At 38.3% G+C, this 72,089-nt stretch overlaps 2 protein-coding genes across 4 annotated transcripts; one reads left to right on the forward strand and one right to left on the reverse strand.

The window, feature by feature from the left end:
• Positions 1 to 20,122: 20,122 nt before the first annotated feature.
• Positions 20,123 to 39,092, reverse strand: RPAP3 (RNA polymerase II associated protein 3). Of its 2 annotated transcripts, none has more exons than XM_041465560.1 (17): positions 38,975 to 39,092; positions 36,969 to 37,127; positions 36,239 to 36,379; positions 35,699 to 35,821; positions 34,384 to 34,511; positions 33,709 to 33,830; positions 33,307 to 33,377; positions 32,209 to 32,340; positions 30,702 to 30,829; positions 28,955 to 29,076; positions 27,454 to 27,524; positions 27,175 to 27,291; positions 25,241 to 25,449; positions 23,911 to 24,106; positions 23,194 to 23,291; positions 21,699 to 21,799; positions 20,123 to 20,609 (listed from the first exon to the last, which is right to left on the reverse strand). In XM_041465560.1, the coding sequence occupies exons 2-17, from the start codon at positions 37,119 to 37,121 to the stop codon at positions 20,518 to 20,520; spliced, it is 2,004 nt and encodes a 667-aa protein (XP_041321494.1). In that variant the 5' UTR covers positions 37,122 to 37,127; positions 38,975 to 39,092; the 3' UTR covers positions 20,123 to 20,517. The 2 variants fall into 2 exon arrangements, with proteins under 2 accessions (XP_041321494.1, XP_041321495.1); XM_041465561.1 differs by lacking the exon at positions 38,975 to 39,092 and adding an exon at positions 38,244 to 38,349.
• Positions 39,093 to 39,135: 43 nt separating this feature from the next.
• ATP23 (ATP23 metallopeptidase and ATP synthase assembly factor homolog) lies at positions 39,136 to 45,210 on the forward strand. 2 transcript variants are annotated; one of them, XM_041465562.1, is made up of 6 exons: positions 39,136 to 39,363; positions 40,646 to 40,691; positions 40,799 to 40,880; positions 41,161 to 41,298; positions 43,651 to 43,734; positions 44,663 to 45,210. In XM_041465562.1, exons 1-6 carry the CDS (start codon positions 39,177 to 39,179, stop codon positions 44,864 to 44,866), a joined length of 741 nt encoding a protein of 246 aa, XP_041321496.1. In that variant the 5' UTR covers positions 39,136 to 39,176; the 3' UTR covers positions 44,867 to 45,210. The 2 variants fall into 2 exon arrangements, with proteins under 2 accessions (XP_041321496.1, XP_041321497.1); XM_041465563.1 differs by having other exon boundaries at positions 39,231 to 39,363; positions 40,593 to 40,691.
• The last annotated feature ends 26,879 nt before the right edge of the window (positions 45,211 to 72,089 follow it).

The following is a 72,089-nucleotide window of genomic DNA, read 5'->3' on the forward strand; positions in this document are numbered from 1 at the left end:
CACTTGAACCCAGCAAAGTGAATCTTGTTTTATTTTCACCTGAAGAGGTATACAGTTCCCAAAGGACAGAACAAAACCCATAAAAGGCAAAAACAAACAAACAAACAACAACTGCAACAACAACAAAAATATGACCACCACCACAAAAAAAAAAAAAAAAAAACAAACCACAACCCCCCCCAAAAAAAACCCCTCAAACCCCAAAACAAAAAAAACAAAAAACCAACCCACTTTAGAAATGGTGCACTTGATTACACTCCCCAGCCATGAAGAAAAGCAGATGGAAAATATGTTTCTTTCCCTTTCAGTGCTAGAAGTGCCAGCTCATATAACAACTGCTATTTTTAAGGGTCCAGAAGATAGAGCCCTGTCTCTTTCCTTAGAAAGATAAAAAGAAGGGAAAATATTGGTTTTGTACTGACTAGCAGCTGTCAGCTCAAGGGCAACTTCTCATTACTAGCTAATGTAATTTACTCTTTCAAAACAATAGTGTAGCCATCTAACTTTTGGGTCTGTGAAGTTTGCATTTGGTATTTCATGGCATTCATTTCTCAGGCATGCTTTTTTATGGCAAAGAGGAAATACCTTATGTATCTTGTGGCTATGGAAATGTGTGCTACTTCTTAGTCATGTTTAGACTAGACACATATCCCACATTAAAAATTTGATTCTGACAACATTGGCATAAACAAATGTGAGAAATGTATTCTGGGTGATTTAAGGAGATATTTTCAGGATTATTCCCTTAAGAAGCTAATATATGTTACATGAGACAGAAGAGGGTGTATGAAATGACTCATTTTCAGTGTTTGAAGGTTTAAAAATAAAATTACCTAGGTATCCGCAGGCTTCACGAATAAAGACAAATACTTGTAAAGTAGGAAAGTTTCAGAAGGGTGACTCCATTACTTTAAAGAGTTCAGTGAAGTGCAATGAACAGACTTGACAATAAATAGAGTTTGTAAATTGCAACCTGACAAATGCATTTATAGAAGGTAGAGAAAGATTTAAATACCATCTAATGAAATAATGTCTATGTTATAGTATCTCATATTGTATGAAAACAATAGCCCAACATTTATAATTTTTAGGTAATGACAGCTGATTAGGGGAAAAACTGGCATTCTCTTTATCTTCACTTGCTCCAACAGTTTTAAACAAGAAGCTTGTTTAATACTGAGACAAAGCAGCTAAAATAAATCACAGGAGATGAACATATCTTCAGCTGCATAGGACTGGAATTTTGAATGAGCCTACCTTGCGTATCTGATACACATCGTGGGAGTACAAGAATTAATAACCACAATTTTAGACAAAGAATCTTCCATTAGATCAATCCCTCTATTATGTAATAGCTCTCGACTGCTTTTTTCAGTGGTTTATGTCATGATATACCAGAATAAATTCAGTCCAACCTGCACGCTGATTTAACTCACTGTAAGAGCTACCAGCAAGTTGCACTGGAGTGTGGTGGAGGGTTTCCTCCTCCTCTGCTGCCACCAGGTCTACCATGATGCCAGGCATTTCCTACCAGATGGGAAATAACTAGGGATCTCACTGCCATTTTTCTTCTTTTTCCCTTGCCTCCGTGAGTGTGGGTGGTGATTTGCACGTCCCCAGGCAGGTTGAAATGATGCGGCTGTGTACTGCCGTACTGTGTACTGCGCCTATTTCCTCACCAGCCCCTCTCGTGGCCACGCCACCTCTATGGCAACAAGTGAACCGTGTGTGTGCCCCCGGCTGTCAGCCCACACAGCCAAAGCAAAGCTTCTCATGGGCTCTGTGAACATGCCATTCCATAGGCTGAAGAGCTTCAGTACCTGCTCTGCATATGATGAGATGCCTCTGCTGAAAGATAACTTGGTCTAATAGCTCGTGGACAGCTTGAAGTCTCCCAGCATTATCTGAAGTCCTTTAGAAATAAGCTCTCCATCCTATTGATACTCACAGCGGTATCAGAAATGTTGGTGACATTTATTTAACAGTTTGTCAGGTCTGGTGACCTGACTGGAAGAAGTTTGGTAGCACATATAAGTTTTCTGGCTTCATTTCTCACATTTTATAAGACTGACATCCAAATATATTTTGTGTTGGCACAGCAATACATTACTTGAGAGTAAACCTGCTTCCACTGAGACCATTAAAAATTCTGAGTTGTGGGGAATAACTCAGGAATGACATTTACTCTTTCACCATTATGCTAAAAAAGTTGCAATATGAGGACTGAAAATAAATTTCAAAAAGTCAAAGAAATGGCTATGGAGTTGCTTAGGGTTTTTTGGTCAATGTTGCAGGTTCTCCATCTAGAAAAAATACTAATCTTGTATTAGTAGATAGTTTAAGGAAATAAGATTTCAGTTTTAACAGCAAAATATTTCAGAATAATTTCTGTAAGGCTCCCTTCACGATTTATTTTTTCAAGAATTTTTACATGAAAATAATATACAGAGAACGTGTCCCTCATGTGTTTTGGGAGCTGTTTATTTTACTCTGTTATCTGAAAATTGCTCATGAATTCATCTGAGAGCATCACATATAACAGAAATGCAAAACCACTTCAAATGGGTAAACTATATGTTGGTGAAGGGTTAGAGGTGAAAATCAGATCTGGTGACAAATACAAACTTATTCTCTTGTTTTGTGGTCTGGTTTATTTTTATATCATTTTATCTGTGTCTGTGCTTCCAAATTATGTTACTTTAATTAAGCAGAAATGTTCTGTCAGAAAGCAGAGGGTTCTTAGCCTGTTTCAAAGTCCTCAGACCCAAAATAAATGAAGATACCATAAGGACAGCAGGATGTTCTTCTAAAAATACTCTCATGAATGACTTTTCTTTAGTGAGATTTTTCAATAATTACTATATTACAGCACTAAGCATATGGAGATGTCTTAGTGAAAAATTTGCTCTTGTGAAGAAGACTTGAACAAATATACTCAGTTTCAGGTCTGGTCAGGGGGTAATGAATCATCTGACTGCAGAAAAGCTCCAGCCAGGGTGGGAAGTATGCAAAGATGACCTTATCTTTGGGGTTTTTTTTTTGTTGTTGTTGTTGTTGTTGTTGTTGTTTTTGTTGTTGTTGGTTTTGTTTTTGTTTTCTTTTCTTTTACTTGATTTTTCTGAAGTTAGAGTCCCACATCATAGGAAACCTGTAGACTATTCCCTGTTTCCTCTGAGGAAATTCAGTTTCCATATCTCATCTGGTCACTGAACTATGAACCACCCTGACAAACAGGGCAGAGAAGGAGGCTCCTCATCTCTTCTGTTAACTGCATCTCATTTCAAACAAAGTAATTGAAGCTTTATTAAATGAAAGGAGGAGATAACAGTTAGACAACAGTAGGACATCAACCTGGAAATTATGAGAAATTATTTTCAATCCCTACCTTCCAGGCCAGAGGAAAAATTCTAGCTTCTTCTCTACGCTCTCTCCATAGAAGATTGTGTGCTTGTCTTTGGCATGCCTGTGGGAAAACTGCTGTAGGCGTCCAAGTCTGAATGAGGCTCAGGGTGAGGAAACCAAACCTTCAAATGGGAGGAGAAGGAGTGAGAACAGAAAAGTTTTCTTGGTCTTTTCTGTGGTTCCTGAGGATCCCTACCAACCCTTTGCAAGGCACAGAACAACAAACTCTGACTGGAAAAAACACTAGTTTTTCTGATGCTGGTAGAGAACCCCAGTAAAGTACTGTCTTTTTCTGGGTTGATTCATGGCATGTTGTTTAATTGAAACAAAATGTGTGTGTCTTTCCAGTACTATTTTTCAAAAAGAGAGACTGAAAACAAAACTTTTTTGTTATACTGCTTTTTTTTATGGATAGGCAGAGTTGCTAGACCTGTGCCTGCAGAGTGTCTTTTTTGTGCCACACTTGTTTCCAAAAGATTAAGGAGATTGCCAAGGAGGAACACAGCTATGTAAACACACCTTCAGCTTTTGCAGTGCCCCCAAGAAAGATACAGAAAGGAGCCGAACAAGTCAAGAGTTATAATGGATTGCTTGTAACAACTTGTGCTTGCCAAGAGCACTCCAAACTGAGCTTTTGCCTGAGCATAGCTGCTCTATGAACTGTCTCCTGAATCCAGGAGCAGCTATTCAGAAAGACCCCAGCCAGCCCCAGCCCAGCTCAACACAAACACATCCACATCCACATCCACATCCACACCCACACCCACACCAGTGTGACACTGTGCAGTCAGATAGATTTGAGTCAGAAGACTGTGCCCATGCCAGCTAGCTGTTCTTGCCAGTGAAGATGATGGTCTGGGATGCAGAGCCAGTGCTACATATTTTTGGTGTTTGCCTGGTCTCTGCTGTCCTGCCCTGAAGCTTGGTGTGGGCAAGGACACCAAGAGGTGGTGTTGGGAGTTAACCCCACCTGAAGACACACAGTGATGCCTCTTAGTGTGGAGACAAGCTTAACACAATTTAGATTAAAGGCATAATGTCCCGTGATATATGTCAGCTGTGCATGTTGTGAACTAAGAGAGGTGTTTAAAACATAGGCCCCACACTAGTCCTGAGGCTTTTAAGATTGAATGCAATCAAATATGCTTTAAACTTTATACCTTACTTAATTTCTCATCTTATACTCTTATACAATAAACTCAATATTCTCAATGGCCTTTTTCAACTGAAGTGATTCTATGCTCCCTGACAAGTAAATCTATATGTTAAATATCAAAATGTTGTGGTGAAAAAAGCGTTGTATGGAAACAATGTAGAGTGCTGTGAAGCCTTCAAAACTTGCCGAGACAGTTAAAAAATCACCAATAAACACTTTGGGGAGATGAAAATAACAGGCACTTAAGAGTTCATGAACCTACCCTAATAAAAACTAATATCTGGAAGTTAAGCTGTACTCCAGCTACAGGTTAAGTACTGCTGGAATTTAGGAAGTCATTTTAGTAATGAACTGGAATTTAGAAACCACTACCAAAGAGCAAGCAGTTCTCCCTCTCCTGCCATCTCCAGATCACATCCAGATGCTGTCATCTGCTCTGTCTGAATGTAATTATTGGTCTTGATACAGAGACAGGGAAGATAAATCAAGTTTCCTGTAAATGGGATGTCTCACGGGGTGACAGGAAAAACAAGAGCAGTTCTGAGGCACACAGCTGCAGCCTCAGTGGCTGAGATTTACTGGAATGAGGTGCAACCGTGGGAGGAAACTGAGAAGCAACTCCAGCCAGGTGTGGTGATGGGCATGGTTATGATATGGTGCACAACACAGAGACAGACATTCAAGCCTACAGTCAGACTTGCTGAGAGAAATTTGGCAGCTGCCTCCAACTTTCTGGGTCAGAATGCTGTACTTACACAGCTTCAGGAGTCAAGGTAGCACTTTGGAAAGTATTCGTGCCTGGTGACTGGCTTCTTTCAAAAGCTCTTAAAATTCCCCTTATAGCACAAGAAAAAATAGGCAGAACTAATCTTGAATTTATATTGTTTATCACATGTAAATGGAGATTACAAAACCAATTTATGTAGCAGTAAGTGAAAGTCCTCTGCTTCTTTTTCATACTCAGTTGAAGACTAAATTTCACCCACAATCCCATATGCATTTGTATTGACATTGTAATTGACATTTTTAGAGGTGTGACAAGTAATGGTGGGCAAGGGGAGAAAGAGGCTGGGTGTTTTTGCTACCACTGCTGTTTAGAACCATTCTCCTCTGTTCACAATGGGTTACAACCAATGGATGCCCACGGAGCAGAGCATGCATTTTAACTAGGAGGGATATATTCTTGCCTTAATACATTTATGTGTGATTTTTTTTTCAATGCAAACTGCAGTGTATACCTAAGAGATTAATAAAAAAGATGAAGAAATTTTAGCATCCATTCAGGAAATGCTACGTTAATCACATATTTTTATTTACATTACAAAAAAATTTGTCTAAGACCTGACTTCAGGCAGTCAGAATTTCATATATTTGTTGCCAACAGTCTAATAAAAAGATCAAAATTGTTTCTTTTTTTGCTGTTGTTCCACACTGGTTTATTTCTTCAAGGCAGTACCTGGTTCATATACTTAATACTTTGTATTTAAATCAATATTTTTTGTTCAACTTACATTTGAAATCAAATATTTGAAGACTTGACCTATTCTTCTGCAAAAATGACTGTTTCAGATGTCTCTATTAAAATATTAATGAAAATATAACATTTTCTTATAACTATGACTTTTGTCTGCACTTTTGATTCTAATTAAAAACAGTAAATCTGCCAGAAAAATCTTATTGTATAACTTTAGAATTGTCATAAATGGGACAATTTCATACCTCAGTATTGTTTTCCAGAAACTCAGCTTTAAAATAGGAAATAAAATAGTTTTAAAAGACATCATCATAAAGAATTCATGTTAGTCCTCTTCTTAAGAGTTCATTAATAGTAGTTTTGTATACTAAATCACCCATGGTTTTTATCTGAAACTTTTTCCATTAAGTTTGTCTATCCAAGAGTCCAGTGAATTGAGGCAAAATGAAAAAGCCTAATGTGTCCACAGTAGCCATACTCAGTGGGGTTTTAGGTAATATTTTCAACAAAACTTGAAGCAAACCATTCATTGTAAACAACTTCTATGATGTTTGAGTGAAGGTGCTAGGGAGGATAGTTGCTTCTCCTGCTGCCTTGTTTTGTTGCTGCTATGTATTTATTATCTCTGTCTTCGGAGTGTTTTTCAAAGCCAGAGGGGTAAATGTGGAGCAATACTTTCCAGAAACTTGACATAGAATCATACAATCATAGAATTATTACAGTTGGAAAAGAACTCCAAGATGATCGACTCTAACCTTTTGACAGAACACCACCATGTAAACTAAACCATAGCACTAAGTGCCACATCCAGTCACTTCTTGAATACCTCCAGGATGGACACTTCACCACTTCCTTGGGCAGCCTTTTCCAATGCTTAATCACCCTTTCAGTGAAAAAAATTCTTCCTGATGAGTTCAAGTGAGTTATATCTACTTTTAAGGCACATCCACTTATTGAGGCCTTACCATTCATGAGTTTGGCTACAAGGAATTTTGCATTCTCTGCATAAGGAAGACTGGCTTCAAGAGGAGAAACTGAAATTTCATCTTCCCTCCATTAATTTCTCCTGTTTCTTTTTGTCTTCAGTGCAGATCTCTTACTGTAGGTGCATGTTGTAGCCTCGTAGCCTGATATAAAAGGTGACTGGCAACACAGATCACAGATTTTTGCTAGAATTTTTGAATGAAAGAGACTGTGATTCTCTGCTGTTGCTGTAAATCCAGGGAGGTCTAAGTAGACTTATGGTAGTAAAGACATCTGCTCACTGTGCTATATTTGAGCTATATTGAGGCTCTCCCACACACTGAACACGGCTTTGATGCTGAGGTATTTTCTCTCTCTGATAGTTTATGTCTATGCATGGATTCCTACTGTGCCTACAAACACATTGGAAGACCCATACTCTTTCTCTCCAGCATCTTTCAGTTTTTCATCAATCCTCTTCCTTCACTGTTTTCAGAGATAGATGGGGGAATCTACCCTGGGAATGTGGACTTTGTGCTACAATACAAATGGAGACCTCAGTGATTTCTGTAAGAAAATTATTTAACAGGTTTTCCAGCAGGACCACCACACCTAGTAATTTCAGATTTGACCATCCAGATTTGAGGTCTGTCTGGAACCTATTGTGTGTTCCTTTTCCCCTGAACCTGGGTTTTATTTTCACAGTAGGAAGGAGTGAGATGAGAGGGAAAGATTGTGATACACACAAGTCAAAAGGCCAATATGCACACCAAGACTGACTACTACAAGTACAACTAATATTAAGGCAAGAGAATGTTCTGCAAATAACATCACATTTTGTTCCTCAGTTTTAGCATGGGACTTGACACAAGATATGTGGCCCACCTGCTGGATATTGCTCCTCTAGCAATCAATCCAGTATTTATGCAGTTATAAACTGGTTATAAAACTTCTTCCCAGTAGCTGAAGAGAGATCAAGTTTTGTATGTTTGTATTCTACCATATTCTTCCATATTTTTTTCATAGCAGACATTTATCCAGTGATCTAATCAGGTCATTCAAAGCTGAATTTTCAGAATATCCTACCCAGGATATTCTAGGGCACTGGCTTGTGCTGTAAGGATGAGAAAGGTATTTGAACCAGGATTTTTCCCTCTGATGCTCATCCACTGTGATCTTAGGGAGTGTGTAGGGGCGCCAAATTTTCTCTTGAGGTATTGTTAAACTAAAGGATTAAGCCCTGTTGGTAGGGAAGATGTACCCCAAACTGGTTTCACTGTATGTTAGGGGCTGTGCAGCTCTATCCTCTCTGGGTTTTGGTGGTCAGCATGTACCCACTGCGAGGAGCTTCAGCTGACTGTGAAAATTCAGCAGTGAAATTGATGTGCGGAAACATTTTACCTGATAGGTTAGAAGATCTGCTACAGTAATTTGGGGCCCAAATCCTCTTTGTGTTGTTGAACCTCCAAAAAGCCTCTCTTCCCATCATTAATTTATGTGGAAAACCCAACAAGACTGAAAACTGTTTATATTTCTTCTACTGCTGAGAATATGCATATATCTTACCCTTCAAATCTCCAACATGCTGCCGGAATTGCAGGATGTAAATTGCAATCATTTCAATAATTAAACCACAGAATTATTAAACAATCTGAGAGACTCCAGCAGGAATTTTAATGCCTCAGGATAAAAAGCCCTCTTAAATAAGAATGTGAAATCGCAAGAGTTGTACTCATGAATGCAAGTTGTACAAGTCAAGAGTGTAGAACAGTTTGAAAAGGAAAATGCCAGACTTTATTTTTACCTTAATTTGCATTCAAAGTGTGGGTTTTGGGGCATACTGTACTGTGCTCAGCCTGTTTTATTCGTTTTATTGCTGTTTTCATTATGCCAGCTTTTCTGCTGGTGCTTTTTTCTTTTTTATTTTCCTTTTTCTTTTTTTTCAGGATCAGTTTTTATTTGAAATGTTTATTTATTCTATTTATATTTTTTATGTATTTCTTGAAGAAGATTTAGAAAAAAGTTACAGGCTATGAATGCAATTATAAGGCTGGCAGTCAGGTTGTTCTGACTGGACATTCCTCTCTGAGTGTCTATTTTCTACACCAGGTTTAATGTTGGCTTTTCCAGCACAGCCTAAAAACCAAATAGAAAGTCACAGTGCACTTGGTGTGATTACACACACTTAATCTCATCTTCCTCTTTTAATTTCCTTTTGATGGAAGCTTTTCTATAAAGCTATTCGTTGCTTTGCTTTTCTTCCATTAATGTTCACACATAAAAGAGCATTATGAGAAAAAATCAGTGTTGCTCTAAGCTTGTTTTTCTTTGTGTCATGAATAAGACTGTAGTGTGAAGTCCAAAGAAGCACCAAAGAATTATGAAATATTCATATTTGTCATGTTTTCACATGGTGTCTTTAACTGAGGAAAAGTGATGTTAAAGCCAGAAGGAAAATATGTGTTTTGCATATGCTATTGGAAACTCTCAGCTGGTGAGGGGAAGGGTGACACAGCTCTCTGCCTGAAAGCAGGGTTTTCATTCAGTGTTTCACAAACTCACCTTTGCAAAGGAAGAATTGCTATGATTTTAACAAGTTGTGTGGTGTAGAAAAGGTTGGACACTGGTCTGACTGCCAAAGAGAGGGTCCTGATCTTTTTTTATACCCCACCATCCCTTGCCTTCTGCTCTCGCTGCTGCATGAGACATTCTCCATACAGAAGAGCAAGCACAGCCTGAGAAATGCTGTTTATGGCTTCCTTCCAGGCTCTGTTCCATGGACAATGTGCAAGAAGTGCAGAAATTTAGGAAAGGCATTTTTCAGCCCCATGCAGCTTCACTCTTGCAGCTTTCCATCAGCCTTTGCCTATTTTACATAACATTCATTCTTGTGGCATGTCTGGTCTAAATGAAGTGCATAATAGCTGAAGCCAGTTCAAGAAAATTCCTTCGTGCAATAGGCCTGCATTTGCTTCATTTGCCTTGAATGAAAAGCAGGGATTTCTGCAAATCAAACACCCATTTTTTTTGTCTCTGCTACACAATGACTCACAACAACAATTTAATTTGGTATTATATTCAAAGATTTTAATTTCTCCAAATGGAGGTCCATTTCTATTCTTTCTTTCCCATTCCTTTTATGTTAGCACTGTAAAGAGTTCAACATGGGATCTCTCACTGAGAAAATGCATAAAAATATGGAAATAGTGTGAATTAGATTATTTTTTCACTCTCTTTTGCTCATTACGTTGCAGAACATAAAAGCACCGAAGAGCTATTTTGTTTTTGTATCTACCTGAAAAAGAAGGGATAGAGATACAGATGCATCTCATTTTCTGTTATTGTAGAGGCATCAAATCAACCCATTTCTCCAATTTTGCCTTTTTCCAGAAAGGACTGTTCCTTCTCCATTTACAGTGCCTTTCCTGTGAAGCTGCATGAGCCTCCCATGCACTTCAATTACACTAGCTCCACATCTTCCTGCTGAGCTGGCTCTTGCCTGAAACATTTCCCCTTTACTCTGTTCTCAGACATTTTTCTTTTTTCTTCAATGTGGTGAATTTTTAGGGAAGCTTGGAGGGCCATGTCAGAAGTCAGAGTAGGCACAGCCCCCAGGAAGCCCCTCTCCTCCTGGCACAGCATTTCTCCTAGCAGGTACTCACCCGTGGCTGCTGTGTCTGAGCACCACTGCTCTGGCTGCTTCCAGGCTTGATTTTAATTGCACAGCTCCAGCAACTCTCCAAAGGGCTACTCAGTGGAGATGCTCTCAACCTGACACAAGGAGATGTGCTGCATTTGGCTCAGCTGGAAGTGGTTTTTTTCCATGTGTTTTAAGGTACTTTCACAAAGCTCATGGCTTGTTCATTAGAAAAGCGTTATGGCTCATAGGCACAGTTAATTAGTGCTTATGAATAAAAGAAAAGTGGGAAGGAAAATTAGACTAGTAAGAACAACACAAAAATTAAATTAAAAAAAACCCAAAAAACAATGAAGGTCTATTGGAGCAAGGCACTCAAAAATTCATAAAAAAATATATTGATGTTGTAGATTTTACAGTGATTTTTCATTTCCAGTCTAACATAAAGCAAATACACACTGGCATGTGGTTGAGCTGAACTGGCACACACACATAACTGTGTGCATGTCTGTCTGTCAGACAGATGATTCTCTGGTGCCAAACAGCCAGGAAACAGAGGAGTACTTAAACAGGGAGAACAGGACAATTGTGCACGGCTGTCACCAATGCTATCAAGAAAGGTATAAAACCCCACTGAGGAAGGACCACTAGTTTCATTTTACTTTGTTCCCTGTGGCTGCAACTCAGCTAGATGTTTTTGAACAACTGTATTACGAAAGGCTTAAAAGCATGAACTGTGCTTCAGAGAGGCTGACCTCTTGATGGTTAAATGCAGGCACCAAAAAATCTTCCTGGAAAAAATCTAGTGTTTCAAACAAACCATCCATGTTTGTAAGATAAATACATTCTAAGCGTGGCTGCTAGAAGGTAAGAGATTTGGTGAAGCAAGTAATTAAAGCTTATACCATCATATGAAAAATACACAAATGGACTGTAAAGCTAAGTATCACTTTGGGCATTACTGGCAATTTGAGCCTTTTGAGTGCTTGACTTTGCCATTCTACTTCTATTCCTTTAAGAAGAAGCTTTGTTTCCATGACTGTGTTCAAACATGATCAGTAGGCTCAGTAGAGCCAACACATTCTATTTATCCATAAATCAACACACTTTACATTGAGAGAACGAATCAGTGGCCAGAAGAAATCCACATCAGCTAGTGTGGCATCTTAAGGATTCTGGGATAAATCAGGGCAGAAAGAACAAGGAGCTGTGACAAACTTTGCTCTTTCTGTCAAAGCAGAAAGATGTGTCTCTCTTCTTGCCTTTGAATAGTGCCAGTGAGTCATTTCAGGGAAGAAAGTCTTCCCTTGAGCCAACAGTTGGACACTCCGGTCTCTTTCTATCTGTTTATCCTGGCCTTCACACCCTCCCTACATGCCTAACCCTCTGCTGCTCTTTGATACCAACAGCCATATCCCAAGACATGTTACCCCTGGAAAAACAATTTCCAGTTTGTATCCTGGCTGTCTGGTATCAGTTTCCCTGATACTGGATTTTAGGCAATTCTGTGAAGTTTCAAAATTTACTGTCACAATACGTCTTGCTGGTAGGCTGTTAAGTAAGGAGGGGACTCAAGATTCTCATTTTTAGCATTAGATAGAAGAGGAAAAAGGAACCATGATCCTATATGACAAGTCAGATGATCCAGGACTGGGTGATAGGAAACAAATGCCAGGATGGGACCAAAATAATTGAAGAGCCAAAGGTTTTCTTCACTGCCAGAAATAATTCAGTGAAGATAAAGACCTTGTGCTCTCTTTTCCTCATAGCATTTCCTTTCTCCCAAGCTAGGTCAGATGCAGAGCTTGTCAAATAAACAAAACAAATATAGTTCATAGCTTTCCCTTCACAAATAGTCCACGGATTTTCTTGAATCTTTATGCTAGCTGTATAATTAGGAAGGAAAAAGGGTATTTCATGTAAATTTCATCAAATACAGTCTTCAATGCGTAGCCCTCTTAGCTGTAACACGAGCCCAAAAGTTGCTCTAAGGTTTTTCCTTCTAATTCTCAGAGGCCAGAGCCCTGCCCCACTGAAAAGTTCAGTGTACCTCCCTTTGCCCTGAGCCTCCTGCAGACCCAGAGCTGCCTTCCCCATCAGAAGAAAACATTTTTACCTACTCCTGCCAGTGAGGAGAATTTCGTCTCTACACTTGGGCAACAGTCTCCTAATTGTCTCTGAAAGCCTTAGATGTTCCACCTGAGCTGGTCAGAGCATGATGCTAATAACACCAGGGTCTGGGGCTCAATCCCCATATTTGGCCATTTGCTTAAGAGCTGAGTTTGTGATCCTTCTGGGTCCCTTCCAACTCAGACTGTGATTCTATGATAAATTTCACAGGTTCTGTGAATTTCACTGCTTCTAATGCAGCAGTGATAACACACAAGTACAGCTATGGTGACAAAAAAAATATCCAGGTCTTGAACTTACAGGACAAATGATTAGGGAGGAACTTGCCTGAGACGTGAGACTACGCACAAAAGTGGGACAATTCTCAAAATGAGGCAATTCCCTAAAATCATGAAATATAATGATGGGCAGCTTGGTCTTATCACTCACTTCATTGCTCACTTTCCCTTTTTTTCCCAAGGACTGATTAGTCCAAGTGTGCCTGTGGCCTGTAATAAAACAGTAAAACTGGACACAGCACAGCTCCCATAGGTTCCATAATGCAGCTGTTTTTTCCTGAGTTTTAGAGGCACATGGACATTTAATTGTCACATGTCTTTGACAATGTCCCAACAGGTGCTCATCAGTTTGGAAATATCTATCTTGTTAAGTTTTGAAATTTGTCAGTGTGCATTACTGTTCATGGGGGAATCTTGTACACAAGGATATTAAATACATTGAGATGCCTGAAAATACTCTTTGGTCTATTATTCTGATTTAATTCTGCCCATTCAAAACATCCTCCTTGCTCTGACAAGCACATATTGTCTTCAGTCAGGAACTGGCAGTGACAGAGAGCACAGGCAGGCTGAAGGATGGCAAATTATCAGCACAGGGAATTACCAGGGGAAAGTAATGAAGACCAGAACAAACTGTTTTATGCATTAGGTAAGTGGGAATGATAAACAAACATCCTTTATCAACCTTTTTAAGCTTGAGGTCTGAAGATGAAGAGCCATATATTGTAACCCCAGGTAGCTGAACAGGAACAAACAAACCCCCTCATCAGCCTCTGAGCACAGCAGCTGATCCCCCTGATATTTTGCATTGGCATTGCTGCAGTGGGAGGAAGGAGCCTTACGAAAGGAGCTCTGGCTGTGTGGTACCATGGCTTCCCGTCTCTACCAGCACAAACCAGGTAGGAGTACAGTCAAAGCCTGGCTGTTTTATATGCAGCATGTGGGCATTCCTATTAAGCCAAATTTCTTTGTATCTGAAGCAGCACAGCTGTCCTGATAAAGTCCTGTAATGGGAGCACTGACTGCAGGAATCTGTCCTCAGTACAGCTGGCTTCACATAAACCCAGTATGTGAAAAGAACAAGCACAAAAGGACAAAGACTAGGACAAAATGTAATTCTGAGAGGAAAGCTAGTGGAAATTACTAAAAAAGGGTTAGTGGAGTTTGTTCTCCTGTTCATAGGTTCAGCAAATCCCATGTTAAAAACATTAATCAATTTTTAGATTTTACTGAAGTAGAGAGAAGTATTGAGACTGAAATTCTGAAAGCTTGAAAAAATATGCTGATCTTGAGTCTTGTGAAAGGGAGATTCACTTTTCCTTCAGCTGCCAGTCACTGAGTTCTTGGATTACATGGGGGACTCTGCATCTGCATCCCAGATGATGTGATGTGTCAGATGATGGACCTGTCTCCATGAAAGCTCAGAGAGATGTCCATCATCTTGCCCCTCTCAGCTCAAGGGGTATCCTGTATAATGTTTTTACCCATCTTTTGAAAAAAAAAAACACATACACTTTCACTTAAATACTGCATTTAGTATGATGTAACCTGTAAGAACCTGGCTAATTTTCACAGCCACCAGAATCCAATCACAAAAAGCAAAGAAATCTGAACATTAAGGACAGAATTGGACTCCTCAAGCCTCACATACTTGTGGTGTTACACACAGGCTCTGGTGTACAGCAGTAGCTCATTACTTTTCATTTGAAACATCTGAACTTCAGGCTATTTTAGAAAGAGTTAGCAGCTTTTTCACTTTCCAGCGAAGGCTCTGCAGTACGTTTTTCTCAAGTCAGCAAGGTGTTTACTGATTCTTCCAAAACCTGATTCATTATAAACCACTCTCTGTTTCAACACTGTAGATCATCCTCTGGTAGAAGGCCCCAGAAATGTGTCTGGGGGCACTTCAAGAGTCTTTGATGGTTTTATGACACTTCATAAGACATGACAGCTGCCTCTCATATCACTGTTTCTCATCAGCCTTTTCCCTTATCTGGCTCAAAATCCAGCTTGTTGCTAAACAGAAGCTGGTTTGTCCTGGTCACCATTCTCTAGTGATAGACAGCACCCTCTTGGACGGTTGTACTGAGAATAAGGGGGCAGAAAACAGGAGTTAAATAGTTCATACAGAGCATTAATCTATCTTATCAGGCATCAGGACAAGGAAGACTTTTGTATATTCAGTTGTTGGTTAACACTATCCATGCTTTATGGTACATTTCTTGCTTTTAAAAACAGGTAGACTCACTTGGGACAAGGAGCCAAGTCTATATTTTATGCTGTCTTAGACTTCATTAATGCAACAATTGCTAGAAGAAAGACTGGTATATCTGAAGTTTGAAGAAAGCACTACTTTCTGCTATTATTAAGAAAGCAAGAGACTGAAGTATTCAACCACAACTGAACTCAGCAATCACTTGAATAGAAAGCAAAAAATAATTTGTTTGGGTTTCATGCTGTATTTGCTTCAGTTTATAAAGTCAGACTTTAGAATGGAATATTTCTACAAAATGGAGCCTGAATCACAGAATCACAAGGTTGGAAGAGACCTTCAAGGTCAAGTTGGTCAAACACGACCTACTCCTCCTAAACCCATGCTGGCTGGGTCGGACACCCTGGCCATCCTGTAGGTGCTGCATGATGACAAGCAAGAAGAAGAAGCCTTCAGAAAAAAAGAGATTTGAGTAGAAATATTTAAAAACTAGAAGGGGCCTTCTAATGACACTTTCAGAAGCTGAGCTGCTTGCAACTAATGGCAGGAGAGGTGAGGCAGTGAAGAATACAATGTTTTGAACAGAAAGGGCACAGTGAAAATTAAGACATTCAGAGAGGGAATCAGCACATAGTGACAGATGTAACAAGAAAGATCTCATACAAATGGTTTATGTGAAATGGTACAAAGAAAAAGTGACAAGATGCATGAAACCCACAAAACTTTACTATTTCAATCAGTTTGAACTGCATGCTTAAGAAAAACCACAGCAGTGAAAAATAAATGTCCACCTTTTATCATAAAAGCTGTACCTTCCCTGAGCCTAACCAGCAAAGAAAATAAAGTCAGATCAATCACTAATGCAATTCCAGGTCATTTGACAGACTTGCATGAAGACTAGATTCCAGCTTAGAATGTGTTCCTTAGAGGTCAGGCTAGTTTCCTGCTCTCTCAAGGATAATCAATAAGAAAGGATTTTGTAGGGCAATAGTGTCCTCTGAATAACAAAGCCCTAAGAAATACCCCTTACGGAAGTCTAAAAAGCATCATGCAAAAATAGCAAAGATAGAATGCAATCCAAAGCACTATTTGCTCTCTAAGACATGAGAAGGAGTGGCTTGACAGCTGCTCCAAAAGAAAAGCTACAGGGTGGATCTTACCTGGGGAGAACTAAGAGTCAATAAATGTGCAGCCCTATGCTCTTATTAAGATCCTTTTTGCTATTCCTAGAAAAGCATGGATTTACTGGAAACAAACAAAACCTAGCAGCAGAAGAGACTGGCACAGACTCCTTGCCTCACAGTTGCCCCTACAGGGGACACAGGTGAAGGAGAGAAAAGAGGATGTATATTTAAACTCCATACTCTTGGATTCTAACACTGACAGAGGAGCAATCCCAAGCTGTCTAGACACCACAGCACCTAAACACAACTTAAAAAACATCATTTGCTTCATCTTCTCTCTACTTCCTCTGTTGCAACATCGCTCATTAAGGTTTCATGGGAGGAAAATAGAAGGGCTGAAAAGGGTACACCAGAGCTGGCAGCTACCAAATAATATCAAGATAACAGGCTCAAATTATGGCAATGGAAAGAAAGGATAGCCTATCAAGTGTGAAAAAGGACCAACCTGAACAACAAAGAGCTCTTCAATGATCTCAAAAGAGAAAAGCATATAAGAAATAGAAATGAGGACAGATTGTTTAGTAATTATTAAGTAGCAGTAACAAGAACACATAGAACCACAAGAGGAGAACAAAATAAGCAGTAGTTGACAGGAGTAAGAAGAGACTGCACTGTCAACTGTACCAGCATTAAAACAAAAAACACCCTGAACAATGGAAATGTCATGGAAGATGGAAGAAAACAAGTGACAGCTGATGACACTGGTAATGAGCTGTTCAGTATCTGTTTCCATTTCAGTATTCCCTAGAAATGGCACCTACAAGCAATTGCAGACACATCTCTGACAAAGAAAGATCTCTGCCTAGGAAAGGAGAAGAATGAGCTAGAACCTAAGTTTCCTGAAACATACGTTCACAGCTTCTCTGGACCCCAAAGACTTATACTCTAAATATCAAAAACTGGTATGTTAACCTTATATTAATATGAGAGTTATTAAAATTATACATAAATTTATATAAATAAAATTATTTTAAAAGCAGCTTGAAAAGCAACAGTAGTTGATGTGAGAATTGGCAAGCTGAACTGTCTATTTTTAAATAAAATGAAAAGGAAGAAGAAATGGAGCAAGAACTTCTTGAGCAGTGTCCCAAACATTAATTTTCAATCCTAGAAAAAAATCCTAAAAAATCTTTTGGAACAAGTACTCAAACTATATTCATTTATGCTTTCCACAGTAACTGACACAAGTATTGCCAAGTGCAAGTTATGTTAAAACCTTTTTTCTAACAGCAGCGTAATGAAAAAGCAGTAAATCAAGTGTCTTTATCTTGATGTGTGATTGTCACAGGACATCCTCATAAGCAAGACAAACACAGCTCAGATTAAACAATTACTTTATGAATGCAGAGCTACCCAGAGTTGCTGGAAAGCAAAAAAAAGAAAATAAAGTCACAGTCTACTGTCAAAAGGAAAAGCTCTAAGGATGTTCTACAGAAGTAAGTCTTAGGATAAGTTCCCTCAATATTCTAACAACTTGGTTTATGGAATCAAAAGACAATATGGAGTTTGACTGTCTTGGAGATCTACTGGAGGACAATATTAAAATTTAAAAAATTATCTTGATGAATTAAAAAGTTATCCAGAAAAACAATTGAATACTGGTAAGTAAAAGAATTATTTAAAACTCAAGCCTGAATCCATTACTGCAGCAAACATGATCTCATATTTTTGACACCTTGAATGCTGTAACACAGCAAAGGGCTATGAAGTATTTCACAGTTTAACTGCTTCACACTATTTATGTAACTTTTTTTCTCCAACACAATAGGGTTATAACCACTATAGAATGTGTTGGATTAAAAAAAAGAAAAAATCCACTTCTCTCCCCAAAAAGGATTTTTTACTTGCTTCACATCTGTGAATCCTCCCCATGTTTTATCAAATCCTAGCATTCAGAAACTTGGCAGTCTTCAACAATTTAAAAGGGAAAAACACTGCCATCTCCTGGAGCAGGTGGAGCTGACAGTTCCCTGAATACCTGCATTCTGCTCTCCACCTTGCACTGTTTTCTATGCACTGAAAAGTAACTTCAGGTGCTGCATTTAAAAATGAAAGCAAAAGTCTACAGTAGCACATCATCTGCAAGATTAACCTTGGCGGTCTAAATTCAACAGCAACATAAAATCAGGTCTACTCATCCAACTCACCAAGTTCCACATGATTGGAAAACTTCATCAGCCCTCCTCAACACGCACAAATCCTGAACAGAAATCTGTAAAAGTAGCAGTATGGACAAAACCCAACAATGACAGTTTGTTTTCAATAAGAGCACAGCACAGTGGGGTTATAGGTGACTCTTGGCTTAAAGTTTCAAATCCTTCTGCATTGATCTTGCTTTTACTTTTGAAGGTCCCTATGCCAATCACTTGGTTTCATACAACAGCTATCAAAAATCAGCCTTTGAGAATGTACCAAATGGTTTATTAATATAATGTAGTCAAGTAAACACCTCCGCTCTACACTGAACAACTTGTAACAGTCCATAGGAAGGTACACTCTATCTACAAAATCTGTAAATATAAAATTATCAGGTAACTACTCCACCCCTACCATTTACTAGTTACAGCACTATCCCCAATACCTTATGCAAAGTGCTTTACAATAAGGGGAATAAAAAGCCCATTATTAGTAACTTGGGACACACCCAGCAGTAACAATTCTTACTGTAGCTAGCCCGTAAGCAGTGCTATATAAAGGCTCTTCCATTCCCCCAGTAGCACTGCCTGCTCTGGTGCTCAGGTCCACAGCTAATTTGAATCTACCTTAGGGGTCCAGCACTAACGTCATTCCTGTCAAATGCTACCAGGCTTGAGGATGCAGCTCAGTTTAGTTTTTTTGGATTTTTTTTTTTAACTGGATTATACCTGAACCAGGACATAACATAGCTGCAAATGTTTTAAAATTATTTTTCTAATACTGACTGCATAGAAGACAACATTTACACCTTTTCCTACTAATCCACCTTGGGAATTTGAAGTCTTTTTGAATGCTGTATCTATTTAATTATTTCTCTGAAAACAGGACAACTACCAAACCAAAACTTTCAGAAAAGCATCAGCACTGCACAAGGGCTGAATCAGGATGAAAGCAAACTGGCAGGATATTAGCAGGTGCAGGATGGAAGAGGCAGCAGATAAGCTTACACCACCACTTGGATACTACAGTTAGAGTATACTTGACAAGTGCTGTTATTTCCTCCTGGTCATGTGAGCAGTACAAGTAATTTATCATGCCTCATGCTCAATCTTATCTAAGAATTTCAGTTAATGTCATGCTTTTGCCTTCTTCTACTGTTGAGGTATTTTGCTTAGCCTCCTGAGTCATCTTAAGGGGTTTACCCAGTCAGGAACAACTGACCCACAAGGATTAAGTTTCACCAGATTGTTTTAAAAGTACTCTTGAAAGAAGACAGAAAGTGTTTTTCTTTAAACTTTTTGTTTAATTCTACAGTATTTGTCTTCCTTCTATTCTGCAATTACAGTTGAGGTCCACAGGAATAACTTCACAGATTCTCAGCTACCAATGCTAAAACTTCACCTTTAGATAAACTCAAGTAAAAATTCTGGAATTTTCTTGCCATCATACTTCAGATTCACTTTGCAGAGTAGAAGTTCTGATGTGATGGATCTTTACAGAAGAGTTATTTAGGCATTTTAATAAAAAAAAATTCTTAAAAATATAGTATCTTCAATTCAACGTTCAGTTTATTTTCTAAAATAAAAACCCCATGCATAATTCTAATATACAGCATTTGATAAACAAAGACATGTTTATAAATATTTTTTTCCTTTTAATAAAGATCTCTATCTACAGTCCAGATCCTGAATGCCAATCTGCCCAACTGTTTTTCAGGCAAACAGATTCCACTGAAGAAAATGTAGATCCATATTGTTTCAGGTACCGGAAAACAAGTGTACTTCAGAACTAAATAATGATCTCTTCAGGCACTTGCCATTTGGCTAACCCAAGCTTAAGAGTTTCATTATTTACAAAAAGCAACAAAATTGCAGTCTTTACAGCCTTATTAGCTAATTTCCACATGAAAAAGGTGCAAATCTAGACATTTACATCAGCTATTGTGCTAAGAGAAAATGCCGTATTTCTTCTCCAATTCTTCAACAGAAGCATCTTTTAAACCCATGTGGTTCACATGATTGAATAATACCTGCGTAACTGAAAAAGAAAATCCCAACATGAATTCTTATTTTTGTAATTCACACTCTTAACGTAAATTAGTTAATTCTTTTCTTGGTGAGAGTAAGGGGCATATGGATAATACAGCTGAAATACCCCTACATTTTTGAACTACTGGGAGGATGAACACAAGTAGCAAAGCAAAACTCTCACTTTGTTTCAATGCCCAAGAGCTGCCTAACACCACTTCCTTGAAAAGGTGTAATCCAGCAACAGCTTTTAGTTTCTTTACTAACCTGACACTATGCCACTACATGCAGAAGACAAACGTTAATGCCAATGGCAGATAAAGCTTACATCAGGTAAAGGTGTGAATGCCATTTGTAAGAGGCATTGCACTTCAGTAAGTCAAGTTACTTTATTTTAAGGAGATTCACATTTCAAAATTTTTTAAGTACAATGGTAATTAGTGAAACTCAGCTGTAGATAGTGAATTTACATTTACATGGTTCCAGAGAAATGTTTTTAAGAGTCTCACTACTACACAGTCTGTCTGGTGCACTAAATAAAGTTTGAGACAAAAACCACTTTTATAAACCATGAATTCAAGCCAATGTCAACACAAATTGCAAACTAACATGACTGATGCCTCCAGAAAAGGACAACTTAAAACACTAGGTTGAGCTCTTTAGAGATTCTCTTTTTATTCTTTTGCCAACAGAAAAGTGAGGATTTGTCAAGAAATAGTTGTAAATTGTGGAAACTGTAATAATATGGATACCTTGGATCTCAGATGTAGGATTTCATACCAATTCATAAATTTGTAACATTACCAGCTACAAACTGACAAGCTGGCAAAGCTTATTTTATCAGAATAAAATGCAGTGGTATTACTGATTAAAATAAGAGGCTTTAGCTGCAGTTTTCTAGTCTAAACAATAAATAAGGAGTCAGAGGATTAAGAAAAATTACATGATATTCATATTAACTTCTAAAACAATAAAAAGCTGGACAACTAAAATGATTACTACGTAGCATAAACAAGAATAATGCTAAGTTTTACATTTTTTTTGTCAGATTCTACAGTATCACAAAGTAAACTTACAAGGACACTACCAAATTACTTACTTTTTTTTTCTGAACCTGACATAAACATTACTGCCATATCAAATCTTTTTAATTCAGAGAGCCTCTGGAGGATTTCAAGGATGAGTGATGGCTCCTCTTTCCTGAAGAAGATTATCACAAATACAAAAATAACCACTGTTGATTAGAAATATTTAGTAGCTGCAAGCAATATTGAAGAATTCAGGAACAAGAAATTAAACAACCAATTTTCTATTTCATATTTGCTATCTTTGTCTTTCCATTTGTCCACTCACAGAGCAAAAAGTCAATATCCAGAAACCTTTATGTAGGTATTACTGTTCTACTGAGCAAGAGTAAAGAAATACAAAAACCTAGACTGATGCAAATTGACTGCTGGTCATGTACAGAGTATCTACTACATGATTTAAAGCTTACACCTGGCCATAACATCACTTTTTATATGTATCAGGTAGTGTGAAAGGCAGCATCACCTGTGACCATAGGAAGCTCATTGAAAAGCTGAGCCAATTACAGCTAACTTTCATCCATACAGAAAATTCCTAGATGGTATTCATTTTACGTTTTTCTGGTCAACAGTGAACAGGCACTGCCTTCGTTACAAATACTAACAAATAGTATTTTTCTTTCATAACTTCAACATTTCTTTTGGAGGGAGACAGGACTCTTACCTTACAGCAAACAATTTCTGCTTCCTAGCCTTTTTATGTTGTATCACCAAATTCAGGACTGTACCTCTAAGACAGTATTTTTCACCCATTTGATGGATACTTTACTCTTCAAGGAAACCAAGGGAAAGGCAAGCATTCATTTATGCCTGCTTATCTCCATAAAACAACACCGAAAAACAGTGAGTGTGTGCTTCTCAGACAGTGTAATTCAGAAAAGCAGTGCAGTGCCTCTGACAGACAAAATGAACTTCAGGACTCAAATAGTAGCATGGATAGAAATTTCAAAAATAACTTCTCAGATCCTGTCTTATCAGAACCCCAGTCTCCAATACACATTTGCTACAGACAACTGTAAAATGCTAGCAGATAATTAAGTCTGAATGCATCACAGTAAGCGTGGCATAAAACCGAAACCCTCTGAATTTCTCAGCTTTAGAAAGTTAAAATAGAGGACAATGCACAATTCTATGTGCTCTCAGAATACACACAATAATATGAACAAAAGCTATTTCATACAAATTAATGTGTCTGGTGCTCTTTAGCAAAGCACAATTCAACAACACTCAGTAAAAGTATTTTTTTCACTTCTTTTCTAACTGTTTTTTCATGATGAGTTTCACTTCTTTAGAAGCAACTATTGAGTAATTCCAATGATTTCATTATGCTCATGTAATGCTGTGTGCTGGAAACAATTTTGTAAGCCAGAGGTTGGGACTAGAGAAAACATAAAAATCCCCCTAACACAAAACAACACAAAAAAACCCAACAACCTCCCCCCACCACAAAAGCTTATTGCTTTCAAAACAGCAATAAGCAATGTAAAACAAAGGAGGAGTTAAACTTACTCAATATAGAAGTCATGTAGAATTTTCAGGATCTGGTTAAACAAGTCTGGATCTAAGGACTTCTGAAACAGCTTTGCATAAAGTGATGGCTCTATTTGCTATAGAAAATTTTTTAAAGTTAATTTTAGACAAAAAAAATACAACTGAGTAATGAGAATTACAGGTGCATTTTTAGAAGGTCATGGACAATGCTGAAGTGCATGAAAGCAAAAAACCAAATCACACAATTTAACATCAAACAACTATTTTTGCTTGTTAGCTTGGGTTTTTTTACTAATGGCAATTTCTAACTTCTCTTAAAAAATTTAAGTATTTAAGTGATTTTTTTTCAAAATATATGTGAGTAAAAGTACACATTAAGAAGATTGCTGTGTTTCAAGCATCTGCTCAGTTTAAAAATGTCGCTATGTGTAATTACCCTAGAAGCACTCATTTGAAAAATTATAATTTAATAGAATTACTAATATAAAGTCTTTAAAGAAGGCCTATATTTGAAAAAAAATACAGAGACTGTACTTAAAAAAAAAAGGCACAAAAGAAGAAAAACTCACATGCACATCAGATTACTTATTGCTATGTGAAAACAATTAAGTAAAGGGATTATTGTACACTCAAGACAATCTAAAACATACCTATCCCTTCCACCTAAGGGTACTGTTTCTTCAACTGATGTTGAAGAAAACTGTCCAAACACTGTTGATACTCTATGTTTCATACCTTCAGGTACAAGTACATGTTTTCAGGGCAGTCTTTCAACTTTCTGAAGTCAGATTCAAGCTGGAAAGAATTTGCAGGAATGGGAGGAACTGGAGAAGCAGACATAAATGACCTTCTGATTTCTTTTTCTCTCTGCTTGCTTGCAGGAAAAGATGGATGCAATGTTGATGAAATTCCTTTCACATTTACAGGCAGCCTGCAAAGGTATTTTGAAACACATAATCAAATCAACTTTTAAGGAAATTCTACAGTGAGACCTAACTGGAGAACCCTCTATTCAATAAAAGCTAAAATACCGAAAACTTTTTAGAAAAGAATGTGTTTTAGTTTAAGCAGATATTTTAAAATTCCTTCAAATTATACAAGCTTTTTATTTGATTCACCTTTTCTAAAAAAAAAGACATCTGCAAATACTTCCATTTACTCAGCCTCTCTACTTTGTTTCTGGAAATAACTGCATTTTACAGTAGGTTTCTCCCATATATACCTGCCAAAACCAAAAAAAATCATATTTTCTTCAATTTCATAATGCAAAGCAATAACAATGTCAAATTGATAAACTAGTTCCAACACTGATAGCAGCAAATCTATTTTTTGTCCCATAATGACATTTAGGCCCACCGATTTCTTAGAAATTAAGAAATGGCTAAGAATATACTTTTTTCTTCAACACTTCACGGTAAATCCATCTAACTGAGCTAGAAAAGGTATGTGGGGCCAGTGCTTCTGATAGAAACTCTTTGATAAGGATTCTTTACATCAACAGAATGAGGCAGTGCCGATGCAACTGAAGGACAACGAGTTCCAAGACTGAGCAAGGATAAAGCTTCGGTACTTCAGCAAGACAGACTTCAGTTTGCCTAACAGTGTGACTTATAAACTGAGCACACCCAAAGCTACCACCTGCCTCAGCAGAGGAAAGGGTGGTGACACTCATCTGCTCCTCCTCTCTCACACAACTGGGGCACAAAGAATGCTTGAACTCTGTTCAAAATTTCTAAAAAACAACAAACAAAAGTTGTAAAAACATCTAGGGAAGATGGTGTGCCCAAGCAAGAAAGACTACAGCATGCAGGAAAATATGAATGCCTACATATTTGCAATGTAATTCCGAGTTTTCCACCTGACACTAAACAGACAATATTTGTCTCAACCAATGAGTGGTCAAAAATGCAGATGTGCAAGAACTGCAGTTCTTTCAACATTTCTTTTTCAATTCAGATTCTCCAAAGTATCTTCAATACCTCACCACATGTAGACATCTGAAAATTAAGATTATATTTCAACTACATTTACCTTTTAAAAAGAAGATAAGAATTATTATACTTACTGTAATAGTGATGTATCACAGATTTCTTCTATTTTCAAGTGCTTTGCTTTTGGAATATCAGCTGTAGTCAACAGATCATCCTGATCTAGAGCTTCTGTTGCTTCAACACTCACTGAATTCCTCCAGTTATTGACTAAAGTAGTGGTGGGCAAGTCACCATCTGATGCATCATCATCAACTTCTTCAATATCTATTCTTCGCAATGGCTTCTAAACAGAGCACAGACCTCATGTCACATGTAGACTCAACACAAGTGTTTAAACAGACTCCAGACACAGCTCTGTGTAACTTAAAATAATTGTATGATAACCAGTTACCTCTGCAGTCGTGCACAGAGAAGACACTTTGCATAAAGGTCAATGGCAAAACCAGGAAACCATAAAAATCTGCATGAAGCCTGATATAATTTTATTGCTTTATCCTCTGAAACCAGTATATCCTTACCCCAGAGGATCTCCGTATGCGGTCTGTTTTCTCAGTAATAATTAAAAATGTATACTTTTTCACATTAAGGTTGAATAGGCAAAATCTATCATACACTGTGTCCTATTATGCAGTAAAGCTTTGTAATTTAGCAAAACAAAAAAATATCCAACAGCACAGGCCTTGGCCCACAACTTAAAATTTTGATATAATAAATATCTAACTCAACCCTGCTGACTGACCAAATTACACATCTTCTAAGGTAATTAATTCCACCATATGCTAAAATGCTTCAGCTTATTTAATCTCTGCATGATCCTGATTATTTTTGACCATCACCTAGTACCACCATCACAAGTCTTAGAAAAAAAAGCTCTCATCACTTCTTACTTTTAGAACTTCATTCCTGAACATGAACATAGTATGTACTGCTCTAGAAATTCTTATGCAAATCCACACGCTTAAACACACTCAACAATTTAGACTTCTGGGAAATGGCAGTACTAAAAGCACAGATGTTTCATCTATACTTATTATACCTCAACAAAATAACAAGATGAATACAACCAACCTAGCATCTTCACTGAATTTAGCAGCCAAAGCAAACATTTAATAAATATAACTGTCTACAGTATTCCAGCTACTTCACAAGAAATTCATTTATGCTTAAAGAAATAATGTTTCTAGTTATAGAGAGGACATAATACTCTGCTCTCCCAAAGGATCAAAATAATCACACATTTTCTATTAAAACTGTCCATCTGAATTACATTACTTATGAGGGTAAACAAAGATTTTCAAATAACATGAGTGCATACATGTACAAAGTACTCTTTGTATTTACACAACTCATTGCTGAGTGTATAAAGATTGAATGTATTAAAAGAGGAAGCCTAATACATAAAGAAACCTGGTATTACATTTTTTCATCTATAACTCATTCATCTGACTATAACCACTGGTAATTCATAGTCCAAACACAATGCTTATTGAAAACCAATATCCAGCTGTCCTGCAGTTTACATGGATGAAAATGCATGCTCAAAGCTCTTTGGAAATCAGCCCTATGTGACAGCAGCATATGGCACAAGTAGGCAACTTGTCTTATAACCACTATGGCTGCTGTAGAAACTGTAAACAGTAGAAATGAAGAAAAGTTTACCCAGAGGTTCTCAACTCTCTCTCATTTACTCTCAATTGCAATGTTACCTACGGGCACAAGTCAGGGTTTTTGGGCTGCCTGCCTATTCCACATTATAAATGTATACATACACCATGTTTGCTGAGTGTGGTACTGCAGGCTGAATGCTTACCCCACCACTGCTGTGAATGTCAGCATTTCCATGAGTGTTAACGATCTTGAAAAATATCAAAAAAGTAAATTTATACATTTTTGGATTTCCACATGCAAGGCTATCTATCAAGGGTTAGTCTACAATATAGAAAGCAGATTTTAACTCCAAACTCTACTCTTCCCACCATTATAGAAAGTAATTCATGTAACAACTTACTGTGGATTTAATCTGTAATGGATTATCAATCACTTTCACTATATTTTTGATTTCCGCTTCTTTTATCAATACTGCAGGATATTCTTGGTGAGTCTTCTGCTCTTTCTCAGCTAATTCCTGAAAAAAGTGCCAAGATGTCCAAAAGATCAGGTGTTTAATGAATAAATACAAGGTATGTTAAAAATAATGTAATAAAGAATAAAAACCTTCTAGTACTATTGCCTTATAAAAAACTCCTAAACAAACAAAACCCCACTATACCCAAATAAGCATACATACATTCCTTATTTTTGTGAGTTCGTTTATTGCTTGTTTATTTCCAGGTTCCAGCTTCAAAACAGCTTCAAAATCTGCGTGAAAAACAACACAGAAACTGTAGATATTTCAAATTACAATGTACACATGTTTTAACCTGCTATTTTCCTTTCATAGCTCTAAAAAAATAATTAAAGACAGGTAAGTGACAGAATGGCCGAGGCTGGAAGGGAGCACCCACCAGTGAGTCATATGGTCCAACCTCCCTACTCAAGCAGGGTCATCCTGAAGTGTAACACACAGGACAGCATTCAGACAGTTCTTGAATATCTCCACTAAAGACTCCACAACCTCTCTGGGCAAGCTGTTTCAGTGCTTGATCACCTGCACAGTAAGAAGTTCTTCCTCATATTCAGGTGGAACTCCCTGTGCATCAGTTTCCGCCTGTTGCCTCCTGTCCTATTGCTTGGAACTACCAAGAAGAGCCTAGCTCCATCTTTTTGACACTTTCCCTTCAGATCCTGATAGACATTGGTGAGGTCACTCCTCAGTCATCTCTTCTCAAGACTGAACAGGCACAGCTCCCTCAGCCTTTCCTCATAAGGGAGATGTTCCCTTCCCCTGATCATCTTTGTCACCCTCTGTGGGACCCACTCCAGGAGCTCCACGTCTCTCTTGCACTGAGGAGCCCAGAACTGGGCACAGCACTCCAGATGTGCCTCAGCAGGGCAGAGTGGAAGGGCAGGATGACCTCCCTGGACCTGCTGGCAGTGCTCTTCCTAATGCAGCCCAGGATTCCATTGGCCTTCTGGCCACAAGGGCACTGCTGGCTCATGGACAGCTTGTTGTCCACCAGGTCCTTCTCCCAGCAGGTCAGCCTGAGCCTGTGCTGGTGCAGGGGTTGTTCTTCCCCAGGTGCAGGACCCTACATTTACCTTTTGGATTTCTGAAGGTACCTCTCTGCCCATCTCTCCAATCTGTCAAGGTCCTTCTGGAAGGCTCACAGCACTCTGGGGTATCAGCTGCTCCTCCAAGCTTTGTATCATCACTTAACTTGCTGAGGAGGCATCTGCCCCTTCATCAAGTCACTGATGAAGAAGTTCAACCACAGTGGGCTCAGTATTGAACCTTGAGAGACACCATGAGTGACAGGTCCCCAGCTACACCCTGTGTCACTGATGAAGACCCTGCAGTATCTGTTGTTCAGTCAGTTCTCAACGTATCTCACTGTCCCCTTGTAAGTCATCCGAATGCCTATATAATGACCTACTTTTAAATGAACTTTTCAAACTATTTCTTACCACTTATTATAAACAGCAACAGCTGTGATTTCACACAAAACTGTCTTCCCATTATGTGGGCACCAACACAAGAGTTTTTGCACATATTCAGTGAAATCCAAGAGAAACCACTAAATTCTTAATTTTTGCACTGATAATCTCAGTAAGTCAGAACAAAAAAAAAGATCAGGATGTCCTTATACTGATCTCTCACCTACCACATTTAGGCTAATTCAAAATCATACCTTCAATAGCTTCCTTTAGCTTCCCAAGGGCAACTCTGGCAGCTCCTCTCCTGGCAAAAGCTTTAGAATAGGAAGCATCTAAGAGCAGAGCTTGTGTGCAGTCATCTTCTGCCTCTTTGTACCTCAGCAAAAGCATACCACAAAATTAATAACCAGTTTCAAGAGGCAGTTTCAATTGAAACAACAGAGCTACCCAAACCAATTAATATATAAAGGCAGATCTTCATTACCTACATACATAAACATATCACTGAGCTAAAATGTGAATTAAAAAACTCCCATAGAATATGGTTTCTCAGCCCCTTGAAATTTAAGCTGTATCTTTTGGTATCTTATAACAGAATGTTGACTCTTTTTAGCATTACAAAAATTCACATCCTCTTTAAAGAAAAAAAAACACATTAAAGCTTGTCAGAGCAGAGTCCACTTTAGAAATTCAACAACAGCCTTAAAATCAAAGTTAGTACCATGGCTTTGTACTTCTGAAAACCAGAAATACCATTAGAAAAAAAGAAAACATAGCAGAGAGGAGAAGCAAGTATGCATGAGAACAAATTTCTCTACATTTGGAATTCTGTGACTTGTCCTTAACTATTTCAGAATGAGAACTCAGAATATACTTGCATTAATGTAATTTGCTTCATTTTAAGATTAAATTTCCTCATCCCATTTATACTGTTACATTAGATCACTATTTTACTATGTGCTTAATAAAATATTTTCTTTCATTACTTTCCTCCATGTTCAAACTATCATTAAATTTACGCAAATTAATTTTTATTTGCTGTTCTCATCAGCACTAGCAGTTTGTAAGAATACCAATGGGTTTTTGTTGCATTTTATGTTTGGTCCTCTTTCAAATGTAAAGACCCATGACACAGGATTTATTATGGGGAACCAATTTTCTTGCTTGGTCATTCAATTAAAGTGTTGCTTCCTCTGAATCTCACAGATTATTTGCATTCTGATGTCCTTTAAATTACAAGTGTAGTGTTAGAAATACTATCCATGCAACCCATCTTATCCGAATTTGAGATCAGTCTACTGTCTCTAGAGATACTCGGCCATGCCACATTAAAACAGATGACCAACATAACCCTCTGCTCTTCATGCTACCAGCCTACCGTAAATTACCACACCATCACAGAGTCGAACGAAGTTCACACCTAAAAACTGGCCATATGGAACTTATCTAATTTGCTGTAAAGCATGAATTTCCATACAGTTTCTGGGTCATTTGGATAAAACTTCATTAAAAATAAACAAGCAACACATACATGCCTCTATCAGTGAAGTTAAAAAGCCATTTTAAAACGTAAAAACTTCCAGAAAAAGCTTTTATTCATTCCCTCCAAAGTCAGAAGTTATAATTCATTTCTTTTTACAGAGCAATGTTTAGTAGCAGACTGTGTTTCATAGTCAAAGACAAAGCTTTGGGCAGTTCCTTTCAGAGAGGTCACTATCTGGATTTTGCACACATAAAAGAAAGAAAAGCCAACATCAGAAACCATTATTTCATACTGGTGCTATTTTATTCTCTCAGAACTTGCTCCCTACAAACTGCATTTTGATTTTGAGATCACACATAGAGATTTGTTTCCTCTCCTTTAGTGCTTTCAATGTGATTTATTCTATACTGAATTTTAACAAAAACGAGAAGGAGTGACAATAACTTGAATGAAAATCTGCTGGATCATTATTCCTCCTGATTTACAACAAACAATACAGCATGTGCAATTCCACTTACTTCTCAATTTTTAGGTAGGCCATGGCTCTGTTAGCTGGCAGTAGTGCATTGGTGCCATCTGCTGCGATACCACGGGTGTAACATTCTATTGCAGCCTCATACTTTCCTTCTTTGAAATAACCGTTACCCTGGAATATTTACGTCCGAGGAAAAAAAAACAGCATTGAGAAAATCCAGTGCAATTAACTTTTTCTTACCCGCTTTTGCAGAGAGGATGACAACATTATGAAGATGAATTGTAAAGAACACCCACATCAGGGCAGACAGTTACAGCGTATTTCTTCCTATCTAAGTTTGGAGGCAGAACACCAAAACTATTTTAAATACTTTCTAATACTTCAAGGATAAAAAAAACTTTGCTACATGCATAGTTCAAATGGAGACTTGTAAGTCTGCAACTTATTTAACTTTATGTTTGATGTGCAGGATAACCTACCCTGTACCTCATGAATGTAAATACAAGCTGAACGTTGACAATTCCTCTTTCAAGATGGTTTTCTGCACTTGACAAATTCATCCTGCTCCATAAAACTCATCCTCAAATACTATATGGGTCCAAATGTTGTTGTTTTTTAATTAATGCTCCATACAAAAAAAAATTATATCACTTTTTTGTTTGTTTCTGGGGGACTAAAATTACCTTTTGCTTCTCAATACTCATTTGAAGCTGCACATCTCTGCTACTACTCTACTGACTGGCAAAAAACCAGAAAGTTCAGACTTGACAAGGATCCATGTCACCAAGAACAAGCCTGCAGTGAGTCAGCTCTGCTGCTAATGAACTGTTGCATTAGACTGAAATTTCTCTTCTGAGACCTAGTCAAACTCTTGTTCCTTAACGCATACTTTCATTCTTATCTAATTACTTCTTACAACCAGTATAGCAAGCCTGAATAATGATAACAAGTTATGAGTTACATAGCTAGGTAAGTGAGCAGAAAAATTATGGTTTAGTTGGTAACGCTATTTATTTACTGAAAAAGCTGTGAGACGGAGAAATCAATAAGCCAACTGTGAGTCAAGACTATGCATAAAGAAATACATTTTTATTGTCATTGTTGCCTGTACCCCCAAAGCCCTTTTTATAACTACTATTCATCATGTAATCAGAGGTTTGAAAACAAGAAATAGTCCACAACTCCCTTGGACAAGTAAGAATCAAGATGCTTACAATAATGGAGAAATGGAATCTTTGTAAAGTGGAGTTTAAGTTCTACTTGTCTTACTGCGTATTTGAAATTTTGCATATACAATTTGGGCTGTAAAAGCTACCTTTTAGAATTATTCCTCCAGACAAATCCAAACAGAACTCACTGTCCCACTCACTTTCCTAGAGGCAAAAGGGGAAACACTTAAGGGACACATCAAGGATATTCCATGTATGAAACTCAAGGCGGTATCAGGTTGAATTTATACATCTGCATAACTAAAAGCAGTGTAACTAGCAGCACAACACCACCTTTTTCTTTGCTAGGTTTCTCCTATTCCACCAGAACCTGTGACCTACCAGATCTTTTTCTGCAATTGCCTTCTGCTTAAGCTGCTGCTCTTCAATGCGCTGCTTCTCTTCATCTGTTAATCCTGTTCTGACTGCATCTTCAAACTCTTTCTGTTCTGATTTTTCTTTTAATGACAGAGCCTGTAAAAACATCATTTTTCCCTTCAGTATTTCCCCACTTAAAACATTTTCAGAACATAAATTGCAATAATTTCTAAACCTTTAAGATAAGAAAATCTGCCAAGCTTTTTAACACAAGTGCCTGTGTTGTAAATTAAATACAAATTGAAGAGACAATTTAAAAACAATTTGTTTCTTGAAAATGTATTTCTTTGAGGGACTTCAAGTCAGAATAATGCTTGGCAAACACAAAGTATGTAGCCTCTGAAGCACAGCGTGAAATGACTCATGGAACCTTTCTATACAGTCCAATTCACGTATCTTTTATTTCTTCAATTACTGGAGACTTTGCATCTTCATTCTGAAAATAAACTTTTCATGCACTGTCAAAAACACAGTTGAAGAAATGTAAGTAAATTCATACAGAAATGACAGGGCTGTTTATATTTACAAAGGTCATCATAATTAACATTCTCCCTGTCATGAAAAGGATCTAACTTGCACTACAAGTATTTTGTTCTGTTCTTAGAACAACTTTCTGGTTTGGGTGACCACAGCAATCACTACAAGCAGGCGAGCAATGCAGTTTTATGGCCAAGAGAACACAGAAGTTCCCATGTGTTGTGCTTCCTTATACCAAAACACTAAGCATGACCGAAAAAAGCATTAACATAGGAGGTAGAAAATTGTGGAAAATTAAAAAATAAACCAACCAACCCACCAAAACCCAACCAACACCAAAAAGTCCAAAAGACATCAGATGGTGCACACATGCAGTCTTAGTCTGGGATCCAGTATTACACTGATATTTGCATATGTGTGAGTTTCTCCAAAAGAAACTCCATTAAAGATTTTGACTTTGGTGAACTTCAGATGCCAGAAAAAGCATGTGGGAATTTATTGAATCAGTTCTTGTTATAAAAATTGACATAGATGTAAACTGAACAGGGTGCATTAATTTATGTTAGGGCCTAATATTCTTTTTACCTGATCAATTTTCTTCAGTTCATTTTTTGCTTCGAGATTGTTTGCATCCAGCTCCAAAACTTTTTCATAATCTATCAGAAGACCAGAAAAGTATGTTTCAGGTAGGAAGCACAGACCAGTAAGCAGAGCATTTCTGAGATAAACCTTTTTTATAACTACCCAAGAAGCCCAAGATATTTCAAGGAATACATCATTCTAGAACAGTTAAAGCTGAATTATTCAAGAACTACTAACATCTGCTATAATTTGGACTTGCTACTTGAATTTTACCTTGCCAGAATAAAATGCAACATGGTATTTCATTTCTTTGTTTATAGGAAATGAAAATTAAACTCCTACATCAAAGAGGCAGATCACACAAGTTAGTATGTATTTTAAGAAAAGAATTTTAAGAAGACCCACCTTCTTTAGCTCCTTGAAGATTTTTCAAAGCAAAGCGAGCAGCCCCTCTTCTCGCATAAGCCTTTATGTAATTTTTATCTAAAGCAAGTGCTAAATTGCAGTCAGATTCCGCAACAGAAAACCTACCAAAAAATGAATGGGTAGATTGGACACATCTAGGTTACAAACCTCAAAATTTCAGCAGCTCATCTTACTCTGAGCCTCACCAGGTTCTTGATAACATGGGAATCTTACATGCTTCAGAAGGCGCACAAACCAAGGACTTACACATTTCTTGATTCCAAATACATTAAAACAAGAAAGGAAAACAGCAGTAAAGAATCTCTACTGCCACAGGAAGAATAACCACTCCCCCTTCTTCACCCAAAACAAATCAAAGCCTTAGAAATTGAGCTCACTGAATATGAAAGGCAATTTAACTTTCTCTTCCTCTTTTTTCAAGTCTTACACTACTAACACAGCAGACGGTGAACTGCTAGTGTGCAAGCCAAGGAAAAACTGATGAGGGAGACTACCAGACTGCTTCTCCTGGCGATTCCTATTTTACTTTGAAACTGGAAGGCGGGTTGCAACAACACAGCATGATGTATAAATCAAGAATTAAAACTAGACCAACAATCTGAAGGTAGCATTTCAAATACAAAAATACTACAGATTTAACAATGCAAGTCTTACTTTTTCATTCTATAAAAAGCTGATGCTCTGTTTGTGGGCAATACTGGATTGTACGGATCAGAATGCATTCCTCTAGTATAGCATTTTATAGCTTCATCAAAGTTTCCTTGTTTAAAGTAGTTATTACCCTGCAAATAAAAAAAAGCATTTTCAACAAGTTACTGTACATTGGCAGCTACATTGCTAATTAAAAACTCTAAAAAAATCTAAGTATTCTAGAAATGCTTAACTATTTTTGTTCAACATTTCTCACAAAATACTGCTTTATTATGAAATATGCTAACTATTATATTCTAAGTGCACCATATTAAATAATTTTCATTATATATTCTATAACACAGGTCTGTCAAATATTCATTTTTCAGTATCTCTAGGTCATTTCCAGAAACATGTAAGCATATACATAGCTACTTAAATTACCAAATTCGGTTTTTTTAATTTTTCAGTAACTAGGTTTGGCGTCTTTACTTTCAAAGTCAACATTTTCATTTCTGCCTCCTCTGGGACACAACTTTTACCTCACACACCCTCAACGACCTCACTGCAGCCAAGATAATAATGGCCAAAGATGCCTCATCTTCTTAGTGTAGACTACAGATTACATGTGAAGGAATTCCCGCAGCAGCAGGAATACAACACAAATATCACCCACTTACACAATTTAAAACAAATAAACAAACAACCCATAAAAACCCAAACCCAAGCTAGAACTACTGATGTCAATATTGACTGGCAGATGGGTTAGGTGGTTGCTTACAAACAGAAGTTTATCAAAAACAGAAGCTGTTACACAGCTTAGCCTCTTTCTCATGGCAACGAAGCCTGAGACAGATCTCCTTCTATATCCAACCTTATTAGGTAAAACTGAAGTGGTATAAACTTGACATTATTAAAGCAATGAAGTTCACCCATCGTTCCCAGATGTACTGGCCTCACAAATGGAGTATTTTTAAGTTCTTGAAAATTTAGTTTGGGGCATTCAGATGTTGTGTTCAGGTAAAAAACAGTTTGCTCTATACAGCAATTCTATACAGCCATTCAACTTCTCAAAGCAAAACATCACAAATACATTTGTCATCACAAGCATACATTAATTAGAATTGGCCAAGCTTGCTGCTACTGACAATGAGAAGGAATAGAACTGCAGTGAGTAATTTTCTATTTTGGAATAATGAAACAGACAGGAAGACTTCCAAACAGGCAATTCTTTTACCAGGTGTGTGGTCCCAGTAAATGATCTTTTAAAAGAAAATTGCAAATACTCCTATACTTAATTTTCCTCTTTACCAATAATAAGCATCTATAATTCTATAACCTTTTCCTTCTCTGCAAGAGCCTTTTCAGTATCTACGTGAATTCCATCTTCTTCGGAGTCTGATTCTGGAGATACAGAATCATGAGTACTATCTTCTTTATCAAGTTCTTCAAGTATTTTATCCTGGAATCAGAAAAAAAAATCCAAACTGTTGTCTTCTTTATAATTTAACAGTGCAAAATAATACAAGTAAGATTTTATTAATGTGTCCTCCAACATTGACAGTTGTGCTTAGTCTTATATTCTACTATAATTATGACCTCGTAATAGGCCTAGTGTTAAAACAAGGTTTTTTACCCATTAACCTCAAATTCAATCTGCTGGATGAAAGCACAGTCAATAGAAAACCAAGTATTTATTAATATTCCAAATATTAAACATGTAACCTTATTGGGAGAAAGCTACCCTATGTTCATACAATACCCAGCACAGTAAGATACTGACTAGTGGATTGAATCCTCAGCACTGTAATAAAATTTTATTTAACACAGAATCAGCTGGGGACAAGACTCTGGCAACAAAGCAAATCTTGAGACTCACCACATCAAGTTTTCCCCATGCTTCATAATCGTAAGACTTGATCTTGTTTTTCTTGTTTTCCTCAGAGGTTATCTTTGAAGGGACTTTATTTTTGCTTTTCTTCTTTTTCTTAAAAGCCTTGTTTCGAATTGGTGGCAAATTCTAAACAGAATTAAGTAACATTATAAAACAGATGTGTGAAAATCACTTGCACTGCAGAATCTACAGCACCTGTATCTAGACAGAATATTTATCTAGTGGCTAGTTTTATTTTAGAAATCCATCCAGCAAGCTGTTGTCATGAGCTCTACAAAACCACTAACAACTAGAAGCATAAATCTTTCAACACTTAATAGTACATATTACATGTATGATACAGAACTGAGTTTTAGAAGACAACTCTCCTCAGAGTATCACTTGAAGAATCACTTCAATATACCAAATTTCAGCAGTAAATTACCAATACTGATGCTGCAAACAGAAATATTCTCATAGACCTACCCAGAACCGATAAAAAATTTACTGGCCTCATCACCTTCAGGGGCTACTGGCCCACAGCTCTGTTGGTGGTGCAGTTTACAGAGGAATCTCTCATTTACTTCAGGTGATGAACACATCACAGATTGGTTTATGCCTTCTATTCAGATATTTTAAGTAAAAAAAATGTAATTTTGCTAACGTAAAACATAATTATTATAAACACTATCACAGTATGAATAGCTGAGTTGACACTGGTCTTGTCTTTTCTTACCTCTTCTGGGACCCCACTCTGTTTCCTGAGCTCAGAATCCACTTCTTTAATATCTTTTTCCCAGCTCTCCAATTCTCTCATAAAATCCTGCAGCTCTTCAGCATTTTGCTTCACTTGCAGCTGCAGTTCTATCGCTTTACTTGGTGCACTCATCGTAATCTGCCAAAATTCAAGGAAAAAAGCCTTCTAAAAAGAAGTTGGAAGTATGCAGTGAAGGAAGCTAGCTAATTCAATATTAACAAGTCTGACTTACATGCCAATCAGACTTCCCAACAGCACAGTAGGAACATTAAAGACTAAGAGACTAAGAAACAACACAGTTTTTTTTTCTTTGAAAAAATGAAGGGAAGACATTATTCAGATAAAACAAAGTATATCATAACAAACAGCAATTCACATTTTCCTAACTAAATATAAGGTAAACCACCCAAAAGTCAATGGTAATCCTGAAACTGCAAGCAAGTCCCTAAAACACTGTTTAATAATTAACACTTGATTGTCTTCATAGATTTTGTTGTCTCTATTTTGTTGTCGTAAGTGAAAGAAGTTTTATTATCACAAAAATATCAAGTCACAATTAAAAAGTCACCTTAAAAAAATTTGGTTACCATTCAGAAAAAAAACACCCCACATGTGTACAGTTTGTAGCACAAAAATCCGAAAGGATGAAGCAAACGTTTTGAAAAAAAATCATGATTAAGTAACTCATGGTAAGCTAAATACAAACTTAAGAGTTATGAATGGTTGCTAACTATAACCTCTTGATGGCAAGCTTCAGGATCTGTCACAAGCCTCATGGAAATATAAATAAGCTATTTGTAGAGATACTACACATAAAGCTTTTAAGGAAGAAATAGGTCTAGGCTATTTGACATCCTTTATTTAATGCTATTTTTCACACCCATGCAATAACCTAGTAGCACAACAATATAAAAATTTATAAGCCATACAAAGCAAATGATTTCTGTGGTAAAATGTGCCATCCATAATTACAGACAAGGGTCTCAAAGAGATGAAAAAACACACTGCATGATTACTACTGAACTAATGCTACCAAAGCAGAAATGTTTTTACATGCTCAGGAATAAGCAGCTGAGTAGATGCCCTGCTGCAGCAGTTTATTTCTCCCGCGTTCATGCACAGGTGCTGACATAATTATCCTGAGCAGCCTATTAGGACTATTTGAAACAAAACAGAAATAAACTTTCAGTGAAGCCAAACATACATAGCTTTCATCACGTTTCCAGTTAAGGAGCTTACTATGTTTTTTTGCACCTTCAACTGCTGTCCCCACGCCGAACTACCACTGTAATATGCAGTCTGTTAATTTCGTGCAGCTTGAGCTTTGGACCCATCAAGTATTCCATACAGCCTACCATTTCTAGGTAGGTAGAACAAAATACTTAAAAATACGCAAAAAAAAAAAAATCTTGTAATCTGTTGAACTTTTCTTTTTCCTATACCTGACTAAAACAGTATTCTCACGCAGGCGAATATCTAACATAAAATCTGGCTGTTTCTTCTGTGCCACTCTAGAGCTGAAGTCCTGCTGAAGTGTTTGAAGTCAAATTGCTCCGTTACCCACTAGCCGCACACGACTTAGCAACGCCTTCAACCCACGCACTGACAGCAGCCTCTGCGGCGCAGCCCTTACACCCTTCAGGGCACTTTTATTCCACTCTCAAGGCTGAGCCCTCCCAACACCCGAAGGCTGCTGCTCCCAGGGACTCCCCCGGAGCGGCCGCAGCACGCCGGCGGCCGGCCGGCAGCACAGGCCCGCCCGGGAGCGGCTCCGAGGCCGAGCAGCCCCTCCGAGCCGCAGCACCCGCCTCTGCGCCGCCCGCAAGTTGCAAGCGAGGCCTCGACTCCATCACGGTGTGCTCCCCGCTCGCCTCGCCACCCCGCGCGGCCAAGCCACCCGTGGACCACAGGGCCGGGGATGCGGCTGCGGAACGGCGCCGCAGAGCACCGCACAGCGCGCTGGCCCGGTCCGGCCGCGGCCTCACCTGCGCCGTGCCGCGGCTCCGACCGCGGCTCCTCCCGCGCCGCCGCCCAGCGCGCTCCCAGGCTGCAGCGCGGCCCCGGGCGCCAGGAGGGGACAGCGCCTGCGCGCGCGGCCCCGCTCCCACGTGCCGGGAGCGCGGCCGGCGATTGGCGCGGCCCCGGGCCCCGCGTGGCCCCGGCAGGCGCGGGACGGCACGGCCGGACATGGGGGAAGGGGAGGCGGACTCGCCGCCGGCGGCGGCAGAGAAGAAGGGGGCGGAGGAGGAGGAGGAGGATTTCGGCTACCGGCTCTTCCCGGACCGGAATAAGAAGCCGCAAAGCTTCCTGGTCCGCAGCCTCTTCACCTTCCACAACAAGTGCCAGCTGATGCTGAGGCTGACCCTGGAAACGAGTAAGCGCTCCCCGTCCTCCCGCGGGCCCGGCCGCGGCGCAGAGGTGCCGGGCGGAACCCCGGCCGCCCCCGGCGGTGACCTTGTGCCGCGGGTCCCGGCGAGGGCCGTGCCCTCCTGCCGCAGCACCCCCTCGGCGGCCGGAGTGGGCCCCAGCCGGTAGCGAGGTGGGGCTGCTGATTTAGGAACACGCTGATTTTGGTTAAGAGAAAATACAATTTCGAAAGTGGCTGAGGGAGGCTTTTTTGTTATAAGAAGGGTCTCCTGTACTTCTTTTTTTTTTTTTTTTTTTTTTTTTTTTTTTTTTTTTTTTTTCCCCAGAGGAATTGAGATGATTTGTCAATGTCTGTGCATTCGTGCCGCTTGCACTGTTTGGTGTGGACTATGAGTGTTCACAGCAAACGATGGTCACTATAGGCCACTCTGTTTGTGTTTATTAGTAATAAAATAATGTCAGGAATGACTTGATTGCTGAACAGCTTCTTTTACTCTGTGTCCTGGGCTACATCAAAAAGACCATGGCCGGCAGGTCAGTGGAGGTCATTCTCCCCCTCTATTCTGCTCTCCTGGGACCTCACCTGTAGAACTGCAGCCATGTCTAGTGCCCCCAGCATAAGAAGAAGAAGAACATGAAACTGTTGGAGTGAGTCCAGAGCAGGGCTGTCAAGTTGCTAAAGGGGCTGGAGCAGCTCCCCCTGTAAAGACAGGCTGAGAAAATTGGGGCTGTTCAGCCTGCAGAAGGGAAGACTGCATGGAAACCTCAGAGCAGCCTTCCAGTGTCTGAAGGGGCATACGTGGAAGCCAGACATTCATCATCAGGAATTGCAGTGATAGGACAAGGAATAATGAGTTCAAACTGCAACAGGGCAAATTTAGGCTAGATACACAGAAGAAATTTTTTACTGTGAGGGTGGTGAGGCACTGGGACAGTTGCCCACAGAAGCTGTGGTTGCGCCATGCCTGGGAGTGTTCCAAGGCCCAGTTAGATGGGGCTCTGAGGAACCTGTTTGAGTGGAACGTGTCCTTGCCCATGGCAGGGGGATTGGGACTAGTTTATCTCTAAGGTCCCTTCCAACTCAAACTGTTCTGTGATTCTATATCACATAGTCTGGTTTGTAACAGATGCCAGTTCACTGCAATAGGATTAAGTACTGCAAAGTATAAATTTGTGTGTATAGAGCTTTTCTTATTTGATTTTTTTTCCTTGACTGTCTTTATATTTTGTTTATAGATGGTTTTCAAAACTTTTGTCTAGAGAAATTGATTGCAGCAATGTTTTTCTAGATCCATATGCTCGACTTCTCCTTGAGGCTCTGAAGCAATCTGGTTGGTATGTAAACTAATTTGTCTCATTCTGTGTAGTAATGTCACTGTCATAAGTAGTGACTGAAGTTTTTAAAATTCTTTTCTGTGACTTTGTTTGTTTGGGCCTTTCAGCACTGTCTTCAATGATCGGCACTTTTCTTGTGAAAATTGTGATGGCTGTGTCAGTGGAGGTTTTGATGCTGCCACATCTCAGGTAGGTGCTGGACATAGTACCCTTTGAAAGGACTGCAATTTTTTTAGTGTTTTGTTGTTGGGATTAAATCTACCCATACTGTTACATGAGTTAATAATGAAAACAAGATAAATGAAAGATGTTCCATGGCATTGATACTAGAACACTTGTGTATGATAAGGCTGTTGATGTTGAAGAACACCAATCCAAGGACCCTAAATGCTGTCAGTGGTGTGTCTCTGAGAAGTCAGGGAAGTGTTGAAACTTAATGAAAAGATTCCCTATATCTCTTTTTCTGCAGATTGTTCTGTGTCAGAACAACATTCGCCAACAATCCCATATGAACCGGGTGGTCACACATGAATTGATTCATGCATTTGATCACTGCCGTGCACACGTTGACTGGTTTAAAAATGTCAAACACTTAGCATGTTCTGAGGTAAGTTAAAATGCTTCTAATGTCATTTTATTAATTATTGCTGGTTATTAGGGTTGCTTTGTGTTATATGGTCTGCTACACACAATTAATTTGTTTTAATCCTGTTGATACATTTTGTCCTTTCTGTCAGGTCAACCTAAATGGTTTTGTTCAGAAAACAAATACTTAGTTTTCACAGATATTAGTAAGTCCATGTCATACTAAGTGGAATGTGATCACTGTGAATGTAAGAAGTGGTTATTGACAAACAAGAGAGTTGTTAGAAGTGAAAACACATTCACATGTTAATCAAATGCTTGTAGAATTCTTTTTATCCCAAGCAAGTTAGGTAGTTACCACAGTAACCTTGGTTTTGTTTAGGTGTTTTTGATTAACAACAAACTTGTCTTTTCCTGTAACATTCATTTTTTGAGTAATTGTGGTATTTCTGCTGGTACACTGTAGTTACAAATCCATCACCTTTGGATGAGGTTCTGAGCAACCTGGTCTAGTGGAAGGTGTCCCTGCCCATGGCAGGGAGATAAGAGCTTGATTATCTTTAAGGCCCCTTACAACCCAAACCATTCTGTGGTTTCAGAGGACATTTGAGTATTAAAGGCCTTAACACTTCACACTTTAGGAGGCGAAATTAAATGGAGCACAGGCTGGGAGGTATTCCTCTTGTGTATGTGACACAGGCTGTGTGTATGAGTCTACATGCTTTTATTTGATTTCTGATGTAATCCATATAATTTTGTCACAGAAAAGTTTATCCCAGGCTCAGCTTCACTCTTTAATTTCTGATTCTTCTATATCCTTCCCTGCCAAGTGGCACAGGGAGCCAGGGAATGTGAACTGTGGTCAGTTCATAACACTTTGTTTCTACTGCTCCTTCATCCTTGCACTCTTTCCCTAATCCAGCTTGAGGCCCTTCCCACGAAATGCAGTCCTTCATGAGCTGCTTCAACATGAGTCTTTCCCTTGGGCTGCTGTTCTTCAAGACCTGCTCCAACTTGAGTTCTTTCCACAGCATACAGTCTTTCAAGAATGGACTGCTCCAGCATTGGTCCCCCAAGGCCCACAGTTCGTGACAGAAGATGTACTCCTGCATGGGCTCTCTGTGGGCTGCTGCTTTTTTTCAGGGCATGTTTGTCTCTCGTGTCAGGATGTCTTCCATGGACTGCTGTGTGGCTATCTGCTCTGCTGTGTTCCTTCACAGACTGCAGGGAGGCAACTTCTGTCTCCATGCTCTTCTCTGATGCCTGCAGCACCTCCTCCCCGTCTTTCCTCAGCGTCTGTGGGGCTGTTTCCCTCACATTTTCATCACTCCTCTGTCTCACAGAATAGTAGTTGTAGTTTTTTTTATCCTTTCTTGAATGTGTAATCACAGAGCTAAAACCAACACCACTAATGGTGAGTCTGTTTTAAAACCAGTGAAAACAGTCTCTGTCTGACACAGGCTCAGCCACTTCTCCAGTCTCACAGAAGACACCCTGGAAGCCCCTCACTGCCAACATTTTACCATGTAAACTCAGTACAACTGTTCTTAATTATTAACTGTCATATACTTTATTTTTTTGTCCAAGCATTTCCACAGTGCAGAATAAAGCATGTAAACCTCAAACATAACTTTTATATAAATCAAGGTTGTTCATGTTCTTGCTCTTGTCAGCATTATTTGTTCATTCAGGTCTTTTGATTACTTAATTATATGGTATTTATATTTTTTGTTGCCGGCTTTTTTAATTCTTATTTTTTCATATTTTCCATGCATTTATTTTCACTCTGGTACTTAATTACAGGAAAACAGGATTTATTTACATTTCCTAACAGACTGTGTAGGGTATAGAATATTTAGGAGACAAAAGAAATTCTAGTGTACAGGACAAGACAGTTGAGCTAAAACTATACGTGCTTATTTAAATGTAGCTTTTTGCAAAACAGATGGGTTACTGCTCTTCTGGTATTGCATCTGTAGTCTTTGAAAGGTATCTGCCTTTCTTCCTGACTGCTCTAGCTCTAGCAGCAGATTCTGATATAGACTGGGGAGAATATTACTTTCCATGTTCTTCTAGCAGTTCATCTATGTACATACACACATACATATACTCTCTACTGCTCATTTATTTAAATTTTAGGGATGTGTGAGAGGTAGTTCCTGGAGAAACTTGAAGGTTGTTGTAGCTCACTGAGGTTGAGATGGATGTAAAGGGTATGGTAGTGACAGGTACTTAAGAAGTTAAAGTGGCCTCGGGAATGTCCTCTACCAACAGTCGCCAGAAATATAGTGAAGAAAAGTGTTTGTTACAATTTCTTTGACTTTGTATTTTCATGTGTTTCTCTGATCTTATGATTTTTTATTTTTCTCAATAGATTCGAGCTGCTAATCTCAGTGGAGACTGTACTTTGATGAATGAAATAGCCAGGTTTAAATTTGGATTGAAAGGGCACCATCAGGTAAAACCTGTGGCTGTGAAAATCTAATAATCTGTTTTGTTACCTACTTGGTCTTAGCCTTCTGAGCTTTCATAGCTGAAAACTTTAGAAAAAGAAATAGATGCCATGGAGTTGCTGTTTCCTCTTAACTAACCCTTAATGATCAATGATAGGTTTTTTTCCCCACCTTGTTATTTTTATTGGAGTGAAATCCCTGAACATTTAGTCCTGTTTTAAAGCACTGACAGTTGATGGCTAACAAAACCAAACAAAAAGCAGGGCTTGCAGGAAATGTAGTGGAAATACCTTATCCACTTTAAGTGGGTGACACTCTTAAAAAGTCATTGAAAACTTCATTGCATGAAGAAAGCAAAATGAGAAGATTTCTAAATAATCAAGTGTATTAAGTCTTGTAGGAATTATTCTTGTGAATAATAATGAAGTCTACAGATTGAGACCTAAGTAGTTGCACATGTTAGAGTGGCAGCTAACTTGTAGATGATGTTTACGTATTTTTTTGGTTTTTGGTAAACAAACTGTAAGAAAAAGTTATTTTAAAGAGAAGTATCAAAATGAAGGCCAGTAGAGAAGTCATTCCTTTGTTTTACAGCATTTCAGTTTGTAAAGAATCCAACTGGTATTTGTGTCTGTTTCTTTCTGACTTTTTTTTGTGTCGAGGTCAAGTTTTACAAATACTTAATACCTATAAAAAATGCCAAATTTTATTTTAATTCCTGCTCTAAGGAATGTCTTCTAATTATTTCATGGTTTCTGTATACGTGGAAAACTAAAGCACATAGTTTACACATGATGGAACTTAAATGTACTTTAATGCTTACTACAGGCACTCTTTCATACAAAATTGTCACCTATCTAATAGGAGTTAATACTTGACAAAATCTGGAAAAAAATTACACTAATAATGACAGATTTTTTTTTTTCACTTTAGACTTGTGTACGAGACAGAGCAATTCGTTCCATTCTGGCTGTTAGAAAAGTTAGCAAAGAAACAGCAGAAAAAGCTGTGGATGAAGTTTTTGATGCCTGCTTCAATGATCTGGAACCTTTTGGAAGAATCCCACACAGCAAGGCTGATGCAAAACGTGCTTACAGAGACTTTCAGAACAGAGATCGCTATACTGCTAATTTGTAAGGGGGGCTGGGGAAAGCCATGTAAGAAATGACATTAATACCTGATTGTTCAGTAACATCTGGAGTTATAGTCTATGCCTACAGTGCTCGTGGAAGGGGCAAATCTATCAAACATATAAATTAATTTTTAGACATTTTTCATGAGCCAACTTCCATGGGAGTAAATGGGGTAAATGTATGAGACTAAAAATGGTGCTTCCTCACCTGTTTCCAGAAAGATAATTTAGTATGCCAAATGAGTCGTCAAATACAATTCAATGTGCTTTTAATTTTTTCACTCTGACTGACTAGGACTTGGTTTCTGAAAATTTTGTTGTTACTGAATAAATCTTTCCATAAAATCTTCACATTTTCCCTGTCTTTGATACACAGTAATGAACTTGATGATCTTCATCACTTTATTTTAAAAGATGGGCACCTGAACTACAGCTCTTAACTCTAGATTTAATAACTATGGCTAAACCCAAAATTTAGTAACTGCCACACTTGCTTTTGAGCATCTCCTGAAATTCTTGGGTGGTCCAACATTTCCAGTGGTGGGAAAGCTTTTGTGACTTGAGTGCTTTATACCCTAAACATGCTGCTCATGTCCTCATTGTGTTTGGTATTGGAGGACCAGGTGAGATGATTGGTGTTGTGTTCTGTTCTGTGTTCCAGAATGTTTTGTGGCAACAGGACTGTCGATGTATTAAGCTTTTTTGGGCAATATATAATTTGACTGTAGTGGGGCAGCAGACTCTGGTGAGACTTGAGCTGCAGTGAGGCACTGAACTGCTCAGGAAGGGAAATGTCAGCACATGCACCAATTTCAAGAGCCTGACATGCTACAGCTGAAAGGAGGAGGTAATCCCAAGTACCTTCAGAATTTGGCAGGCTTTGACAGGGCTCTTGTTTGACTAGACTTGGGCTCCTGCAATCCACCTATTTATTTCACGTGCCTACAATGTTTTGGATCTGACCATCATTCTGTAATTTCCTCCTGGGAAGTATTCAGTCATGTGATAACAATCTCTAGCCAAGTGGTCCTGCTTCTAAGGTGTCACTCAGGAACAAGGTGCCTGAAGATGACAGCAGTATGTTGCCTTTTCCTGATCAGCAACAAACACTTTGAGATTAAAACCTAAGCACAGTCCTCACAAAGGACAAAGCAGAACAAACACAAAGTGTCTGAGAGAGCTGATCAAGTCTGAGTTGCCTGAGTTCTGTTTGTGTTGGACTATGTGTGGGTTGCATTTATTTCCGGGTGTAGTAATTCATACCTACAGGAACCATTGCTTCTGGGGCTAAGCATTGATGTAGATCCCTCAGAAAGTCATCCCTGTTCTACTGGAGGAAGTTAGGTCTTGACTAAGATTCTTCAAACTTGTGCTTTCAGTAGTTTTACAGAATTTCAAATTGAGATTTCATAATCTTATTTTCCTGGGGTAATTCATCAGTGACTGACATAATCTCATGGCTGAATATCTGAACAGAAGAAAATGGGTATAATATCCTAGATACCTATGGAGAAAATTACACATTGAATTCTAGGCTTCCCATTATCCATGTAGTCTCTATAGACCTGCAGTTTCCAAAATCCTCTGAGGATTAGAGCTGCCTTGAAATCAGCATAATAGTATGTGTTAATATTCCCTTAACCTTTACTGTTCTTCAAGTCACTCTTTTAGTCAGTATGATGTATGATGCTGGGTTTTTTATAGCTCTGACATATATTCTGGCAGATCATGCCTTCCCTTCATTATACCTTATTAACCAAAGTTCTGCTTTAATGAATGTGTGTGTGTTTGCATTTATATTGTATCTTGACCAATACATAGTTTGGATATATAAATTTGTCTTCTATCTGGGATAAGCTTTATAAAGACTACTTAGAAATTAAAAATATAGCAATAAAAACTAGAAAATGCAAGCTGCTTTTTTTTCTTTAACATTTTTGATAGGCAAACATGATGAAAATCTTGGAAAGAAAGTATTCCAGAGATATCTGCAAGAAATATTGCTAATAAAGAGGACATTGAGCTATAGAAAGACAGAATTCTTAACATATATGTGTATATCACTGTGAAACAGTCGGAGACCATGTTGGGCACTGTAATCACACAATGTTTGATTTTGCAATTCTTGGAGAAGTAAGGAGGGGACTCAGCAGAACTGCTACCTTGGACTTGCAGAGGGCAGACTTCATCCTGTTTAGGAGCTTGATTGGCAGGGTACCTTGGGAGGCAGTCCTGAAGGGAAAAGGAGTCCAAGAAGGCTGGACATTCTTCAAGAACGAAATTGTTAAGGGACTGGAGCAGGCCATACTGACTGAACAGAAAGCTTTGGCTGGAACTCAGGGAAAACAGGAGAGCTGGAAGATGGACCAGGCCTTTCAGGAGGACTACAAGGATGTTATGAGGTTTTGCAGTGAGCAAATTAGAAGGGCCGAAGCACAGCTAGAACTAAATCTGCCTATTGGGTAAAATAGCCAATAAAAGTGTTTCAATCAATACCTTTGTGAGAAAAGGAGGGTTAAGGAGATTCTTGATGCTTTATTGGATGGGAGGGGAAACACAGTAACAATGAGGAAAAGGCTGAGGTACTCAATGCCTTTTTTGCCTCAGTCTTTAGTAGTAAGACCAGCTGTTCTCTGAGAACCCAGCCCCTGACCTGGGAGATGGGCAGGGAGCAGAATGAAGCCCTCATAATCCAAGGGGAAATGGTCCGTGACCTGCTACACCACTTAGACCCAAGTCTCTGGGACTGGATGGGATCCAACCATGGATATTGAGGGAGCAGGCAGAAGTGCTCACTGAACTATCTTCCATCCTTTATCAGCAGTCATGGCCTAATGGGAAGGCCACAGCTGACTGGAGGTTAGCAAATGTAATGCCCAGTTACAAATAGGGTCGAAAAGATCCAGGGAGCTAGAGACCTGTCAGCCTTGTCTTTGGGGTGGGGAAGGTCATGGAGCAGATCATCTTGAGTGCCATAATGTGGCGCATACAGAACAACCAGGGGTCAGGCCCAGCCAGCATGGTTTATGAAAGGTAGGTCCCTCTTGACCAACCTGATCTCCTTCTGTGACAAGGTGACCTAGTGGATGCAGTCTTACCTGGTCTTTGATAAAGCCTTTGGCACTGTCTCACAACATTCTCCTGGAGAAACTGGCTGCTCTTGGCTTGGATAGGTGCACTGTTCAGTGTGTTAAAAACTGGCTGGGTGGCTGGACCCAGAGAGTGGTGTGAATGGTGCTACATCCAGTTAGCTATGGGTCATTCATGATGTGCCCCAGGGTTCAGTATTGGGGCCAGTCCTGTACAATATCTTTGTTGATGATCTGGATGAGGAGATTAAGTGCACCCTCTGCAAGTTTGCAGATGACACCAAGCTGGGTGGCAGTGTTGATTTACTGGAGGGTAGAAAGGCTCTGCAGAGGGATCTGGTCAGGCTGGATTGATGGGTCAAGGCCAACAGTATGAGGTTAATCAAGGCAAAGAGCCAGGTCCTGCTCGTGGGTCACAACAACCCTGTGCAGCACTACAGGCTGGGGGAGAGTGTCTGGAAAGGTGCACCTGGGGCTGTTGGTTCACAGTTGTCTGAACGTGAACCAGTGTGTGCCCAGGTGGCCAAGAAGGTCAATGGCATCCTGATGTGTATCAGAAATAGTGAGTCCAGCAGGACCAGGGCAATGATCATCTATTTATACTCAGCACTGGTGAGGCAACACCTTGAGTCCTGTGCTCAGTTTTGAGCCCCTCACTTCAAGTGCTAGAGCATGTTCAGAAAAGGGAAATAGGGCTGATGAAGCATCTAGAGCACAATTCATAGAAAAAGCAGTTGAAGAAATTTAGGTTCTTTATCATGAAGAAAAGGGGGCCTGGGGGAAACTTTATCTCTCTCTATGACTACCTGAAAGCAGGTTGTAGCCAGGTGGGGCTTGGTCTCTTTTCCCAAACAACAAGTGACAGGACAAGAGGAAACAACCTCAAGTTGTGCCAGGAGAGGTTTGGTTTGGATATTAGGAGATACTTCTTCATGGAAAGGGTTGTCAAGCATTGGAACAATGGTTGAGTCACCATCCCTGAAAGTATTTAGAAGACATGTAGGTTTAGTGGTGGACTTGGCATTGTTAGGTTAACAGTCAAACTCAATGACCTTTCCAACCTAAATGATTCTTTGATTCTATGTAATAATTTCTATGAAATAAAATTACATATTCAGAAAAAGTCAGTTTAAGCAACACATGCTTTTCAGTTATACAAAGTCAAATTATAATGGCAGAATATATGCACAGCAAGTCACCAGAAAGCAATCAGGACAGTCTAATGGGCTTCTCATTCCCTGAGAAAAGGAGGGACAATAATTACATGGAACTTCGCACGCACTGTTTATCAATTTGAGCAATCATTTCATTGCTTCAGGTGCAATTTTAACCTGCATCCTTTTTTCTCATCAAAGCAGAGGTTAAAAAAACCGAGTAAAAACTCCATGCAAATATGAAAAACTTGTGAATCAAATAAGCAGCAGAGGGAGCTGAAGGACTGTGGAACAGCATGCTATTGTGGAAAATCAACTGCAGACTATACACACCTGTTCTTCAGTGAGCAGTTCACTCGGTTAAAATTTCTGGTTTAATCAAACTTGCATAACTATAATATTAAAAGAGGTTCAAAATTAAACCATATTTCAATTCCTTTTTTTTTTTTTTTTTTTTTTTTTTTTTTTTTTTGTTTCTGAAGAATATTTGCTTCCTTTAGGAGAACACTTCAAAACATGTATGGAAATACTTTTGCCATCTGTGCTGTTTTGGAGTGTGATTGTGTTCACAGGGACACTTAGATAAATGCTGGGATGAATGTGGCAGACCAAAACGTTAAGCTGGAAAGACCCATCATTGGTAATCACAATTATGAAATTACATTAGCTTAATTCCTTATTCCTCATGCCTGAATTTTCAGAATATTATAATTTTTTCTCTTAAATCTGAAAGATTTTCAAGTTTTGACCAAAAGAGCATAATTGTCCAAATAGTAAAGATACATAATTTTACCCAGAAGAGTAGTTTAATAAAGAGCCTTCATTTATTTTCTGCTAGAGAGGAAGTGCTAGCTGTGGCATATGTCACTCTATAGTTGCTTGGCAGAATTCTTTTAAAGTTTGTAGCACCTAGCTCTCAGTTGCATAGATGTATGTCAGTTACCACAGAAGCCTTCATATATTGATTGTAGTTTTTAAAACTGTTTTAGAGACTGTAGCAATTATAAGTGAAAACAACAAAAATCATCAATAAACAGAAAAATCCACCTCTGAAATACGGAAAAGTTCAGAAATTCTCAGGGCATGGTCAGGGAGTCTTATTGATTGTTAGATTTGAAGAATTCAGCACCATGAGGTTATTATCCTATGGAAATCCACCCAAATTACTTAATAAACATTGATCTTTTAGCCTGCCTGTATGCCTGATTAAAAAGAAAACTAGAAAATGAATATTTACTTTTTTTTTTTTTCTTTTTTTTGGTTGGTTGGTTGTTTGGGTCATTTGTTTGTTTGATTTTGGGTTTTTTGGGTTTTTTTGTTTGTTTTTTGAGGGTTTTTTATATTGTTGTTGTAGTTGTAGCCCTTTAATGGGTCATGGGAAAATAATTCAGCTCTTAGGAGAGAATTAAAACATTAATACTACTTTTCTCAAGAGCAAGATGAAAGGAGGAAAAAGGAGAAGAAGATGAAAGTATGGAAAAGGAGAAGACCCCCATTCTAAGTAAAAAGTTCTGAAGTGCTTGCTGGTTTTACACCCATGTTCTCCACTCACGGAGATGCGCTGGGGGAGCGGCAGCAAACAAGGCAGGCTGTGTAGCAGCGGGGCAGCATGCTGGCTGCAGGGCCAGCTGGAAGCCTCCAGTATCCAAGCTCTTTGGTCAATTCCCCTCACTCCTTCCAAGTGCAAAGTGGAGCCCTTAGGGGCACCTTTCCCATTCCCAGAGTGTTTCACGGTTGAGTGATTTTCTTTCATCTCCATTTTTTGTCCTGCTGTTTTCTCCTTGTTTGAGGGAATTACTTCTCTGTGAACACATTACACCTGTTCCTCTTTCCTACTCAAATTCTTCCTATGCATGCGTATCATGAAAGAGTGTTTAAAGATTGCTTAAAGAATTGGAGCAAAGGCATCAGTAAGAACAGGTTTAATATAAAAGTGGCAGCATGACAAAATTTGTTGGCAAGGTTTAATCTACCACTTACTAGATGGTTAAGGCACACCGAGGAAAAGCAACAAAAAAATCCAGAGCCAATCAATCCAAACCCTAAGGGTCCAATAGCACTTAACAGCATTTAAATTTGATAGTACTTAAACTTAACAACATTTCACCTAATTTACTACATAATTTAAACAATTTGGCAAAGAATTCATATAGGATTTACTATATCACAACAGTAATTTACTTACAGGCTTCCTGTAAGTACGTTGTACTTCCTTACAAATCTAACGTACTTAAGAATCAAGGAGAGCAGCATTTCTCCCACATTTGATATGCATGCTTGCATGCACACAGACATAAAGAGTCTGTACAAGGTAACTATGAAAAATTACCCTTGAAGGTAGTGGAATATTCACTTCAGATGCCTTTTCATCCTGTCAGTGGGTGAAGGGTTGAGCCTCAGGGAGTGGGGGTGTCAGATCTATTGTCATTTGGCCATCCTTCGAGTAGAGCAAACCTGAGAGTTTGCTTGCTCTGAGAGGTGTTCTACTTAGAGGGAGATTGCTGGTCACAGCCTGCTGTGGTCCTGGACAGCTCTCAGGGTCTCATTTTAAACCACTGTTTATAGGGCTGCAAGACAGTCAGCTTTAGTCATAGCAATGTTTCATCTTGGCCGCACTTCAGATTGGAAACTTTCTTTGAAAGTATGAGAACAAAAATATTGTTCCACTTGAGTTGGTATTCAGGCAAAAAAAAAAATCTTCCAAGGTTGTTCAAAAATTAGGGGAGGAGCTCATTAGGCACCACAAGTTCCTGGGAGCAGATGGTATTTCTGATCAGCTCAACAGTTGCCCAGCCCAGGTGCTGTTGGTCAGAGCCGAGGTTTGGCAAGCATTTCTCAGAACATATTGAGGCCTGGAGATGGGTGGATGCACCACCACACTTTGGATGTGCAAGTAAAGGATGGCCTTTCTTCTTTTCCTTTCATTACTAGTTACCTCCTCCTTGTTCCGCTGTGCATCTCCAACGTTCACATGGGAGAGCATAAATGAAATTTTATCTGGGGAACGAATCTGCTGTTACATGTAGAGAACACATATAATCAAGCATCCTCTTTTAATTTCTACTTCCTAATGCCACAGCACTGGATTTTACTCTGATAGCTTCAATCTGGTCTGGTGAGAGCCAGCTGGGAGTTCCCAGGATCAGACTGTGAATGAGTAGTTGAATCCTCTCCCCCAGAGAGGATTTACAGAGCTTCCTTCTCACCTCTGGTCATACCCATGAATAAACCTGGATATCTGTAGGCATCTTGACTGTGTCTCTCCCATTCCTCCTGTGCCCCAGCTCCTGCTACTGTCCTCCTCTGCTGCTCAGCTGCCCTCACACTTCCTGCATCCATGCCAAACTGTTGTTGGTGCCAGCTGGTGTCTTATCACATTTTAGTCTCTTGATTTGACAATTTACTGGAATGCACTTGGGAAACCATTGGGGAATATGTTTCTTTACCATAGGAACCATGGCAGGGGATGGGGATTACCTGTCAGACCTCATGCTGATACTGAATTGAATTTCTGTCAGGGCTGAATATTCATTCATGGGAACTGGAGCATTCCTTGGTATCACAGAATATATATTACCCTCAGGTTTCACGCCTTCTGCCTTAGACCTTCTGGTACGAGGAGTAGGAGACTAATTACCTGTAGGACTGGGAATACAAGAAAAGAAGGTCACAGGTACATATTTCCCTCTTGATGCATTTTCTGACTGCTGAGTAAAAGCAGACTTAAAAGGACAACTTTAATATAACAATCCTTTCCTGCTCTTTGGATTCCTCCAGTAGAGTGAATTTTTCTGCCAGCCACTAACTGAAGTGGACTGGATATTATGTCAACTTTTTCTGATTCCTGCATATTTCTACTTACTCCATGCAAAGAAAAGACACCAAGGGTGTCCCTTTCCTTCTCTTTACAGTATCCATACTCTGACATAATATTCCCCAAGAGGTAACAAATCTAGGTTCAAACCTTTAAGACTTCTGCTCAGAAATAAAGAGATGCTCTGTGTTTCAGACACATGGGCTGAGGAAACCTTCCTGAGTTCAGTCAATGAACCTGGGATAGCTGAGTCTTTGATGCAGTTAGGCTTTTAGAAATCTTACTGTTCACAGGCCTTTTCAAATGTCTATCTCATAGAAAATGCACTTTTCTGAAGATATTTTCTAAAAGTCTGCTAACCCCGTTCTGTGAAAGCTGAGCATGTAACTTTTACACTGCATTTATCACCGTGGAGTAAGGCATCTACTGTATGTGCAGTGCTGAAGTCTTAACATGGAGGAAAAAAAAAGTAAATTTTAACACTTTCTTTAACACTTCTTTTAGATTTCATTTTAGAAAGTATTATGTTTAGAAAGTATTAGTTTAGTTACTTTTTGTCTTGGCTCATTGGCCTTTGTAGACATTTTTTGAGATACATAACTGTCACCATTCATGGCATGCTTAATGTAAGCAATCTAACTCCAATCCAAATGCTGGCATAAAAGGCAACAGAGCTGGTCCCAGAGGTTAGGTGACTGAGAATAGATGGTCCCATATTGTCCGAGGGTGTCTGAAGAACCTGTGGATGAGCTTTAGGAAAACACTAGCATAATAGATTTTCTTATTCAAAATCACCCTTCTCTGTGGTGACTCTCTTTCTTGCTTCTTCAAGACTTTTGGATATGCTCCTTATCTCCTGAGAGTGTCATTAAACTGCTGTCCACTATCTCCATTCCCTTGAGCAGCAGTGGCTGTGGCATCTGTAGGCATATTTACTTCCACCTGAGAAATTCTTAAAGCAGTGCTTAGAGTAAACCTCCCTCTTGTGCAATCTTTGTTGCACCACTGCAGATGTCTATAGAAACCAGCACCTCTATAGCTATCTTAGCAGCTGCATAGAAGTCTTTTAGAGATCTAGGTTTTGTCTAAATTTCTTCTGATATGTTTTAAGTGGAGGTTTTGGCGCTGTTTTTCTTTATTTGTTTGTTCTGTTTTGGTTTTTTGTTTCTTTGTTTGTTTGTAGGGTTTATTTCTTTGTGTTGTGAGTTTTTGTTTGTTTGTTTTCATTTGGTTTGTTGTTTTTTGGTTTTTGGTTGTTTCTTTTTTTTTTTTTTTTTAAACAGAATTCTTGTGCTCTTCAGCTGTAGCCTCATAAGAAAACTAAAGGAATGAGTGAGAGAAGGGACTAAATTACTTATTTCTGGCCTTGTTAACCGTGCTAGTGAAAAAAGCCAAACCTTTTCACTGCCTTTATTTCTCTTCTTCAGGAATCCTACTTTCAAGATGTAAATGTCAGACTCAGGTACACAGACTTTTACGCAGCTCTGGAAGTTCTAAGAACTTAAGAACTTACATTTAATCCTGTCATTTTTACAGACTTACCATTTATTGCCTTGTGAACCACAGTAGTCAGCATGTAGGAGAACAGTATTCTAAGTGCCTCAAGTGCACTTGAACTTGCTCAGTAAGCTATTGCATGTATGGTCCTCTCAAAACACAAAAAAGAAGGTCATTAAAACGATGTGGCACACTTCCTTAAGCAGTATGTTAACTTCAGTGGTGTCTTTGCATTTCCATTTAAAGTGTTATTGTCTGCCTGCTGAGACTCCTCCTGCTTTATAGCAGCCATATCTTGTGCTAAAGTGAACTTTACAGTGTATTGTTAAAAACCTTTCACAACAGAGGCTGATGGTATTCAATGGTGAATGGTAAGATTCACGTGTGTAATTAGTCAAGTTTTGAAGCATTTGTACATTCTTTGATATGAAAACTACTCTACAAATATGAGATCATTATGTCTGTGACTTGTCTCCTTGGAGACAGAAAAATGTGACTAGTCTAAAAAATCCTAGCAACATCATATTAAGGCCCTAGGTTTTGTTCATTCAAGTCACAAATTTCTCAACAGAAGTGGAAATAATAGGATACTGATGGCAAATTGTTTTTTTCCACATCATGACTATAAATAAGTTACCTAAGCCAACTTTTCTAATCCAATTTCTGCACAAAATTTGCACCTAAGTTCAATAGAAGAACGATGCAGAGTGACTATTGTTCCTTATAACTGTTCTTTGATTAATACTTAGATCCCATAACTTATAAAAACAAACTTTTCACACAGATTCAGAGCTACAAAGAAGGCAGATACATAACTTTAAATTGTAAAACCTACATGAAGGGCAGAAGGGAGATCACTAGTAGGGCAAGAGCCATGCTTATAGTAAGGCAATGTATTTGCAGAAATGCTTTTGTCTTCTAACCAAAGTTTTGCTTCTGATATATTCACACTCCTCCATGTATCCTCCTTTCTTGTTTTCTTTCTCCCATAAATTTAATATTTACAATGCTGTATTCATGAAGGTAGAATTTTTTGAAGCAAGAGAGATTTTAGATGAGGCAGTTGTGTAAAATTAGGTGAGCTACTCAGAGAACTGAAGCAATAAAAGGTGCTTTAGGTAACTAGACACATTGCACCCCAGAGGCCAAACTTCATTTTCACAAAGCATTTATTGAAGAATTTCAAACAGAAAATGACTTTCTGCTTACCAAAGTATGTATTTTATCACTTGTGAGTATAGAACACTTAGGTGCAAGTATTGGTGGAGTGCTGTACTCTCTGATCTTGCAATGAAATACTCAGAGTGATACCCTGCCTACTGCCATAGACCAAGGACAGGGTGGGACTTCAGGAGGTACTCACCACGTTTGTTGTCAATGTTGTCCTTTCCCTGTGATTTCACATTCCTTCCATAAAGGGAAGAATGGGCCACAGAGATTTGATGCTTCACCTGAATATTTTCCTATTTTTAACTTTTTTGTGAGATTGAGGTAAATAGGTTAGCTGAAGATTTGGCTTACAATGTGATAAAGCATGTGTAGCTACTGTCAGAATTCCCTCCTGAAAAGCACATTACAGATTTTTTGTTATGTAGTGGAGTTTATAATAAACGGTAAACATTGCCTGGAAATACATTTTCCTTCTCTTTAAGACAATTGCATGTTTGCATAATTTTTCCTTTTTCTTTACTAATCCTGCATCTGAATGGTTAAAAACTCACAGCTTTTAAATTTCTCCCAACTCCTACACATTAGTAAGATCAAAGAAATAGCATGATGAAAAACAAATTGAGAACCAAAAGAACTTCATGTACTAATGAAAAATATACCTTATGTTTGTCTATTTTCTAAAATCACAATTATACATCAGTGACATGTCTAATTGAATGTCACAATATTAGTAATTGTGCTGTCTATGAAAGAAATTTGTTCCAAAGTCAAAGTGTCACCTTGCTGTCAAATAATCCCATAGATTACCATAAACAGAGCTAGCGAAATTGTCTTGTGACTGAAAAGATATGTGATGTGAATCCCAGTCATTACCAAAGACATGACTTCCATTGTAATTATCTGCCTACCACAACAGCTTCCTTCTGCCAGCTCTTGCTTACCTGCTGCCACACAAACTCATTAACATTTCCACTGATGCAATACCATTTGTACAGTTAACCTTTGTGCAAAGTGGGGGCATTTCTTCATTATGATGGATTCTGTAATATCACAACAACTTGCATCGAGGATTATATTTTTCTTTTCTTCAGTTATGGTTAAATTAGAAATTAGTCTAACACCTGGGTTCCATTATGCTGAGCTGCCTTGTCATCTGTGGAAAATGCAATTTGGTTTACAGGTAGCTTCAGTGTTCTCCATCTAAGAAGGGATTACTGCTCTTGCTCAAAGTGACTTTTAAAGGCAGATACATTCTTGCATGTCTCAACTGGTTTTTGATGGAAAATAAAAAAGTATTTTTCAAAGTAAATTAAATAATTATTGTTTTTAGACTTCAGAAACTAAAAACCTTTTCCTATATCTAGACTTTTAACAAAAATATTACAATCACTTTTCTAGGTGATTTTAGGTTAAAGATTGACTTTATTTCAATATTTCAAATTCATAGTAACAATCTCAAGTTTTTGGCTTCTTTTTCATGGTCTGCAAGCATAGCCTCTTTTTGCATTTGTTGGACCATTGTAAACCATAAATGTTTTTCGTAACACCTGTAGAACACTTTCCGTAAGTAATTACTTGATCTGTGTAAATTTAGATTAGAATTTTGATTGCCCAACTGTTTTAAGGTTGAAAGTAAAATACACTTTTTAAATTATGCTGAGAAATATCAAGAGTGGTTTGGATCTGTAGAGCTTTTTGCATGTAGTTTAGGTGATATATCTTACATTTCATCTAGGAATTTAATGAAGATTATTATTCATCTGGTATTTGAATTATCTCTATACTTCTCATAATGATGTGGTTTGTGAAGCTGAAGGTGAACATGCTGCTAATTTTACATTTGTGAGTTCTCTGCCACACATGGAATAGACACTGAGCTTTCTTGCTGTTCATGTCTCTTTCTCTCCTGAGAGCTCAGCCTCTTTGACACCTCCTGTTCTTCTGGCACTATCCCATTCCTAAAACCTGCTTAATTCAATTTTCTGTCCTATTTCTGCCTCACATCAGTTTCTTTTTAATTCTTTCCCAAGGTTACCTGGATTATGTGTCTTCCCTTTACTGTGCAAATTTCTAGTCCCAGCTGATGCAGCAGCAGGGAGGCAGGTCTCTCACAGACTCATATTGGAGACAGAAGAGGACTCCAGACAGCAACTGGGTGTGTTAGGTCAGGATGTGTTCTGCACACTGATCAGAAGAGCTCTGTAAAAATCCAGACTCTGAAAATTTGCCAGGCAATAATTCAGTAGGGGTATTTGGTACAATGCAGAGTGTTCTGAAGCAGCCACCACCTCACAAAAGGAATATACTTGGGTTGGCTTTAACACTTTTGAATTTTTCTATTGACTAGATGGTTGCCACTAATTCATTCTACTTTCCTTTAACCTTGTAAAGTATTAACTCATAGTTTTATTAAGATAGCAATAATAAGCATTTGTTCCACGTAGAATGATACATTTATGGCTACCACGAATATGATGTAAACAGAAATACTGGCCTGGTAAGATAGCAAAGGCATCAAGAATTGGAAACGCAGAATGCAAAACAGAGGAGGGCAGATGTGATTATAAATGAGCACAGGCTGACACTGGGGCTGCTTATGACACAGGGCTGTAAACAACTCACCAGTGGTCAAGTACAGGAAGCAACACCTAGCACTGCTTTAAGGGGTATTCCCATTTTTTAGGGATAACAAAGAGAACAGATAAAATAGTGCATTATACAAGTAAAGGGCATTGTACATAGTTTATTTGTTTGTAATGTGGAGCTTCAGATAGCTGGAGACAAAAGAAAGGGTAAAAACATGTTAGCAAACGTGTTCTCAGGTACATCACTTATTGAGAAAGAAGATACCACCAGTATGATCATCATATTGCTGGTGGTGAAATGCTAATCATGTTACCCATCACGGCTGCCAGGCTGAAGCCACCATCTCCAGGTTCCGCATGAGTGAGGAGAGGGTGTGTGTAACACTAGAAAAAGGGGTAGAAACCAAGCATATGACAAGATTGTTATAATTTATTAATCTTGTTACTATTATTACAACAGAGTCTTTTCCTATTAAAAAATAGTAATAAAAATAATTAGATCTAAACTGGAAAATTTTTCTTGGATTACACTGTTGTAGTTTTGAGCAAATTCATGACTTTCATACAAGATGCATTTTCCCTTTGCTTGTTGACAAAATCTGAAACATAGCAAGAGTAATTGCTGGAAATGGAAAAAGACCACAGGCAGAATCCAAGGAAGTAAAGAGATTTTGTCTCCTTATTTCTGTAGCCTGCTAAACTGTCAGAAGCCAGCCCACAGACCAGATTCAAGTGGAAGGACAGGGTTTTTTTCCTATGGACTGGTCACTGGAACAGATTGCCTGAAGATGTCATGTCCTATCCTTGGAATCGTTGAATGACAGGTTGGATAGGACTTTGAGCAACCTGCTCTAATGCAAGGTGTCCCTGCTTATTCCAGAGGGCTGGAACTAGGTGATCTCTAAGGTCTTTTCCAACCCAAACCATTCCATGATTCTATGATTTGCTGTGGAAGACAACATTGGCATTAACCTATTCTCTTCAATCAACCATAACTTCACTGGGGCCATATATCTTCCTTCAAAACCATACTCATGTCAACACCTTGAAGTCAAAGGAAATTGCCTGACTTGCGATTTCTTAAAATCAGGTCTATTATATGGTCTCAAGTTATTCATACTCCTAGGAAAGAAGCATTTTGTCTTTTGTATAACTGAGTAAATGTCTCAAGTGTGTGGTTGCTCTCAGCTAGAAAATGACTACAGACTAACACAACCGCAGGAAATTCTTCAAGATGAGCCTTAGGATATCTTTGAAACACTGTAAAAGGGACACATGCACTTTAGCATTTTCAAATAAATGAGACAGAAACAGAAGAAGGAATGTTTTGTGTGCTATATTTATATGAAAAAAAGAAACGTTTTTCTTGTGTAATAAGATTCCTAATGTGGAAGGCTTTCAAGATCTTCCTGAGCTTTTGCAACTAGAGAGGGAATTAGATACTCAGTGCCTGAAAAATTCACCTTTAGGAGTCCAGTAATATCATTTCCCAGAGAAAATAAACAAAAAAGAATCATAGGTGAAAAGGAATGTTAATTGATTCTGATTATGCAAAAAAGTAAAGCAGCTTAATCAAGAGAAAGACATCGAAACAATTTATTGCACAAAGAGTTTGAAACATTTTATGATTATGGGTGCAAGGGTTAAACCAGATGGCATACATTTTAAATAGGCACTACCGCAACATGTCAAATATGTCCATATTTGCATATACTTTATGTTAAAAACATGCCAGCACTGTCTTATATATTCAGAGCCTAGCAAGTGGAAGTCAAAGAGGTCACCTGTGCAGCTGGTGCAGGTAATGGAATTCCCATCAGGCAGATTTAGAAACTCTATAGAAATGTGCTAAACACAATGCTCCATCTGTTTCTAAACTATTGAGACAAGCATGCAATTTGCATGCTTTAAAAAATAGATATTATAATTTTAGTATGTTATTTTGTGTGTGCTCTAATACATTTCAATATGTGTCGCTTCTTTGGAGAACATACAAACATTCACATAAATACCTATGCCATCTATACCATTGTTTTGGATCAGTTTTGCTCCTGATTAAAAAAAAAATCAATCATAATCATCTTAATGTTTAACTTAACAAAGCAAATGCTGAGAAATATTTTATGGCCATACTGTGCCTGGTGGTTTGCTACTAAGACCTGTCTAAGAGTGAACACTAAATAAAATGATAAAATCAATCTGAGAAGGAGGGATAAAAAGGATGAAGATCGTAAGACAAATACTTGTGAAAAACATAATAGGTCAGATTCCTCTCTTAGACAGGCATGAAGATCTTTAGCTGGATGCTATGCAGTAATTTTACCACAGAACAGAATTGATAGCAATGATTCTAGTATCTACTTTTTCTCCAAAGCAAGAGTCTTGGTAGCTTGAGACAATGACTGGACACATGTCACTATGATATTTTTGTGAAAATCCTTTGCTAGGATTTTTCTCCTATTCTAGCTGAGAAGCCTCAGAAAAGAAATGTAAACAATAACTATCTGATGGCTGTGGAATGTCGTCTGGACATTGTTTACCAACAGGTGCATCTTTGATTGGTCCATGTGAGTTGTTTCTACTTAATAACCAATCAAAGATCCAGCTGTGTCGGACTCTCTGAGAGTCATGAGCTTTTGTTAGCATTCCATTCCTTTCGAGCTTTCTGATGGATCCTTTCTCTCTATTCTTTTTAGTGAAGTTTTAGTACAACATTTTAATATAATATAATATCATAACATAATAAATCAGCCTTCTGAAACATAGAGTCAAGGTTCTCATCCCTCACCTCGCCTTGGGACCCCTGCGAACACAACCATAGACACAGGACTTTGTACTGTGCAGCAATTACTGCAATGCAATTTTATAGAGTCCTACCTGTAACTTTACAATGATCCTACTCAGGTTGCCCCAGAAGTAGCTGAGGGAATACACACCTGCTAATGTTGCTGATTTTGGCAGTAGCAGACTGCTTTTATGTCTCATCTCCTAGTCTCCTATCAACATTAGCCCTTTTCTTGGGGATTTATGAGTGCCCTCAAACAGAAACTGGACAAATGACAGCTGTCTGTGTCCAGGTCATCTATATTTTGCATGCTTGATTAGTCCAATCGACTGCCCTTGGGTAGGCATTTGCTTTCTAAACGTGTTGACCACTGTGTAGGTGTTGCAGAGACCGTCTGCTCACACACTGTTGATCTGCTAGAACTGTTCTTAACTAGATTTTTTAGACATACCCTGAATAGCTGCACAGAGCACCCACACAGCTCTCAGGATGTGCCTGCTTATTCAAGCTTTAAGTTGTGTAACAAATTGGAGAGAAAGTGGAAAAATTCATGCCATAATGATATGATGCAATTTCATCCCTTTTTCTACTCCAGTCTTTTCCCTGATTAATATGCTGAATAACAGGGTATAGCAGTTAACACCAGATTTTATTGTGATATGCTTATTTGAATGATATTTGTGGGTCTACATAGACAAGAAAACGGTTGAACCATCAGGTCTGCAAGATGCACACGCCAAACTTTGAACCTTGAGTTTTCAGGAGTAGCTCAGCTGGGAGCCTGGGGATGTAAAGGATGCTGGTGGAGGAACAGGATCTGAGAGAACTCTGAGGTACAGCTGTTAACATCTGTTTTCTGGTAGGGGATACCTGTAAAATATTGAGTGGGAAGCACCATCCAAGCTGGTTCACTAAGGAAATGTGGCTTACAGGTCCATGCTGCCAATGTGACTGTCCATGGATCCATCCTATCCATTTCCCATGCTCCTCAAATGTGCAGGGGGAGAGATCTGAGAACACCAGAAGTGGCTAAGTTTGGATGGGTGATGGGTATTGCACTGAAGGTCTGAGGGTGCTGTAGTGGTGCTGTTGGAAGAAGATGAAGAAGCTGAGCATTGTGATGAAGGGAGAGGAGAGGCTCACGGGAAATGTGGAGAGATATGTTTTTGTATATTCTAAATGACATGACAAAATCTTTGTGATCAAATCTTCATCCACTGTCTGCTTTACATTAATTACCTTCTTTACAGACATTTAAGCTTCATTGTTTATGCATACAGTGTTTTAATTAAATAAAAGCTTAATAAGTTGGCAAGGAATTAGTCCCTGTCAGTAGTATCTTCTGATCATATTTTGTTGATTTAGTAACTGGATGAGTAAATTTCCTGTCCCCAATGGTTATATACTCACACCAATTTTTATTTCTTCAAGGCATCAAGAAAGTTATAGACTAAAAAAAATACTACTGGGGCCAAATATGTATTTGTTCAGACATATTAAAATATCTTCTTTCAAGAATATCTTTTAGAGATTATCTGAAAGATTTGCTCAATAGTAAAAGTAATTTACTATTGAGATAAATGATGAATAATTTTAATAATTTTAATAATCTGCCTTGTACAGGGGTTTAGACACATTAAGGTGGAGTATGAATAATTTAGTTTGAGCTGAGTTACTTGATCCCAAACCCTGAAGCTCAACACAGATAAAAACACAATTTGTATTGTTTTTAGTCTGTGCTTAGCCTGTATCTGACACAGTATTTACATCCATTTTTATACTCTTAATAAAAGTGCATTATAAGTGTTTCTTCATTGAGTTTACTGGATAAATTCAGAACTGTTTCTGAGATCTTCCTTACCTTAGGGTGCCTGGCCATTCCCTCATTATAATTGTTTATTCTTCTTTTTTTAAAGCAAAATTATGTACTAAAAAAATCAATAAAAGCTATCTTCTTATATACCAGTATATTTTTCATCCTCTAAAGGTTGGTTCTTGGGAGGCAGAATGGTTTAGTGGTGAAGGAAGTAAGGATGTGAGCTTGGGCTGTACTGCTTGCACGGCCATGCCTTGTGGATGGGCTGCAGGTGAAACTGTAGATGAAAAAGGCAGTGGAAGTGTTCATTATTAGTAAAAGAAAGCCATGCCTTTAAAAGTGGGTCTTCTTTCCCAAATCTGAAGTTTAATTAATTAGACTGGTAAACAAGGTTTTTACCTTTGTCAATGATTTCTTGGAGAGTGGCTTTGGCATTGTTACTTTATTTGGGAAAAAAAATAATGAACTAAGGTTTTATATAATTGGTGTAATATAACAAAATATTCCTAATATTCAGTTACAGAATCTGTTTATGTAAACAGTTTATGTCTTCCAGTTTATGTAAACAGGATATGAAGAAAGGGTACTACTCTTATTAGCTCTGTAGATCAGAGGTATCTTAGAAAAGTAAAAGACAAAGAGATTACCTTATTCAAGTTAGAAATAAAAATTCTCAAAGACTTCAGCAAAATCCAATTATTAAATTTAAATAACAATAACAGTATACCAATTTCACATCAGAACATAATCACAGCTCTCATATATTAGAGTAATACATAAGACAGCAAAAAAAAAAAAGTAATTTAAGACACATATCCAACAGCCACACTTACTGATTTTTATATCTTCTATAAATCCATATCTTATTCTGAGGATAATAACTGTCTTTAATGTCTTTCACCCTCACTGTGCAAAACTCTTCCGAAACAGCATTTTTAAATTGTTTCTACTACTACCTTCAAATATTTTCCTTTTTTTTCCAAAAAAAAAAAAAAAAAAAAAAAGAAAAAGATAACTTCCTTGGGGGAGAAAGGGAATATAATTAATATTGAAATGAAACATCTTGCTACTGTTATTGTCCTGTGTGTATTTTTGGTCCAGAATAAAATATTCCTCTGGTATCAAACAGATATTTATACACCAGATTTTATTTCAGGTTGTAAAACAAATAGCTCATTGTTACCAGTTTTTAAACTGTCCTGTACTATGTCATGTGTACTTGTTATTTTATATGCAGGCACATGTACATGCACATTCTACCATCCACAGATAGATAAATATACTTGTCCACATAAGATCTTTAAAACATTGAATTGGGAGCTGGGTTGAAGTCATAACCTGTAATACTAATGATGCAAAATTTTGAGCAAGTGCTTTTGAATTTTCAAATTTTGTGTTGAAACAGAAGCTTTTCATGATAGCTTTAATAGCACGGAAAATAGGATACTATTTCTGTGTCTGCTACATAGGACTCTGGGCTATGATTAAATTTTTAATATAAGCATCTGACTAAATACTCAGTGAAACTGACACCACCTCCTTGAAATCTGAATGTATGCAGGCAATACGCCTAGAGCATTTGCCTTGGCTCCATTCCAGTTGTTGTCATATACTATATCTAACTTCTTAATTTTAATTTTGCTTTTAGAGGGGAGCAATATAGGGAAATCAGCCAAATGCTCCTCAAAACTCTGCTACTCCTCTTAGGTTGACCTGCTTCTTCATGGAGAGAATAAAGAAATCATCAACCATCAACACCTATCATCCACGATAGTAAAATACATTGTTACTTGCAAAATATTTCCATATTTTTATTCAATTTATTCCTTTATTATCAGAGTAGTTAACATTGTTGACTTTATTCTTAGTCACCTCATGTATTTACACTGGAATAGATAGCTGAATAGTTGTGTTAGGGGGTTTTTGGGGGGGTTTCCTTTTTGCGTTTTTTGTTTTGTTTATTGAGTTTTGGCTTTGTGTGTGTGTGTGTTGAGGTTGTTTTTGGAAAAAAACAGGCCTTTTACTACATAATAGTCTGACCTGCCACTGACACAAGAAAGCAAACAAAATTTACATTCCAGATAGTGGTGACTTTTCTTTTGCTTTTTGATCTTAAAACCTCCATTATATGCAGAGGTGACACATAACCTGCAGACCTAATTTATAATCCTTTAATCCTCAAATATTTTTCTCATTCTAGGAAACTGAATGTTAGATCAATGTCTAGTCTGTATTTGCTCAAATATTGTTTAGTTGACCTTTATTTCACACTTTACTTATCTGAATATTATGCTTGATGTATGTTCTTGACAAGGAGTAGCAACAGATACACTTATAATGGCCAGACATCCCAGACACCTTGCCATTTTCTACATAAAATGAAAAAAAAAAAAAAAAAGAAAAAAGAGCATTGAGGCAGAACTACTCTTTTGTCTTCAGTGTGATATTTCAAGGTCAAAAAAGATGTGTTAATGGGGCAATTTAGCATGTAATAAATAATGCATTTGCCATTGCATGGGTTATATTTCTACTACTATCTAGCTTTCTGTTTGCTGCATTTTCAATCCCACCATTCTATGAATAGCAATGTTCAAGTCTTTAAAGTGAAGATGAGTGTATAACTATATTTTCATTTCAAAACTACCGATCATGTAAAATATAATGTTATAGTTCTCATACTGGTTTTTCATTTTTTGCTACATCTGAAAACAGAACACATCAAGGCAGCTTTTCACACATTGAAAAAACCCATATATATTGACAATATTTGTAGATGTACAAATTTTGTGAGGCAACTTTTCAGCTGGTTGGCCCACAGCATATACTAGTATTTGGTGCAGTTATTTCCCAGATGAGGGACTTTGCACTTTATTGTGTTGGACTTCAGCAGATTCCTGCCAGCCCACTTCTCCAGCCTGCTGAGGTCCCTCTTGATGTCAGGATGATCTGGCATATCAGCTTCTCCTCCTCGTTTGACGTTGTCTGCAAATTTGCTGAGGGTACACTCTGCCCCACCACATTAAATAGAAGTGGAGCCAGTATAGATCCCTGGAATATATGACTACTGACTGCCCTCCAACTAGATTTTGTTCTGCTGATCACCACTTTCTGGACCAGGCCATTCAGCCAGTTTTCAGTCCATCTCACTATCTGCTCATGTAGAGTGTACATCCATAGTTTCCCTGAGGACCATAAAGTACCTGGAAATGGTTTCCAGGATTAGATGCTTCATCAAGCCCTAGAATAATGTCCTAATAACAAAACCTACTGCATCTAAACAAAAAAACCCCCATTCATTCTGCCTCTTGAAACTATACTTCTGAATAGACACAAGTGAACAAAATCACAGGCCTTGAATATTCAGTATAGGTGAAGCAGAACTGCAGTTCTGTTCCCTCTGTCTGGAACTGGGTTTAACTTTTTTCTATGATCTATTATGAAAATCACTTCTTTTAGGTGCTGAATTGCTCCATAGAGGTGATTAGCTTTAGATGTTAATCACAAGAAACAAGTGGGATGCTCATTTCCTGAGCTGGTTCCTATAACCAGTGGGATGACTCTGAGTCTGAATTTTGTTTGCAGTTTTGAAGCTTCAGCCAACTGCTTCTGATGTGACAATTTTCCCTGTTTTGGGCAAGTAATTATTAAAAACATATTGAAAGTCCTTTTTGATATATCACATCAGCTATTTGTTGTTCTTTGTTCAGTGTTAGGAACCTAGCCTATTCCCACTGACTTGGGAAAACATGGGAACAAGCCTTCCAGACCCCAGCACTGCTGACCTGAGTCGAGGTAACAGCCCTGGAAGGGTGTGACACACTTTCCATAGCAGATGCACGGGAGATGGGCAGAGTACAATGTGCTCTTGCAAGCCCAGATGTCTTGGGAATTCTGAGATGTTAACAGATCTTAGACCACACTCACTGGCTCTGGGCAGGACCAAATAATCCCCTCTTCTTCTCAGTTACCTTTCACTCTGCGTTTAGTAGCTCTTGGCTCAGGACAAGACTGTCATTCTACCAGTCTGTGGAGTACCTCGTAATTCCCAGAGGGTCTCCCAGTCAATATAAGAATGCACACCCTTCTTTTTCCTTTAACAAATGTAGTGTGAGTAGTTTATAATGTTTGGGCATTTTTATTTCCTGATACAGCTTGCAATTTTATACCTGGTTGTCACTCCGTCATGTTCAAGAATAATACTGAAGATTATCTATGTAAGAAAATGTCTGGTCCAAAATTTGGACTGCAAATGAAAAGTTACTCTTAACCACGCTTAAACATTACTGCTTGTCTTGCCTGAGATTTGTTGCATTTACTGTTGCAAAGACTTTTCAAAACACATTAGTTAAATGGAGCTGAAAATCATTCATGCATATTTTATGGAATAAATTACAGATATATCTCCAGTTCTAAGTTATAAAACATGTCTTTGCTTGGGCTATTAAAATATTCTGCCCCATTTAAAATAAGCTATGTAATGAAACTGATGTGCAGTAATAATTTTACAATTCTTATTATCATAAAGTATTTTAGCACAAAATGCATTTTGAAAATTTTTATGCATAAATTCTAGCACTTCTGTTCAATTCTTCTGAGCAAATACTGAAATAAAGTTATATAGAGTTACCTAAAACTGTGAAAAAAATGAGAGAATTTTATTTTTTTTAACAACTATGCAGACTTTTGCCATATTTGCAAAAATTAAAGAGAATAGGATAAGCTAAACACAGCAGGGCTGCCTGGGCAGAAAGAAACAAGACAAAGTGAGACAATGAAAAACACTATGTTCAAAGTCTATGTAACAAATTTTTCCAATTTATGTTACAGAGAGAAAGAAGATTTTGGAGTGCTTAATGTCTTAAATGCCAGCTTATGTGATGCAGAAAACAGGTTGCTGACACTGAAGAGGAGCTTTTGATCATCAGGAAGAATTTGTATCAGTTCTGTTCTTAAACTTGCAAAATCACAAGGAGATTTGTGTGCCTTATCATCATCATTTGTAAGGCTCCAAAAAAACTTCCTTAACGAGACTTTTAAAAGGGCGTACAGTTGTTCATGTACTCTGAATCAGATGTTTGGGAGAAACAGCGACAAGATGTTCTCAAGAGGTCAAAGCAACAAAAAACTTTACTAGCAACTTCAGAGAATCAAAGTACTTTGGCAAAAGGTTTAGAACAGCATTCACTCAACAATAAAACACTTCCCAAGCATTAGCTTAGTCCATTCAACTTTGCAAACTCTAAGCCTGGTCAATTTTAAGTTACTCAAAAATTCCAAGGGAATTAAAAGAAGAGAAACAGAAAAGGCATACAAGAGAACAAACATAACCACCATTCCTGGTTCCAGCAGCAACCAGCTGATAGAACTTCCAAAAGATGATCAAGTCATGTGCTTGTTTTGGGTCTTGCATTAAATACTCCTTGTCCTTCCTGGCCCTTCCCTCAGGCGGGACTTGTGGTCATTTGGCCACTCAGGAGCTGGGCTGGGGCTCCAGGAGGGTGTGGAGCATTGCCCCAGTGCGCCAGGGGCTGGTGGCCACTGCAGGGCTGGGACAGAGGCGTGGGCAGGTGGGGTGTGCAGGGCAGGGCATCACCTCACCAGGGCAAGCCTGACCTGCTCCTTCCCCCACACATGCACCCAAAATGTTTCAAGCCAGCAATCTTGTTATTAAATGTGAATAATAAAGAATGCTTTTTTTTTTTTTGTATACAAGGAATTTAAATTCTTTGAGTGCTGAAAATGTCACAGAGTAAGTTGACTTGTTCTGCACCAGATCTAGGATAGTTGGTTCTTTTGGGTTATTTAAGATGAATACTATTGGCTGACATAAAATTCCTCCTCTCAATACAACAGATTTCTCTTGTACAGGAGAAATAGCCTCTCTGAATGTTGTCTTTGAATGGGTTGAAGGAAAAATTTGTTATCCCTACATTGTGAAGGAACACTTGAGGGGCTGCCAGCTATAAACAGAAGTTTAGTCCTAGGTTCTTAAGATTTCCCTAAAAATAATTGTTCCTCATGTAAGTAATATTGTTTTAAAAAAATGTTTGCGTTTTTGTGTTCTGGGTTTTTTAAAAATTCAGTTGGGGGAAACTGAAGCTGAGGTGCAATAAGAAGATTAAAAGCAATAAGCATTGATAAAATAGGTGTGAGCAATAAATCTAAGGGAGCTCTAGCTGAGAAAGGTTTTCTGACACACCCTTCAAGGCCTGAATGAAATGCAACAACTCTTGGGTTTGTTGATATCTGCTGAATCCTGTCAACTCAAAGTTGCATTCCCTAAACCCGTGGTTATGGTGCCTTGCTCTGCTGAATCCCTCATATTGCTGCACTGGAGATGGAAACCTTTTAGACCTACTCATACTGTGTCCATAGAGCATCTGGTCTGTGAAAGAACAGGTCTAGACACTAATTTCTGTTTCAATTTAATCTTGTGCTGACTAGAATTCACAGTTTTAATACTGAAATATCTGCAGAGCAAATTGTCTATGAAAACAGGAGTTGAGCAGAGTTTGGAAACTAAGATTTTTTTAAATGGTAAGAAGTTAAGCTGTGTCTTTGGATTCTTTCCCAGTCTTGCTGGTTAATATAGCAGGGAATATTATAGTCTGAATTAAAAATAATTACTGTAATCCTGGAAATCATATGACTTCAAGTCATATGTCTTGCAAATCAAAGCCTAAGTAATTATGCCATTAAACAATTGTTATTGTCTAGTGACCAGCAAATGTACATTTTGAAAACCAAAACAAAATGTGCTGTAAAATTATCTTAAATTCTATTAGTTGCATTAAAAAATTACTTATAAACTGAAAACTCATGTTTTGGCTGGTTGCTGTGAAAAGTATTTCAAAACTAGATTTATAAGCCAGGAAGCTTGCTGACTGGAGATGGTTGCCAGCAATAATTTTGAAACAAGAATTTGAAATAGATGTAAATAAGGTCCAAATACTGCAGACTATCCGTTAAGGTGTGATAGAAAAAGCTATCTATGATAGAAAAAGCTACAACATGAAGCATAAAGTCCTTATCTAATGGTTTAGTATTTATTTTGTATAAACACACACAAATTGAGCACACACTTGAGGAGATTTCTGTCAACATTACATGTTTCTCAGCACTCACTATTATAAAAACAGAGTACAGCAGTCCATTCTGACCACATAAAGAGCCCATTATGAGACCTCACCTAAACCTGCATGTCTTTTAGCAGGCAGGAGTTTATATGACTAGTTTTCTACAAATGATAAAAGACCTATGATTTGTGAACCTGAACCTTCATTTCCAAAGGACTCGGCTACACATGTACATGTAGACAAAGATAGCCTGGTATGTTGTGACCAAACGCTTCTGTACAAAAATATAACATTTGGAAAAACCCTGGCTCAGACTTACCAGTCTGAAGAAACTATGAAAAAGGCAGATCACTAAGATGACAATTTAATACAGTTATTATTTTTTTAATAAGATTTTCTCTGATTTTCTGTGTGACTTTCCTCCTCTGCCCAGTTGCCTGGGCAATAAAGATAACTCTGTGATAATTGGATAAGAAACACTTGTTAACCCCTTTCAACACTGTCTTCAGAAATTCCATCTTCTATTCTTCTGTATTTTTTCTTATTATCAATTAGAGTAGTTGGTTAAAAACCAAGACTGCAACTTAAGTTCTGATTGAAAATTCCCTTCCTTCTGCTCCAGGTATTATTAAGAAATTTTAAAATATTTGCTTTGAATAGAGAAAATGAGGGTAGAGGAGCTCTGATGTAACCTGGAAATGAAAGAGTTTGGTGAGCAGTGTCCCATGTTGTTATGTAACCAGATGGCAGGAAATTAGTAGGGAGAATGGTCTTTAGGAACAGGAGTACTACACAAATGTTGTGGTACCCCAGAGAAAAAAACCCATGTTTTCTGTGGGAAGGTATATTGTACCTGTGGATAAGCTGCCCTTTACTGATACCACCTTAAGTTTCTCCTGCCTATATAAATTTTTGTGTTTTCCAGAATTCCTTCTGAAACAGAGCAGCACAGCATCATTCCTGGTTCTAGTGCCTGCTGTAAAAACACAGTCCCTGAATACTTAACAATGCAATACAATATACATTTGCTGTGTGATGTTGAAGCTTGAGAAGGAGAAAGACCAAAATATGTTACTTTCTTGATTGAAATTCCATTGGTATCGTCCATGTCCTCAGGAAGTACCCTATCAGTCTGCAGATGAATGCCCTTGTCTCATATCAACCAGAAGTGCAGACATTTAGTGGAATGGGACATAGAAGTAGGTTTTTGAGGCTGTGGCCATTGTATGGGACAGCTTTCTTAGCATTTCAGAGGCAATTTGATTTCCATGTGTGTCCTCAGCGTGACTTGTCAGGTCACCGTCCTTCCCATTTTTGTATGTCATTTACTCATTAGGCCAAAACTTGTTCTTTAAATGCAGAGTTGCTTCTGCTCCACAGGTGCTGTGCTGGTGGAATGAGGAGTGTATCTCACTTCCTGCCCTAGTTGCTGCAGGAGTCTGTCCTAGAATCATTCCCTTCTGTTAATCCAATAGGTGCCAGATTAATTGGAATGAGTAATAAAAAATATCCCAAACTGTTTTCTGGTCTTAGCCAGGTGGAACATGGCATCTAAGTAATTAATATAGTAAAATGTTTTCTTCACAATGTCTGTCCTCAGCCCCAGTAGGTCCAGATTAGTTCCATGCATGGACCAAGAAAGGAAATATAACAGGTGCAGCTGCAGCTTTTCCTTCTCTGTCTGCCAGAGGTTTTTCTTGAACAGTTAAGCTGAAGTTTCATGCTCCTTTTTCACACTTTCCAAACCAACATGTTAAAGAACCTCTCTACAGCTGTATGTTAAGCCAGTAACTTCTTCATTGGGGAATAACCTGGTTGCTGTTGAATCATTTACTGGGAGACTCCACAGAGAGGTCACTCTTCAGCTGTTCCTCTAGAAGTGTCCTCTGATTTCCTTCTTTGCCTCTGGCAAGATAATATCTCACAGGCAGAAAATATTTTATTTTTCACATCAGGATAATACGCACATAAATATGTATAAATATGTATAAATATGTATAAATATGTATAAATATGCCATCCTTGGTGCTCAAACCATCTGTACAAGTGTCACCACAAGAGCTAGTGGTAGCTTTTTTCATGTCTCTTTACTTATTTACAGTCTGAATAAAGCACTAAATTCTAGCATGGGTTCTAATTAGCAGAGCAGTGGTTCTAACTATTGCTTTGCTCTGGCCTGTAATCAGCTTAGTCCTGAGACAGCAAAGCCATCTGTGGGTGTACCAACTTACAGCCATTGGGG

The sequence above is a fragment of the Pyrgilauda ruficollis genome, unplaced genomic scaffold (assembly GCF_017590135.1).
Source record: "Pyrgilauda ruficollis isolate IOZ18807 unplaced genomic scaffold, ASM1759013v1 scaffold19, whole genome shotgun sequence".
NCBI lineage: Eukaryota > Metazoa > Chordata > Aves > Passeriformes > Passeridae > Pyrgilauda > Pyrgilauda ruficollis.

Bases quoted from the DNA above. Each gene is read 5' to 3' on its own strand.
- RPAP3 (XM_041465560.1), bottom strand. From the start codon at position 37,121: ATGAGTGCACCAAGTAAAGCGATAGAACTGCAGCTGCAAGTGAAGCAA. The intron at 33,831-34,383 runs GTAAGACTTGCA...ATTTTTTGGTAG, and splicing joins GCTTTTTATAGAATGAAAAA to GTTTTCTGTTGCGGAATCTG. The intron at 30,830-32,208 runs GTAGGTCACAGG...TAAATATTCCAG, and splicing joins CAATTGCAGAAAAAGATCTG to GGTAACGGTTATTTCAAAGA.
- ATP23 (XM_041465562.1), top strand. From the start codon at position 39,177: ATGGGGGAAGGGGAGGCGGACTCGCCGCCGGCGGCGGCAGAGAAGAAG. The intron at 39,364-40,645 runs GTAAGCGCTCCC...ATGTTTTTCTAG, and splicing joins GAGGCTGACCCTGGAAACGA to ATCCATATGCTCGACTTCTC. The intron at 43,735-44,662 runs GTAAAACCTGTG...TTTTCACTTTAG, and splicing joins GATTGAAAGGGCACCATCAG to ACTTGTGTACGAGACAGAGC.